This window comes from Carya illinoinensis, chromosome 11 (assembly GCF_018687715.1).
Source record: "Carya illinoinensis cultivar Pawnee chromosome 11, C.illinoinensisPawnee_v1, whole genome shotgun sequence".
In the NCBI taxonomy this organism is placed as follows: Eukaryota; Viridiplantae; Streptophyta; class Magnoliopsida; order Fagales; family Juglandaceae; genus Carya; species Carya illinoinensis.
In genome coordinates, this window is record NC_056762.1 from 44289459 (window position 1) to 44358867 (window position 69409).

The 69409-nt window shown below is 37.8% G+C and overlaps 9 protein-coding genes across 25 annotated transcripts in view; 3 read left to right on the forward strand and 6 right to left on the reverse strand.

The window, feature by feature from the left end:
• Positions 1–3609: 3609 nt before the first annotated feature.
• Positions 3610–6094, reverse strand: LOC122282546 (chloroplastic import inner membrane translocase subunit TIM22-2). Its single transcript, XM_043094480.1, has 6 exons — positions 6001–6094; positions 5608–5856; positions 4600–4664; positions 4373–4445; positions 4244–4297; positions 3610–4020 (listed from the first exon to the last, which is right to left on the reverse strand). Exons 1-6 carry the CDS (start codon positions 6092–6094, stop codon positions 3761–3763), a joined length of 795 nt encoding a protein of 264 aa, XP_042950414.1. The 3' UTR covers positions 3610–3760.
• Positions 6095–6298: 204 nt separating this feature from the next.
• Positions 6299–13023, reverse strand: LOC122281230 (kinesin-like protein KIN-12F). The gene is made up of 17 exons (XM_043092583.1): positions 12592–13023; positions 12409–12471; positions 12184–12309; positions 11839–11922; positions 11553–11678; positions 11403–11462; positions 11255–11308; positions 11076–11168; positions 10821–10916; positions 10428–10576; positions 9713–9862; positions 9376–9505; positions 8326–9288; positions 8144–8239; positions 7925–8062; positions 7040–7831; positions 6299–6871 (listed from the first exon to the last, which is right to left on the reverse strand). Exons 1-17 carry the CDS (start codon positions 12874–12876, stop codon positions 6623–6625), a joined length of 3654 nt encoding a protein of 1217 aa, XP_042948517.1. The 5' UTR covers positions 12877–13023; the 3' UTR covers positions 6299–6622.
• An 8284-nt stretch (positions 13024–21307) lies between these two features.
• On the forward strand, positions 21308–24126 carry LOC122280629. 5 transcript variants are annotated; one of them, XM_043091602.1, is made up of 2 exons: positions 21308–21517; positions 22586–24126. In XM_043091602.1, the coding sequence occupies exon 2, from the start codon at positions 22607–22609 to the stop codon at positions 23897–23899; it is 1293 nt and encodes a 430-aa protein (XP_042947536.1). In that variant the 5' UTR covers positions 21308–21517; positions 22586–22606; the 3' UTR covers positions 23900–24126. The 5 variants fall into 5 exon arrangements, with proteins under 5 accessions (XP_042947536.1, XP_042947538.1, XP_042947537.1 ...); XM_043091604.1 differs by lacking the exon at positions 21308–21517 and adding an exon at positions 21564–21648; XM_043091603.1 differs by lacking the exon at positions 21308–21517 and adding an exon at positions 21655–21880.
• A 365-nt stretch (positions 24127–24491) lies between these two features.
• Positions 24492–29641, reverse strand: LOC122280628 (protein TORNADO 1). Its single transcript, XM_043091601.1, has 3 exons — positions 27868–29641; positions 26495–27735; positions 24492–26027 (listed from the first exon to the last, which is right to left on the reverse strand). Exons 1-3 carry the CDS (start codon positions 29369–29371, stop codon positions 24624–24626), a joined length of 4149 nt encoding a protein of 1382 aa, XP_042947535.1. The 5' UTR covers positions 29372–29641; the 3' UTR covers positions 24492–24623.
• A 2410-nt stretch (positions 29642–32051) lies between these two features.
• On the reverse strand, positions 32052–36399 carry LOC122281754 (heterogeneous nuclear ribonucleoprotein 1-like). Of its 3 annotated transcripts, none has more exons than XM_043093518.1 (5): positions 36117–36399; positions 35858–35977; positions 35348–35574; positions 33824–35012; positions 32052–32696 (listed from the first exon to the last, which is right to left on the reverse strand). In XM_043093518.1, exons 3-5 carry the CDS (start codon positions 35567–35569, stop codon positions 32683–32685), a joined length of 1425 nt encoding a protein of 474 aa, XP_042949452.1. In that variant the 5' UTR covers positions 35570–35574; positions 35858–35977; positions 36117–36399; the 3' UTR covers positions 32052–32682. The 3 variants fall into 3 exon arrangements, with proteins under 3 accessions (XP_042949452.1, XP_042949450.1, XP_042949451.1); XM_043093516.1 differs by having other exon boundaries at positions 35348–35569; positions 36117–36397; XM_043093517.1 differs by having other exon boundaries at positions 35348–35569; positions 35858–35993; positions 36117–36397.
• Positions 36400–45982: 9583 nt separating this feature from the next.
• LOC122282547 (probable LRR receptor-like serine/threonine-protein kinase At4g36180) lies at positions 45983–46954 on the reverse strand. The gene has a single exon (XM_043094481.1). It carries the CDS (start codon positions 46952–46954, stop codon positions 45983–45985), a length of 972 nt encoding a protein of 323 aa, XP_042950415.1.
• A 6887-nt stretch (positions 46955–53841) lies between these two features.
• On the reverse strand, positions 53842–55809 carry LOC122282008 (probable serine/threonine-protein kinase WNK11). The gene is made up of 3 exons (XM_043093916.1): positions 55642–55809; positions 54698–55201; positions 53842–54438 (listed from the first exon to the last, which is right to left on the reverse strand). Exons 1-3 carry the CDS (start codon positions 55642–55644, stop codon positions 54049–54051), a joined length of 897 nt encoding a protein of 298 aa, XP_042949850.1. The 5' UTR covers positions 55645–55809; the 3' UTR covers positions 53842–54048.
• A 2678-nt stretch (positions 55810–58487) lies between these two features.
• On the forward strand, positions 58488–61597 carry LOC122281735 (FRIGIDA-like protein 1). The gene is made up of 3 exons (XM_043093484.1): positions 58488–59490; positions 60458–60633; positions 60728–61597. The coding sequence occupies exons 1-3, from the start codon at positions 58566–58568 to the stop codon at positions 61370–61372; spliced, it is 1746 nt and encodes a 581-aa protein (XP_042949418.1). The 5' UTR covers positions 58488–58565; the 3' UTR covers positions 61373–61597.
• A 2842-nt stretch (positions 61598–64439) lies between these two features.
• LOC122281529 (probable WRKY transcription factor 20) overlaps positions 64440–69409 on the forward strand; it is a 6220-nt gene continuing 1250 nt past the window's right edge. The window contains exons 1-6 of one of the 11 annotated variants that reach the window (XM_043093084.1): positions 64441–64807; positions 66370–66447; positions 67419–67470; positions 67555–67971; positions 68111–68270; positions 68353–68511. In XM_043093084.1, the coding sequence (XP_042949018.1) occupies positions 64571–64807; positions 66370–66447; positions 67419–67470; positions 67555–67971; positions 68111–68270; positions 68353–68511 (1103 nt within the window). In that variant the 5' untranslated portion in view covers positions 64441–64570. Of the gene's footprint in view, positions 64808–64904; positions 65825–65863; positions 66000–66369; positions 66535–67418; positions 67972–68110; positions 68271–68352; positions 68512–69409 lie in introns of those variants that run through there. The other 10 variants (XM_043093082.1, XM_043093092.1, XM_043093083.1 and 7 more) reach the window with 10 other exon arrangements.

Below are 69409 nucleotides of genomic sequence, written 5' to 3' on the forward strand. Positions count from 1 at the left end.
GTTCCAGTTAGTGGTAAACTTGATTCGGTTTTCTTTACTTCAGTGTCATGGGACTTACTTTCTATTATTTTCCTTATATGATATGGAATGCAATAGCACCTTGAACTTGAAGGGGAAACTTTATTTACTTGGCATAAACATGGATTTCCTTTTTAAGCATGCTATGAGAAATCAAATGTATTGTTTGGTGGTAGCATTTTTCTTCCCAAAAGCTTTGGATCTGACATCTTTGGTTTATTATTTGAGTGTCTTCCTTTTGTTACCTAGTGTTTCTAATGAAGTGTTGGGACATATTTTGTTCACTTGTCATTCTTTTTGTTATGAACTGTGAGGAACGTAGCTTGGAATTGAAATTTATCTCAATGTGAGTTTTGTTCTCATCAATAATTTTGGCATTACAATTTTGGTGTGAGATTAAAGACTACATAGCTTTTCTAGGTATTCAAAACTTTTATTTTTTGTAGGATCTCTTTCGGTCTGTCAAATCACTTGAAGTTGCTACTGGATGTGAGATTAAATCATTGATGGAAGACCATGTTAATGATTTTGTATTTTGTAATGTAATATTGTATTTTTTAATGTAATGTATAAATAACAAATAATATAATATGTAGTGAGTTGCATGCATTTTAGATTTTCAATTTTATATATTTTTATTATTCTAGACAATGTTAGTATTATGTTTTTTAACTTGACCTAGAAAATTTTTTCATAAAATATAGACTTTTATAAAAAATTATGATTTTCAACATTTTTTTTTAATAAATATAGACTTTTACATAAAGAAAATTATAATTATGCTCTTCAGCATGGATTTTTCTTAAGAGTTTTGCTACATACAAATAAAGTCGCGCACTAATCTGCGTACCAATATTGATTCATTCATATTTAAAACTTAAATTAACATTGTTTTCAATAAAATCTACTTTTTAACCAATCATATCAAATTGGTACACAGATTAGTACACCATTGTGCTTGTAACTATATTTTTCCTTTTCTTAAAAAGTCTTTTATATAATATAGGCATTTAAAAATAATAATTAGGTTACTAAACTGAAATTATAGGTTTTAAAAAAAAGAACCGGGTATAATCTAAAACCCAGATTTTCGAGTCGTAAAAACCCGGATTAATCCGGGTTCTGACCCGGGTATGTACGGGCCGGAACCCTATCCTGATTTGGAACCCGGGTGCCCGGTCCGATACCCGGTTGAACACCCTTAATCAAAACGCAACCTCTTTTTGGCTCATCCAAGTTGGGATGCAAGTAGACACTGTATATCAGGTTTGCACTAGACTCCCCTATTAATAAATTATGTTTGTGATTACTCTGATCGAGTTTTGCTACTCATAAGCCTTATACACCACACACATCACTTTTTTTTATTTTTTTAAAATTTTTTGAATTTATTATTTTTAAACTAATTCAATTTTTCTATTCATGATTCATATACCAAATATTTGTTAAAAGAGAAAAATTCTAAAAATTAAAAAAATAAGTAGTGTGTAGTGTATGAGCTTATGTTTATAATTTTTCTACTTTGATATTCAACTTTGGACCAATTTGAATACGGCATCATTCATAGTTGGTGTGCCCCATTGTTGGGTCCAACTTTTGCAGATGGGGAGAATAATCCTGGAAAATCAACTAATTAACTGCGATGAAAAGAAGGAAATAATTTTGAAGTTTGCCTTTGAACTTTGAGAGGCCTCGATTGGTTATATAGATGAAATGAGAGTTAAAAGTTAAATAAAATATTGTTTGAATATAATTTTTTAATATAATTTTTATTTTGAGATTTAAAAATATTGAATTACTTACTATATTTTGTGTGAAAGTTTTAAAAAATTGTAATTATTAAATAAGCACCTCTATTACGTACAAGTGACATGCGCAAACGGTGGGTAAACGGCAGTATATAGGAGCTTACGTGGAAAGGAAAAAAGAAACAAAAAGAAAAAAAGTAAAAAGAAAAAAGCAAAGAAAGAAAAATACTGCAAGAAAAGCAAAATGAGAGATTTTTCTTCCTTATTCGAGTGAGTATCAGACTAGAGTACAACCAATGATTCTAATTTCCTGGTTCGTTGAAGCATTTATCTACCAAGAAAAAAAAAACTGGGCATCTGAAAGAAGTCTTGGATTAACTTCCTCAAACTCTAGTTTCTACAAATGTAAGAAACCGAGAAGATATGGCTTGGCTTACTCAGCTAACCACACAAATGAAGTAGAATTTCTATCGCCTATGAATAAATACACAAGATGCCTAAAATATTTTTTCTTCCAATCCACCCGATAGGGGAAACATGGGGTTTAATTTACAAACAGTTAAAACACAATGGCCAGTGAGTAGCATCAAACAAAAACCATTACACCCACGACCCATCTTAAGTCTATCCATATAATATGGTTTTGGGTTGTTAAACTCAAGAGTAGAAAAAGTATTAAGGCCTCATAATGCAATAGCTCAACGACACAAATACCAAATGAGTTTTGCAAAGAATAATATCTTAAAAACATGGAATCTTGGGAGTTGAAGTTATTGAGATGAAGTTCAAATCCATTGGATATTATAATACTAAATTACTAACAAAACATTAAGTGATTAGCTAAAGACTTGTGGATAAACAGAAAATGAGAAATTACTTTCAATCACAAGTCAACCTTAATGCTCCTTTTCAGATTTTGAAGATATCAATTAGAATTAAGGTGAGTTAAGAAGTGGACAGATGGAGATGGAGAGGGATGGATTTATGGTTATGATATGGAGAGGCAGAGAGAGGAGGAAACAGGATGGACAAGGAGGGAAGAGGTCCGACGGAGATAGAGGGAGGGAGGGAGGGAGTGAGGGAGGGGGGAACGAAATTGAGGGAGAGAAACAAATATTGAAGGAAAATGAGAGGGAAAGGTATAAGAAAATGAAACGGTGTGTTTCATTAAAAATAAAAAAGTAAATAGATGAAAAACACACCATTTTATTAAATGATATGAACACGCCAGTTACACCCGGTGCTTGCATCCAACTTTTTTCTTAAATAAGGTGGTTTGTGTAACCAAACGAATTTTGAGTAAATCCTACAAAAGAATCTCGTGGGACACTCTGTTTATGGCCTTTTACGAGTCTTAACTTTTCTCCCTCAATCAAAGGGCACCATTACATCTAGATACTCCTTTTTTCCCCCCCTCTTTAATTGCACTTTTGCATCATATATGGCTTTTCTCCCTCAATCAGAGGAGTACTTTAGCCATTATATTCAAACCCGATCTGTACAAAACTTACCATATAAAGGAAAAAAAATCTGTACAAAATTAATAACAGATTACAGAGCAGTTAAAACTCATTTGACAGGCCAGACACGACCAAGAGTTCCATGTTAATTGCCACACAAGACCTGCTGATAGGTGCATGTTTGCTTCATGGCATATTGTTATTAATTGAGCTACCGTGATACCGTTAATGAACAACAAGTCGACAGTGGCATCTGGCAGACTATAACGGTTTATAAAATATTGACAATCCCTCTCCAGAATTTTTCTTCTTCTTCTTCTTCTTCTTCAGACCTGTGATAGACTAGAACTAGCCATGAACCACCAAATCGAGAACCATGTCTGTTGAGCCAAACAACAGTTTATAATTCAATTTAAGGCAACAACTACCAATCTACAGTGTACATCATTACCATGTCTTTCCAACAAAAGGTAAGAACTGGACGGCTAGTGATCAGCAAAAGATCAAAGGGAAGAAAAACCATTCCAAAATTTCTTAGGGAGCCGTGGGAAAAGCACTCCTATTGCGGTTCTTCAAGGACTTGCAAAATGCGGAGAAGGCCCCTTTCACTTCGTCTGGAAGAGGGAGCTGAAGTTGAAGGGGAAGAACCAAAGGTGGACATGCGCCATAATGCTCACTTTTCTCTTTTAACGAAAATGTATGTGCAAGTGCTGGCTGCTGCTTGTTAAGCCCTTCAAGGATAAATGAGAATGCCCCAAAAGTGACGCAGCTTTGAAGAAGAGCTTGGGGAGCACCTGCAAAATCATATAGGGTGAAAATAAGGCCCAAGGAACATAGAGTTGTACCTGTAGGAATTCTACATTTTCACACGCACTAACAGTGATTATTGAACCTTCAGCTAAGACATTCCAACTTGTATTTCTATACCAGATGATGAAACATGGCCAATTATGCTTAAAAAATGTCCAGTATGATTCACGTCTCATTTTTAACCTAATGTATCAAAATGTAGGATACCTGGAAAACTTAAAGCAAGACCAGTGCAACATCCTGCTACTCCAGCATTAATAACTGCAGAGAAAGAATGCATGATTAAACGGCAAACAAATGTATAAACGTGAAAGTATAAGTTCTATGATACTATACCATCATCCTTTCCACGCAGCCTCTTCAAAATGCAGACAACCAAACTATGTACTCCAGACAAAACAGCAAACGTCTGAAGTGGAAGGACAGAGATAGGAAAAAGAAGAATTAATAGCTCTGAAATAGAGGGGAATATACATTGCAAGCAATAACAAATCATAAGAAAGCCTCCAAACAAAGGTTCTGATTATTTAATCAAATTAGAGGAAAATTCTGGGATTTCATACTTTGGCGGAAGATCCTGCCTCTGCAAAGGATCCTTTAAAGCCTTTCTTCTTGACCAATCCCGCACCTAGAACATAACATATCCTTCATATTAGTTTTAAAAAAAAAAATTCTAATTGACATATTTTGTTATGACCAAGGCTCAGTTGACAATAAGATTTTCAGATACCCTATAGAAAAATCCCTCTAGGTATCCTTCCTCAAGATCCACATCAGGAACTTAAGCTCAACCATATCAACTTATGTTCACAGGATACACAACCTGTACATTTCTCTCCCCCATAGCATCAACAGAGTGGGCTATTAACAAAAAATCAATGTAGCTTTAGTTTGCGAAGAATCACGAGCACCATTGACTCTGCTTATATCAGTCACTCAAGACCTTCTCCACCTAGACTCTAAAAAATGGATGGCTTCTTCTGGTCTCATTGAGAATATTCAAATCTAATTAGAAGTACCATTGCAGTCACTTTGAGAACAATCACATGAAATTACTTCTCCGGCCTGAACCAATGAATCCACTAGATATGATGCAACATGGATATTGTTTAATCTTAGATATGAGATTTCTCTATGAAAGATAGAGACCAGAGTTTGTAGGATGGCAATGATGGTTCAAGGAAGTGGAACCCATGACATAATGCAGTTAATAGCCAAATTACATATCTTCACTCGTCATGTTAACGAAGCTAAAACTAAAACGAATGCCACAGTTTAAAACAACTCGGGCATGTGTGAAAATGCATAATTACTTGTTAAAAGAAATGCATAATAGAGCATAACAGACCTAAGAGAAAGCACAACTAAAAATTTAAAATGAAATAAACACCCCTTCAAACGCGACCAAAGCATATGCAGTTACCTAAATAAATTAATCAACAAATCCAAAATACACACAAACCCTCCCAAATTTATCAATTAAAAATCAACTACAAATAAAGAAAAAAAAAACGCAATTACATACGCATGAACATATATATAGCAGAGAGAGACAGATGGAGAGAGAGAACCGTATCCGAAGATGGAGCCCATGAAGGCTCCGCCGATGGAATCACCGGCAAACCTAAGGAGGCAGACAGCGGGACCATTAGGAGCGGGTACCAACGCGTCTGGTGAATTATTAGAGTTAGGGTTTGGATTGGTCTCGACCTCGGTATCGGACTGATTCTTCGGAGAATCCATCGTCGCCACCCAATCTATCTCTCTGCATCGCTGGCTACCTACCCTTTTTATTAGCAGTGGAATATCGTATGTTACTTCTCAGTCTTTGGAACGACGTCGTCTATATTAGATATCTTCGGGACGACGTCGTGATAGGCACTAGAGTCGCCAAACCTTAACTGTAAAGGCTACTTTATTACACTTGTTAAGGCGAATGATGGTGCGTGCGTGATGAATAATACTTGTAAAGGCTAAAGCTGAAAATTCTGGTGGCGAAACTTCTCGACTTAACATCTTAATAAGGTGGCTTGCCGCTTGGCTCTCTGGAACTCTCATCATCAGTCTCTTCCCATTCCCAGGCGACTTTTGGAGAAAAAATACCAAAAATTTAAAATTTACTCTAACAACAGAAATAGAAAGTAAAAAACAAGTTGATTTGGTTGGAGATTCATTGTTCTTTCAAAGAAGGAGCAATCCAATGCATTTCTTTACTACAACTCACTTGAAAAACATCAAATAAAAAGGCTTGTAAAGACAATCTTCTCTAATGAAGGATCCTGAAAAAGCTCATTTCTTTTAGCTTGCTAAGGTTTACCCACAAAGTGCTGCAGTCCCACACCTATATCTTTAAAGAATAATTCATGATTTTCCAGAAAGAGTCACAAAAAAAATAAATTCCTCTCAACATATAATCACACCAAACATACAAAAAGGTTTTAAAAGTTAAAACAACAAATAAGAGTTGCATGAATTGTACAATGCTTGGACCCGAGTAGGGTCGCCTGATGCATGCAAACCCACCACCCAACAACTGCCAATCACCTCCAACTCTCTTAGTAGCTGATTTTAACTTTGTATGGAGAATTAGTAATGCTCTTGATATATTGCACCAAATTCTGCTCTCCATGCCTGATCATCATCTGGATATGGGAGCGTGTTGCTGTGTGCAACGTCAGAATCCTCTCGATATAGCGGTTGCAATGCAGATTCTGGCAATTTGCTCTCTGCAAGATACTGCTTCATGGTGATCATCTCCATCTTGTGTTTTCTTTTGAGCTTCTCCATTTGCTTCTTTAACTTTTCGTTGTCTTCTTGAAACTTTGTCAAGTTCTCCTGCATTGACGTGAAGATAATAAGATTGAATAACTGATCAGAAAACTTCAAACTCTTAATAACCCCACAGCAACAACCCTACTAAGAGAGTTGACCCCTTATGGAAACTCGGTTATACACAAGTCAATGACTCAATACGACTCAATACACAAGTGATGGATAAGCTACCTCTGCAATTGATGCTGCTTGTTCAGCTTCTCTCAGCCTAACAAGAAGTTCTCCAGCGGCATGAACAGCTTCTGCAGTGTCCCTTAGTTGTATTCTAAGACTCTTGTTCTCCTTTTTCAACATCTCTCTTTCCCTCTCCCTCTCCACCCTCAATGCAGAAAGCTCTGCAGCAAGGGATTTGGAAAAACGAGATCCATGACCATTCTTTCCTGCCTTTGCAGCTGCCCTCTTCACCTCTGCTATCCCTTCCATGATTGCACGATGCTTGGCAGTCAAGTCATTATACTTTTCTTGTAGATCAGCGTAGTGTTCGACCATTCTAGCATGCCCAACGACCGCTCTGTGAAGTGCATCATCCAACTCTTCAGTGCACCTCTTCTCTACGCTCAGCTCCATCTCCACCTTCTCTGCACGTCGCCGGTGTGATTCAAGGTCAATTCTCAGTTCATCAGTTAAAGAAATCCACTCACTCTCCATTTCTGTCCATCTCTGTCTTTCCTTCTCTAGTTCTTCTTCCTCCTTACCACTATCTAGACTATCAACAACACTTTTTCGTAGTTGAATCGATCGGGACAACAAAGAAGATCTCAGTTTTTCTGTAGACCTGTTGAGAGATGCCTCAGAATATGACTGTAGCCTTCCTTTTAACCTCTCAATTTCCTCGAGAAGTGCTTCCTTCTCATTCAGATCAAAACATCTGTTCCCAAACCCAGTTTCAATGACTTCCTTTACTTCACATTTTTCCTTAATAATCTCTGGCTGAATATTCTCGACAGTTTTGCACATCAGAAGCTGCACAAACCACCACACCATAACAATTGGGAACGGATTTTCCAACATTTGAATTTCAAGGTTCAGTAGAAAAGAAAACATAACAAAACTAACCTCGTCCTTCTTCAGTACATGATAATCATTGTTTATGGCATCCTTAAACGGTACCATTTTGCTCTCTGCAGCCTTGAGACAAAATGTATTGCTTTCTTGATCATGCACTTCCTCCTTCTCACGTTTGTATTGCTCTACCTGTAGAAATTTGGACTGTCAATAATAAATTCCACAATATAAAAATTCCAGGATTTATGGAGGCCAGAAAATTCTTAGTACCAGTTCATTCAACTGCTCAATTTTGGCAGCTTGCTCCAAACAAATATTTTCAAGAACTTCTCGCTTGACAAATTTTATCATTACATTACCTGCATCCTGAAACAGTAGAAGCAGAAAACTGATTTTATAAAGAAGAATGATTACATTCAAGCACACTAGGCAGAAATTAAGTTTCGCCATACTTTTGGCACTTCTTCTATCAGTTGGGTAGGACTCTCTGCCTCATCAACTGCTACAATCCATGTCTTCAAGCTATCCTGGACCTCATTGGAACTCTTCTCATATATTTTCTGTCGGCAAGATGCACAAATGACAGAAGAAGATGGTTTCCCATCTGGTAGTGCCTTATCAACTTCTGGACAAGGTTTCAATGCCAAGTGCTCAAATGAGAAGGAAACTGAAGATTTGTTTACTGCTGAGTTCCGCTGGTGATAGTCAATGATCTGTAAGCCTCTTTGTAGGCTTGCAGCCAAGGTGTCGGTGGGGGCTGAAGACTGCAAAGACGATCGGATGTGCTCAACCTGTTTAAGTGACTGTCTTAATACATCCAAGTTTAACTTTGAGCTTTCTGACACACCGTTCTGACTTGCTAGACTTGTCATATTCAAGCTTTTCCTTTGGGCATTTCTAATTCTCGGAGATTCAGACAGCGTTGGGTCTTGGAGGACTGGGGACTGACAACATGAGCTAATTGAAATGCTCCTTATGGATGCAAGATCAACAGCTGTTAAAGTGTTACAAGCACTTACAAAATTATCTTCTAAAGCATCATCAGCCTTTTGAGGAAGCTCACTCCAAGGCTTTTCCATACCGATTTCTTCAATTTTACTTTCTGCACCCAGCATGTCTGTCTCACAAGTTTCATCCATCGAATAAAACTCAATGGAATCCCCATTAACAGATGTGTCTCTAATATTCTCTTCAGAACCATGCAGCTTATCTAGATGCTGACGAATTTCTCTTACATCATCTTCATCAGCTTTTATCTCTTCATCAGAATCATTTTCCATAGGGGCTAGAATCAATGAGCGGTTAAGGCTTACTCTCAATTGATTCAAGCTTTCGCGTACATTTCGTCCTTGAAAATATCCATTTCGAGTCCCTACTGGTACACATGCGTTAGACTTAGCTCTAATAAGTTCTTCCTGAAAACAAAAGGCAGAAAATAAAAAGTAAACTTATCAACTTCAAAATAAGATTTCAATTTTAACTTCTGCAGGAAAATTTAATACCTTCAGTTGACGAATTTTATCACTCAGACCATTAACATCATCCTCTGTTATTTCATTTATTACCGGCTCATTTCTAATGAATTTCACTCTCTGTCCGAACCTGAGCGTTCTCAGTGTATCACTACTATTTCTGCAATGAAAAAGCAGAACAACCTTTATTTCAGAAAGAAAGTCCGAAACCTCAAGCTTTGTTTCAAAATAGTTTTCAAAATTTGTTCTAAAATCCCTCTCTTATGAAAATGACCTGATCTAATGATGATGTGTGTGAAACAGCAAACTGTTCATAATTGTTACTTAGGTTCTTTAAAAGAAATTATTAGTAGTTCAAGTCATCTACTTGTTTTCTGGGTGGATGGCGCAGATAACTGTGAGTTTGGCATTGCCACCGAATGATTCTTGCAGCAAATGTGTTAAACAGGAACCTCTGTATGGCACATCCTCAGATTTTCCGGACTGAGCTCCTTTTGCAAGAATATTCACCAAGTGCCTGCACCAATAAGAGAACAGTGATTATGAAACACTGTTTTTAAATCCAACCATGACAAATATTGGCCTGTAATAAAAAACTAATTGACAAACTCTAGCAACTCGAACTAAGTATCGGCATTGCAAATTTCGTGCCTCAATTTAGCAAACTTTCAGGACAATTGATTTAAAATTATAAGTTCTTCATTGTATTAATTATAAACATAGTATCATGGGTCCTAGCACGCATTAAAAAATATAAAGTTATTTATTTAAAGTTTTATTCAATAAAATAGTTTTTATATTTTTTCTAAATAAAATAAATTAAAGACATTCCACTTCTAATTTTGGGGGCCTTGTATAGGGTGGTGCCTTACCCCGGCCCTGAGTATTGAATTGTTTAATTGTAAGGATATCTTTAGCATGGCTAAGAAGGTAAGGTGTTATCCAGTCACACATCAATTTTGGAAAAATATGAAAAAGACCATAGACCAATTGCAGGGGTAGAATCAAACGCATCATCTAAGCAATAATCTATAAAAAAGATATCTCGAGAAACAAAATTCAACGAGGCTGATGCATCATACCCAAGTTGTGATAAGGACTTCTTTAAATGTTTGCCTTCCCTTGCACCTTGTCTACCCGCATCATCAACTTTATTTCTATCAAGTCCGGCAAGATCAACAAGGCTGATTCTGCTCGTTTTTGAACTATTGAAACACTTGGATGAGGTTCCCTACATCATTAATTGATAAAATAACACATTGAAGTTACTGTAAAAAATGGATCGTAGACTGTAGTACCTAATAAGAGCAACAATGGTCAACAAATGAATCTATGGTTCCATTAAATTCCGAGACTACTATGAAACCTTCTGTCCGAGGGAATTGACATTCCATGAACATGTCTATCACAACCAAACAACCTCTTTCGTAGAATAAAATAACTCACTGATAGTTGAAAGAAATATCCAATGTTACCTTGCACCATGACTCGATGACGAAAGTAAAAACAATATGGGATCTCGAGCTCTTAGAATTTGAGCTAGTTGCTCCAACTTTTCTACTTGAAAGGCCCTACATCATATACGCACAAGTTAACCAAACAATGCACCAAAGGAATCATTGTAAAGTGCAGAAATATGCCAATAAACTCATCGCATGAAAAAAATTTAAAAACCCAAACTTTGGAAATATAGTTGATACAAGAGAACTTAAAAAAGGATGCGTGCATACCTTGATCAGGATTTGTATCACATCCTCATAGCTAGTCACATATTCCTCGGTCAAGGTCTCGAGATGCAATCCATTTTTCGCATCATCCTTTATCTGGAATAGTTTTTTTACCGAACTCATTATTATTAAGTGCATAATGATGATATAACTACAGATATAAAAGGACCACACATCTTCACCTCAAGGTTTCGCTGCATTGGGTCAAGTAGGTCCCCAATTCTTTCATCGTATATCTGTGATAATAAATCAATTAAACAAAAACATCTTAACACAAGTGAATTAAGAAGAAGAGTTATCACTCAAGAGATTTTCAAACAAAGCAAATACCTCAAGAAAAGAGCAACGGCACTGGTAATTTGTCTGCTTCCCTTCAGAGTTATCTTGCTCCTGTAGATACAACAATTAGAGTCAAACAGTCATGAAGCACATCGACATTGCTAATTTCCGCTTGCAATAAGATTTAGGAACAAAACATACCCTGTGAATCTCGGAGAACAACATTTGGAAGATGCGAGGAACAATGCCCCGGTGACTACTTGCAGAAGGATCCTCAACCATGGCGCTTGGCGGACCCCACATTGTGTATGTTTTTCCACTTCCAGTCTGGTGAAAATTCAACAAGGTGACTTTATTGCTAGATACAGTGTCAAATAAACACTTTTTTCTTTCTCTTCTCTTCTTCATGGAATCGAATAAATCCATTAACTATGCAAGTCAGCTTGCTCTAAGGAAATGTTACGAATGAAATACAATCCATAGTTACCTGTCCATATGACAAAATGGAAGTGTTGTAACCAGCTAAAGCATCTCTCACCAAAGGGACTCCAACTAACTGGAATACATCTTCCTGGTAATCAGAAAAGGAATCACGTAAATGAAAGTTTTCTAGCCGTTTCTAATGTCTCACAAGTCAACTCGGTTGAAAATTTCAAATGAACTCTCCTGTTTCTATAATTTTCAATTAGGTGAAGGTTTTATGTTTAACTGTGTATAAAATGACAAATAAACTAGGATTCAGATTAAATTTCTTTAAAGTAACCAAAGCATTGCTCAACTTGAATAAAAATAGAGAAATATAAACTCCCGGATGTTGGATCAAGCTGCATACCTGATTCGCATTCGAATCAATAACCGAATCGAACGTAAATTTCCGATCTCCAACAGATAATGTGTCCGAAGAGACCTTCTTAACCTTCCGATGCCCTTCATTATCGGGTCTAATTCTCACCACAACCTATCAGACAGTTCGAATTAAAATTATCATCCCGAACGCTAACATGAAGTTATAAAAAAGAAAACAAAAACGAAATTTCAGGACTATCAGATGAGATACCTTTACCGGTGGATCCGGAGGTGCCAATACTTCACACTGACCGTCCAATCCTCCAATTTCATCCTAAAAGTTCAACAATCTCAGGAGTAAATCTACAGGGTTTACTTTACTTAACTGGCTTCAACAACTACAGGATTTTTTATAGCGAACACAAGAATATGATTTAAAAAACACTATCTTTACCTGTGGATCCAGTGGTACCAATGCTGCGCTAGTGATCGGGTGCCGGGAATTCAATATTTTGGACGGTGAAGATTCGGTCGCCGAATGCAATGATCGGGAATCACCGGTATGGATATTTAGATCGTTCGGTGGAGTATTCTCGGCGTTGGATTTGGAGAGTCTAGAGTTTGACGAGTAGGACTTGTGCTTGGAGATGGATCTGGGAAGGAGGTTTCGGATCGACGAGGCCGATATGGTCCCTAAGAACCGAGTCTCCGAGGTCTCTGAGCTTTGATTGGGCTTCATGCTTCTTGGAGCGAGCGAGCGTGAGAGAGAGGGAGAGAGTAGAAGATTTGATTCGGGCGTTAGTTGCTTGGTTGAAAGGGAAGGAGAAGAACGATTGTTTGTGGTAAAGGAGCAGAAGATGGCGATTTGACCGTTGTGATGTTCGAATTTTTCTTTTTTCTAATACAGATTTGAAATCTACACTTGTTTTGAATTGATGCAATTACTGAGATACCCCTACTCGTCCTCTCGAGTCTCCATATGATGCCATGGACCCACCTCTATGCTATTTTAATAAGAAGCAATAATAAAAACCATTTTCCATTTCAAATAAAAAAAAAAAAGTAACAGATCACAGCAGGCGCTCCCAATCAACGTCAACATCAAAAATTAAATTAAAAGTAGGCGTTACAGAGGGCAGGGACAAATTCGTCAATCCAAAAGATTCAAACAACCTAGCCGTTGGCCATGCTGGGAGAGGGTGGGGGGAGGGGGGGTGAGGTTGAGATGACGTAAGCTCTATTTTATAAATGTTTCTTTGCGTTTAATTCTTTCATTTGAGCAATGATATCTACTTCACTTCCATTTCATTATATAAAATATTATATTTTTATCATCTTTAAATAATTCTTTATATCTTTAATGAATAAATATAAAACTTGATGGGCAATAACTATGGATGAGTACTATGTCCTAAACTCGACTCCGACTTTATGATTTGAATTTTGATTTTGACTTAGATTTGTATAGGTTTTAACTTGACTACAACTCTAACTTGTCGAATAAGAGTCAAATTTGGATTTTTTGAGTTTTTTTTTTTTTTTTAGTTTCATATTTAGCCCATTTTTAAAAAAGATTTTTATGAATTTTTTTAAAAATTAAAAACTAAAACTAAATCATTTACTGCTAATTTGCTTATATACTAATTATCTAACTTATTTTTATACTAAATTTATACTATAATGTCTAATTACATTTTATCATACTATAGTATAACATATTATTTCTAGTGTCTAATCATGTTATTATGCTATAGTATTAAGTGTTATTAACTTATTATATTAGACTTATTTCTATATTAGTGTTCAACTTATTTCTATACTAGACATATATTATAGTATTTAATTATATGTTATTATACTATAGTATTACATGTTACTATATTATACTAGTGTCTAACATATTTAGAACTTATTTCTACAGTAGACTTATTTTTAAAATCTAATTGCATGTTATTATATTTTAGTAAATCAGTATTATGTGTTATTAACTTATTATACTAGACCATTAGTTATTTCCATACTAATGTCTAATTTATTTATATACAAGACTTATACTATAGTGTCTAATTACATGTTATTATACTAATGTCCAACTTAATCATATACTAGACTTTCTAGTGTCTAATTATATGTTATTATACTTTAGTAAATTAGTATTTTGAGTTATTAAGTTAATATATTAGGTTTATTTCAATGTTAGTGTCTAACTTATTTCTATACTTAATTATGTATGATAGTAATACTATGATGTTTACATATAGTAAACTATTATTAGTTTATTATTGGGGTGTGGATAATGGGAAGCCAAAAAAATAAAGGGTAGCTTGGGATAAAATTTGCAAACCAATTAAGGAGGGAGGAGTCAGTTTGAGGAATTTACATGAGGTCCAAAAAGCGTTACATATGAAATTTGCTTGGAAAATACTAGCCAAAAAATCTTTGTGGGCTTCTTTTTTTTTTTAGCCAAATACGCCAAAGGGAATCACATATCCTTGGTGAATCCTATGAGAGGCACTGGATTTTGACGAATGGTGATGCGTTGTATTCCTAAGGTGTTATAGCATACAAGATGGCAGATTAAGGATGGGGATTTTTCCTTGTGGTGGGATAAATGGTCCCCTTTGGATCCTTTGAGTCACTCTACTGAAGATATTGTTCAGCCTCTATTGTCTTTAAAAGAATGCAAGTTGGAGCATGATTGGAATGAGGAATTGTTTGTAAGTTTATTGGGACGTGAAAAGGCTCTTGAAGTGTTGATGCATCTCGAAAACTGTCGACAAGGTCCTGATAAATTGATTTGGATAGGAAATACAGATGGTTGTTTTTTGGTGAAAAGTGCTTGGGAGAATTTGCGAATGAAGGGGCCAAAATCATCTTGGCTCCATTGGATTTGGACTCTGGGACTTCCTAAAAATATCTCTATGACTATGTGGCAGGCCATTCATAGAGGCCTTTCCGTTGATGACAATCTGCGTAGAGTGGGTATTCCAATTAGCTCAAAATGTGTTTGGTATGAGTTAGGTGCCTATGAAGATCTAGATCATGTTCTGGCAGGAGGGGATATGGCTTAGTTTGTTTGGAGGAAAATGTCTACTAGACTGGGCATTTGGTTTGTTCCTTCATCCACATGGAGACAAAGAATAGCCATGTGGTTTAGTAGGGCGCACAATTCAAGCACTCGTGGTATGTTGTTTGGTCTGCTTCCTTCAATCATCACTCGGAAATTTTGGCTTTGAAGATGCAAAAAACGAATTGAGGGCATTGTAGATTCTCTAGAGGCTTGTTGGAGGAAAGTCCATTTTTGGATTTCTTGGGTTGGCTTAAAACTTAAGGCTACTGTAACTTGGAATAAATATGATGATGCAGTTTTGTTTGACTTAGGTGTGCCTATTATTCATAAAGAAAGTAAGAAAGTTCGTTTGATTGCTTGGCAAAAACCGAAACGTGGATGGTGTAAGCTCAACACAGATGGTTGCAGTTTGGGAAATCTAGGAAGATCGGGTGTTGGAGGCATTATAAGAAACGAGCAAGGTATTCTTATTCTTGTTTATGTGGCTAAGATAGAAGTTGGTACCAATAATACTACTGAGTTGTTGGCTTTAGTCCATGGACTTCGAAAGTGCATTATGTTGGGAATACAGTATGTGGAACTCAAAATGGATTCTAGGATTTTAGTGAACTGGTTGAGTGAGGGAAGGTGTGGAAATTGGTACCTTGAAGATTTATGGGAGGATATTCTTACGATATTAAATTTTATGAATTACACAGTCAAACATGTTTTTCGAGAAGGAAATGCGATGGCTGATGGATTGGCTACAATGGGTGCTGAGGGTTCTTCTTGTGTTTGTATGGACACTATTGGGTTGCCAGCTCCTTTAAAAGGTATATATTGTGTTGATAAAGCGGGTTTACCTTCTTTAATAAAATTGGGAGGGAGTCACTCTTGGACCTGTGACCTTCGTCTCTTCACAAAAAAAATATATTATAATAATTATCTCATATTAGTATAATATTGAGTTTAACTATATAAATTCTAGTTATATAACTATATAAATATATTAGTATATATGATAAATATATAAATAAATACATAGTTTTATAACGTATGTACAATATCATAGTAAAGTCGGATTCGGAGGGTAAAGTTGAAGTCGGAGTTAGAGAATAGAGTCCAAGTTGGATCAGATTGGATTGAAGTTGAAATCGGTCCAATGACACCTCTAACTCCGATTGAATAATTAAAAAAAAAAAAAGATCCGATTCCAACTCCATTTTGACGGAGTCGAATTTGAAGTCAGATTTTTAAATTTTTACTCAACACTAGCAATGACGTCTCATCATAGTGAGATGAAAGTGGAGGATATAAATGTGATGTATAAAATTTTCTTTCTTCATTTTATTTTCATGGTGATTTGACGAAGTAACACTTTATTAACAAGTTGGTGTGAATAACACATCTAGCAAAACACTTATATAGCATAATTTAATTCGAAAGAGAAATTTTAAAATTTGAATCTTACAACTCAAATCTTGTCATGTAAGTGATGATATAGATGATGTGTTCTACATACCGATTTGCAAATAGGAGAGCTCTTAAATATATAGGTACATCAAACTTAAGTATTATACTATTGAGTAATACTAAATACAATTATAGATTATGTAAATTTCATGCACTCCTTTTCATGAAAGTGCAAAGGACTTACATATTCTAAATTATAAATATCATTTCTCTTTCTACTATTAGAAAAAAGCTAAAGAATGAGAGATCTAACTAACTTGAAAAAATTCACCCAAGAGATTAACTATAGTTTTTTTTTTTTTTACATCAATTTATAGTGGCATTTCCTAATCAAATTGAAACGAATGACTCTTTTGTTGATCAAGTTTGACAATAGTTAAGACAATCAACTAGTGAAATGTTGGGCAAGCGACGTTGCTAAGGTAGTAGGGTGACCGAAAACTATATCTCCAAGTGTGCTAATCAATGTGTTTGTGTGTATTTTTTAAAGCATTTGTGTGTATTTTAAAAAAACAAACACGCACAAATGCTAAAAAAAACATAAATACAATGATCGGTATACTTGGGGGCACAAGATTCAGGCAACTAAGCATTATCCTCTTTTTTATCATAATAGATCCACTTTTTTTAATATGTGTATACGAAATTTATATAATTTAAAACTATATTTAATATTACTCTATACCAAAATAGATTAGGAGATATTCCAATGATGAAGTTAATAAAACATTTATAAAGACGAGTAAGAAATTGAGAGTTCATGATAGAGAAGCTTTAATTTTTTTTGTATCGTGTGCCCTGGTTTCTTGTCTTTTATTGAGATTCTCATGAGTTCTTGGCATTGGATGCTTGTCAAGTGGTGAAGTTGCAATTATTCGTAATAAAAAGGCGGTGAAGTTGCTACCACCTAATTAATGGTGAGTTCATTTTCAGCATGAGTGTTTGGATATTTGTCCTTTATGTGGTGAGCTTTATCAACATGGTTCATCGTTGACTTGTTTAGATTATAAAATGAGATAAGAAAATTGTAAATAAAAATTAAAAGTTATTAAAATTTTATTTTTTAATATTATTATTATTTTAAAATTTTAAAAAATTGAATTGAAATTTGAAAATATTGAATTTTTATATTATATTTTATGTAAAAATTTAAAAAAATTATAATAATGAGATGAGATGAGATAGATTATGAGTGTTTCTAATCCTAACATCCTCTTATTTTGTCTCTATTGTCCACATTTTTTTAGATTGAAGAGATTTTTATTTGCTAATATAAATATTACACATAAATAAACTATTTATATATGCCATATAAAAAATGTTTTTAAATCAATACAAAATAAATCAAAGACAATATATAAGTTTTTTCTTTTATTATTTAGAAAATATATTATTATTCTTCCCTTAATGTAACATAAATTGACTTCTGACATGTATGAACAATGAAAAGTTCACTATTAGAAAATAACTCTTTTCTTCTTCTATTTTCTAATTCTCTCTTTTTAACTCATAAACACATGCATGGACCACAACCACCAATGGTGTTTTCATTATTTTTTTGTAGTGGTTAAGGGTCTATAATTTTAATTAGTGACATTTGAACCACTTGTAGTGTGGAGAATAATGGGTTTTTTTAAATCAAAATGAACAAAATGGGTAGCTTAGCATTGTGAAAGAGGTAATGGAGGAATGCTGTATTAGGATTTTTACGGCTACAAAGAAATACACAAAATAAATCTTATAAATTGATATGAATTTATATGATTTGTTAGATATATTGTAAAAAAGCACAACGAAAATACTTCAAGTACAGCTTATTGAGTTACTCCACAAGTTTATCCAATTTAACAAACCTCAAGCATCTTCTCTTAGTGGTGAAGTGTACTACGTAGTATAGATTAGAGTAATAGTCAATATATTCACCACCTAAATACTAATTCAAGAGAAAAGAAAAGAGATAGAGATTTTACTATCTGCCATCAAGAATCAATTAAGGGGGACTATATCCACCCTGCACACTGGCCTTAATGGCGAACCTTTACTCTCGAGTATAAATACAGGCAAGGCATGGCTTTACATGCTTGTAACACATAGGAAGGGAAAGGGTCTGTCCACATGGGCGCCCATTCTTCCAACATATACTTTATAATAAAAAAAAATAACGTTACAATTTAATAAATTATATCAAATTATTTTTATGTAATCATTTTATAATTAAAATATTTCTCCAATGTATATAGGCAAGACTTGGATAATCATGGAGAAGCAAGCTTCTCGTGGGAATGTTGGATTAGGTGATCAGCATTTAACAAGACATTGGCTTTAAAACCTAAAAAGTCAAAGGCACCCTATAAACAACACCCAATAATGACTCAAAAAGGCTCGGCCATTGCCGCAATTTCAAAGCACGTTGATGTCTGGTAGCCTTCAGGAAGACGATTTCAAGAAGAGTCAATATTGATGACATTTCTGTTCTCAACTTGAATGCATTCCCTTCAACAGAGGTCTCCTTTAACCATTAAACTACGAGTAATGTTAAATGATGCCATGATATGGTTTGTAAGTTCGTATATATATATTTTTTTAAAATAGATAAGTTAGAGATTCACATAAAAATAATTACATTTTTAATAATAAATTCTATTTTTTTTAAAAAGAGTGTACAAAATTTGTACATCTTATAACTGTATCTAGCATTACTCCTAAACTATTATTATATCTCTATAAAACTAAGTCATTTTTGATACCATATGAACGGAAAAATAAATAAATTGAATACCTCTTTTTAAATTTCCACAACCCCATCTACCAAAAATTAAATTCAAAGGACCACATCATAGTTTTGTAGACTCAAAGGTACATGAGTGGAGAGATTGGTAGTGTGTACATATCTTTTTCTTTCACATTCTTCATTCTTTTATATTATTTCATGCTGGATTGTTGATACAATACAGAACAGAAGTCTTTAAAAGTGTACGCTAATTACGGCTCCGGATACTCTGAATGTGCGTAATATGCCATAGAGGTGAAGGTATAAAGGCAGTATAAAGGTGTCATCTATCTCTATCTCAATCATGTTGGGGCCAAGCCATGAGCCTCCCTCCATCACCTTGAGAAAAGGGAAAGTGATCCCCTTTTGAGTTTTGGGTAAGAGGATTGTATGATTTCAAACATATGAAAAGATGATTGAAATGGTGTGTGAGTGACCCTCCCTAGTCATTTAAAGTTTTACCTTTTAAAAGCAAAGGGACCCCACCATAATTAGTCTTCATTTCTATTTTGGTTTTGGAACAGTGACATGGATTTGAATAATACAGTACAAGACAATGTGAGGAGCAAATGGGCCCCATTTTTAATTAAAATAATGGAATATTATTAAAAAAACAGAAAGAAGAAAAAGCTGGTGTCTCAAGTTCTAACCCCATGCTCTTTAGAACGTTGGTGAAGGAGGGGGAAGTCTCCATGTTCACACTTAGGAGTGTGTTCTTCTAAATCTAGCATCTACATTTTCTACTCAAATTTTAACACAAAAACACAGCTTTAAAAAAAAAAAAAAATTGCCCAAAAATCTCAAATATTTTGAACCTAGTTTGCAGCAAACCTAGGGTTTTCTGTTCCGTACTGTGAAGTCATTGTCAAAATAAAGACCTGGGCTGCAACATTGTCTCAGATCCTAATGTTCTGTTTAGTCCTTTTTATTTTTTAAATGAGAATTTTAAATTTTAAAATTAAATATTAAAATATTATATTTTTATATTATTATTATATTAAAATTTAAAAAAATTAAAAAAAAATTAAATTATTTATTATATTTTATATAAAGATTTAAAAAAATTATAATGATGAGATGAAAATTTTATATTTAAGATAAAAATTTTTTATGACTAAATACAATCTAAGATATCTTCAAATACCAGTACAATACTGCCATATCACAGTAACAGTACCACTGAATGAGCCCCTTTTGAGGACTTTGTTGGCTGGATATCCGCCTTGGATAAGATGTCCTTGCTTCATTTCCCTGTCCCCCTGTTTTCACGAGGAGAGTTGAAGAATAGTCTTCACTACCCATCTAAAAATTGACTCCTCCAAGCCACTACACATGCATGATCTTTACCGCTGCCCTAAAATTGTAATCTTAACCAAAGTTTACTCCTAATAATACTTAAGTAACGCGTATGATATATCTCACGTATATGTTTAAGAATAGAATAATTCAAAAATTATATATAAATATTTTTTAAAATAGAGTATTAGCCGGAATATACGAGTGGTGAAAGATAGGTGATGAGAATATGACAAACCGCATCAAGTGTTTCGAGTCCCACCTACAAAGCGCACTAACATTATTTCTGATTGGTCTGGCCGAAGCCGACGCGTGGGGCGGCATTTCTGCAACCCCAAATCCAAAAAATGTAATTAATAAATATTTTCGCACAAATTATCTACATATTTATTTTTTGAACATTACTAAATTGGATTAAAAAAATAATGAAATGTTGACATCAAAATGAAGTGAGAGGGAAAAAAAACGTTGATTTTAACTAAAAAGAAAAGAAAAAACCGAGGGAATTATTCCATAATTATTCGTATACAGAAAAAACAGGCACAAAAAATATATGTTACATAAATACTGGTATACAATAATTCAATAGGCATATTAAAACCCTGCCTTCCGACAAAGCTTTGGGCAGTGTGATGGGTAGTTTTTATTCCGTTTCTTGATATTCCTCCGTCTACAAGCAGTTCGCGGATTTTTAGTTCTTCAAAGCCACCTCGATTGACGAACTGATTCGCTAACGGATCTTGGATTAGAGCATCGGATTCTAGACAAATCGGTTTGACTTTGGAGGCAAAGGTATGAAAAGACGTACACAGTCCTCAGATTTTTTTCTTTTTTTGTTATCGTGCCTTTTTTATTTTATTGTTTCATGTTGTTTCTCTCTTGTACTTCTTGCGCTGTTGAGAGGTCTGAAGGAGGGATTTCAAGTGGGTTTGTTTTTAGAATTCTGTGACACGATCTGGGTTACCCGTGCTTTTCTTTTTGCTTTCCTTGTTTCACTCCCTTGGATTCCGGCCGTAGTGTTTCTGTGAAGGAAAAGTTGGCCGCTTTATTGGAATCTGTTCATATCTGGGTATCGCTGTTTGGGTCTGACCTGTTCTTAAGTTTGGGAGTCTGGGTTTTAGAGCAACTCACTAGAAAGTCTTTTGAGGGGTTTTGGTAAGTTGGCTCGTCTCAGTTTAAGCTTAGGTTTTGCCTTGTAGGTTTAGTTTTCGAGTTGTTGATGTAAATGTTCGCTTCTGGGGGTTCTTTGTTTTGTGGACTTTGAGATTACAGTGTTAAATTCCGGCTCAGCCAAGGTTTTGGTTTGGGTTTGTCTCTCAGAACTGGCTTTTTTCTAATTCAAGAGTTGAGTGTGGACTCTGAAGCTGTTCGTCTCGAACGTCCCATTTTGTGGGGCTTTGGCTTCTGGCTTTTGAGAATTTTGTGTTCCTTCCAGTTCTGGCTAGGTTTACCGGTTCAGGTGAAAGATCTTGTTTTAGGAATTTGACTTCTGGGTTTGCGAATTTTGCTCTTGTTTCAGCTTAGACGGGGGCTTCAATTTGTTTAGTTCTACGTTTGCTTTCGGGTTTTTAAGCATCTGGGATGTTAACAAATTGGCTTATGTCTTGGATCTGAGGTCTAGGTTCCTGACGGGTCAAGAGTTCCAGATTTGGTTTTTATTTTTTTTTTTGCGGATTGTTTCTTAATTGTTTTTTTTTTTTTTTTTTTTTTTTTTTTTTTTTTGAGTTCATATCAAAGTTGTCCTCTATTTCGTTTGCTTTGTGGCTTTGGGTCTGATTGGGTGAGCAGAAAATTTTCTACTTTGAGGCTCTAATTTTAAATCATATGGTTTCTAAAAATAGATCCTTCGTGCTTTGTCAGGTTGCTCTTCTCGGTGGTATCATGGACTCCCCACAATCTGTTGTGTCACCATTCAAGAACTCCCATTTAGCCGAGCCAGAGAAGCAGAAATCCGACTTCTTCCAACGGAACTCTAGTTCCTTGTCAAAGGGATATGAGGTCAACAGCAAGGATGCTTCGGTGTGTAACATAGAGGACTTCATGGGCGTACTTGAGGTTTATGTACACCAGGCTAGGGACATACATAACATCTGCATATACCACAAGCAAGATGTTTATGCCAAGCTTTGCCTGACTAGCGATCCTGAAAACACAGTCTCCACCAAAATCATTAATGGTGGTGGAAGGAATCCGGTTTTCAACGATAATGTCCGTCTCAATGTTCGAACGATTGTTTCCTCACTCAAATGTGAGATATGGATGTTGAGCAGGGTGAGGAATTATCTCGAGGATCAGTTGCTGGGATTTGCTTTGGTGCCATTATCTGAAGTCCTCATCAAGAATGGGAAGTTGGAGAAAGAGTTCTCTCTATCTTCAACTGATCTGTTCCATTCCCCAGCAGGGTTTGTTCAATTGTCTCTCTCCTATAATGGGGCTTCGCCAGAAGTGATGGCTATTCCAGCAATGCCAACTGCTTTGGCCACAAATGGAACTGTTCAGGACACAGAAATAACTGAGTCGCTACCAAATGATTTAGATAAGATCGAGTTCCCTGATCCTAAGATTGTGAATGAAGACCAGTTGATGGTATCCGAGTATATTGGTTTACCATGTCCCAGTTTGGACTCTCAGAGCTCCGAGAGCTTGGCTGCTTCTGATGCTGAAAATCCTAGTTCGGAAGGGGGTGCTCATGTCGTGGAAAGCTTCTCAACTGGTACAAGTGAATCCATCCAACATTCCAAGGTCGATTCTCCTCTTAGCAGTGTGTCAACTAATGGAGTTTCTTCTCCTTCAAACCTTGCAAGCTTCGAGTCTTCTGATGCTCCAGAAGCATTAAAATCTCCAAATCTGGAACGTGTTTCAGCCCCAAAAGAGAACATTGTGGACGCTAAAGATGGTGAGAGCGATTCCTCAGGTGGGGGGCCAAGCGATTCACCGACCAAGCCTGCTGTTACAGTCAACGTTGAGCCGGAACAGAATGTGGTGCAACAGGATATAGTAGACATGTACATGAAAAGCATGCAGCAGTTTACTGAGTCGTTGGCAAAGATGAAGCTGCCTCTGGACATTGACAGTGGAACAACCAGTTCAGGAAATTCAAGCTCTGAGCAGAAATCACAGGCATCAAAGAATTCCGGTTCCCGTGTGTTTTATGGGAGTAGGGCTTTCTTCTGAGCTTTTGGTTCACTGGTTTGGAGGAAGACAGACAAGTGACTTTAGATTTAGAATGAGGACTAATACTAGTTGTGAAGTATAATAATGTGATTTAGTGTGATGTTCTCCTTTGTATGTTGAGATGTTTGTAGATGACAGGAAATCGTGACACTTTTGTACCTGCTACAAGCTTTGTTCTATCGCAACTGCTATTATATATAATATGAACTACTCTATTTTGTTTCTCATCTTTCCAGCTATTCGTTTCGTCAATCACTAATTATTATGGAATCAAATTCCATCTAACTATAGGCAATGCTTGGTCCCACGTTCACACGGTGATTCAAAGCTAAAAGTCTATTAGGCCAAGGCATCCAAGATTTCGCTTTCGACCATATAGCATGAATTAGATTCCTGATCCTGGGACTTTACATATCTTTATCCGTAATACCATCTTTGAGACTTTGACCCACAACTTGTATCGGGAGTTCCATTTCGATCATCTCTGTTAATTTTTGTAAAAAATGTAAATCGTTTCATCTAGCTACAGAAAATCACGTAATCTTTTTAGTGCTGCCTGAGAAACTTGTGAAGGTGAAAATCCACAGGAACAAGCAAAGAACCATGAGCGTTAAAATTCATTGAAACACTTCTACTGTCTGGAATACTTCATAGAAATAATTGGATGGATAATAAAGAAGAAACCAAGCCATTTCATTTGCCATTCCTAAGATTCTGCGAAATTTCAGATGGGAACTTCCATTATTTCATTTGCTCTGATGCTCATATGTCTCCTACAGACCCAAGCAATCTGGCCATCGTCCCTGTATCTCACTCTGTATAATCCAAACTTCTCTGCAATGTCCTTTCCAGTTGAGCATCTCCTCTCCCTTAAAAAATCCACGACCCATTGCTGCGCTGTTCTTTGATCTTGCTGAATATCCCTAGAGCCTTCTATGGCCCTGCCTCTGTTCCTAATCCCCTGCACCCGTCCCATAGCTGCAGTCCCAGCCGCCCCAGCTGCAACTGCTCCTGCTGCCCCATAAATAAGGGAAGAGTCAGCCAGGTGGGCAACTTCCCTGCTCAAATCCGGTATCATCTCTCCCATCCCAGCTGCTAGATGGGCTCCTATCTTTAGAGCAAACGTTAACAGTTTCATGAACTTCTTCATGTATGGAGCCAAAGATTTTACAGCCCTGTTATCGACTTGCATCAGTTCACAGCCCATCTGATCTTCAACGACATGCATTTCTCGTCGGAACTCGCATAGCATGTGAAGCCGGAGTGCAGTCATCCCAGAAATCATGTTTGTGACCAATCTCCTTGAGTAGTTTTCTGTTCTGACAAAATAGAACATGTTGGGTACTTTCCTCTCTTCCAGTTGGACATTGTAGTTCACCAGGTAGTTCATTTTATGATGAAGCTGAATGAGGAGTCTGTGTTCATAATATCTCAATCCTTGGATCTCCTGCTTCAAATCTCTTATTTCTTGTTCAATAATCTTCAGTCTCTGCAAAACGGCTTCTACTCCCTTGGCAATACCGCCAAACGTTGCTTCAACTTTGTCTGTTTCATCACTTGTAGATAATGGGTGATCTGGTCCATCTTGGTTGTTCTCTGGTGGGACTTGCAATTCCACGGCAAGGTCATATAGGTCATGATATCTTCGATGCAGTACTTCCCGAAAGTCATCATCTGATAGTAGCTCTCTAGCCAAATCAAAACCGGCTCCGAGGATAGGCCTGCCAGAGTCTGACACTGAACTCCAGGTATGTTGATAATCATACATGCTGTCCGCAGGAACGGAAAGCAGTGCTTGTTTCAATTGTTGCAAAGACACAAATTGAGTTTTCCTGTATCTGGGGGGTGTCAGATTTCGCACACATTCTGGCCGCATGACATTCTCAGTCAAAATTATCCCATGGCAGAGGCTTTGGATTGCCGGAATTATGAGCTGCTGGATGAGTCGAAGGGTCTCTGTCAGGTTGTTGGTTGAGCATGCGAGGACATCAATGTAGTGACCCAACTGTCCTCCAAGCTCTATTCTGATGTAGATTCCGTTGATACTTATTGAGATGAGGTACTTCTCAAGACTGTAAGTTGCTCCATGTTGGTTCCTCAGACCCCGGATTCTGTTATGGAGATGCACCTGGGTTTCCAAATAATCTAAGTTAGATTATAAAATAGAGCCGACAGATATGGGGGATTTTATCTCATTGTAGGTAAAGGATTAGAGTTGGATACTCTCATGGAACATAACTGACAATGCTCATTCAAGATAGTCTCAAGCGGTAAGCAAAACAACTGATACAACTGCTTGATATGATTTGAAAGTTATCCTTCTTTAACCTACCGTCTTATATTCTACAGATACACATACCCTGAAGAGACATGGAAGTGGACTCCAAGAAGTCATTTCCCATTAAAAAAAAAAGAGGTTCTGGATTTCTGTCTATTGCTTTGTATGCTTTACTCTAAAGCTCATAATCAATTTTGTCAAGTATAATCAGTAACTGTAAGAAGTTAAACAGACTGTTTAAGGAAAAACTTTAAAACGTAAAGGAAAAAAAAAGAAGAGAGAGGGTGGAGGTGAGGACTGAGCAGAGGAATTGTTGCCTGTAAACGAGGGAAGAATCCTGGTGTGAGAAACATGTGGCTTGAATCGTCACACTCAAGATGCCGTCCTGCATAAAGGCAGTCAGGTGTGCTTAACTGCCATCTCTGTGGCCTTCCTCTGCCTTCTTCAAGAATCGAGGGGATCAATAGGAGAGAATTTGGATCTGATGGATCTTGTTCATAACAGAGTTCCAGTTTCAGCATCATCCTCACAAGGTCACTGGTATCCAAGTTCTCAAACACCTTTGAACCCATTCCCGGAATCTGACTCTGCAAATTTCCTTTCAGAATCTTCTCCAATTCTTTCCTACTGATGAATCCATTATTCTCCACGGAGCTTTGCCTTCTATCATCTAATCTTATCAGCTGGCCAAGCACTTCACCACAGAACCACTCACAATCTAAGACTAAAAACCCGGGATCATCAAAATAAATGACCTCTCCCATATGATGAAGACAAGTAGCAATAGTCCTCCTCCTCATTTCAACCCTCGTTTTGTTATCATGTCTTGAGATTCTTAATGGTGGAACCTTAATTTGGCAAAGTTCATCGAACTCTTTCCACTTCATTGCTGGCTTATTGTAGTTCTCTGATCTCCAGTCTGATAAGATCTGAATCAGATCATTGCAGAGTTGATAAACTTGAGGAACTCTCTGGAGAACTGTTTTGCTGGTCTTCCGAAGGTGATGAGCGAGTTTACTGACCGATGCAGATGACCTTGCATCAACTGTGAATACAGTTGGATAGAAGTCCACAAACCCCTGGAACTTGTCTCGCAGACCCTGAATAGAATTTACAGTTGCCTGCAAGTTTTGTGACGCTTGATTGATTTTATCATAGTGTGTCAGGACTATAGTTACATTTGGTAGCATGCATTGTTGGACTGCTCTTCTCGAGTTCGAAACTATGAACCTGAGCCAATACTGGAGGTCCTCTTCTATTTCAGCTGCAGTCTTTGGTTCTCTGTTGTTGGGCTTCCTATATAAACTGGATATGACCAAGAAGAACGATGCACTCCCGTGCCCTGGAAACATGAGATCATGGAGAGAATAGAATTCATGCTGACCTGCAAGGTTCCATACTGAAATCTTTGTGTCTTCATCTTTGAGAGTTTTTATCTTCATTCCGTTTGTTCTAATAGCTTGTTCAACTGGGTTGACTAGAGTTCTAACTTGGTCCATGTAGGGCACTTTTGAAGAAGGGAAATTCTGTGATATGGAATTGCATAGTGTGGTCTTACCTGAAATACAAAAAAAATCCAGAAGATTGATTATTTCATTTTTGTGTCTTGAGTTCTAGAAGAACATACGGGGGTTAAATTCAGCTCATTAACCAACTCAGACCAGTCCCCCTAAATAGTTCACAACCTTACCCGCATATTCTTGCCCACAGAAGAAAACTCTACAGCTCTTGGGCACCGTAAATGGCATGTCCTTTAGCAAATCCATTTCTGGTTCAGTCTTCCCATTCTGACCCAGTCTTTGATAAATTCCATCAGTCTTCCCTGAATTCTGTAACGGTGTTCTTGAGAGATCAATGACTTCAATCCAAGGATTTATGTGTAATGTCTCCACAATTGTCTGAAGCACCAACTCTCCTCGAACCCCTTTGCAGCCTTGCAAAGACAAGTGTCTCAAAGTGGCATTCCTCTCCAAGCTTTTGAAGATTTTGACAATATCATCCGGTCTCAAACTCTCATCATCGTATATTCCAAGCCGGGTCACACTTTCATTGGTTGTTAGCATCTGCAAAATGGCTGCAAGCCCATCCCTTCCCATTGTCGTTCTCCGTCCTCCGAAAGTTACAGACTTCAGAGTAATGTTGGCTTGGAATTGGAGTGCGGAAAACCTGCTCAAAGGGCAGAGTAGATGTTCCACACCAATTCCGCTGAACCAGTTTCCATCTAGATATAAGCTTTCCAAACTCCGGTTCTTGAATAGTCCAGCCGCAACATATACGACTCCCTTGTCTTTGAGGCAAGTCTTTGACAAGCTTACCTCTTTAAGACTATTATTCTGTTCCAAAACCCATCGAAACTCCTTAGCCCACCGTGATTTTAGCCGGACTCCAGTCATGTCAAGTGACTTGACCGTTGAGTTCCACCCAAGTGCACAAGCAACCCTGCAAGCACCTGAAACGTCGAGACGGTATATACGAAGTGTGCTGTTTTCAGGTGAAAACTCGACGACCTTTGAACTTTTTTCTCCATTTTGTCCACTCCAAACATGAACTTCCATGGCCCTGTTCCTCGCTAAAACTGCTGAAATAAGTGGGGTTGCTGTAAGGGATTTTGAGTCGAATATTGTTAAAAGCTTCAGTGTTGAGTTTGCTTCGATCATCTTTGAGAGCTCCTCTGCTCCTTTCGAACCAATTGAGTCTTCCCATATCTGTAATTCTTCCAAACTGTCATTAACCTTGAGTGCCGAAGCAAGAATCCCAGCTCCAGCATAGCCGATACCTGATTCAGAAAACATGATCTCCTTGATCACTTTATTTCTCTGAAGGATCTCAGAGAACTGCGATAAACATTCTGTTCGGAATCTGTTTCTTCGAAAAGCAACTTGCTTAATGCTCGAGCTATTGTCAAGCAACACGCCAACATTTAGTACTTGCTGTAACTCCCATTCAACTCGGTGGAACTCCAAGTTTATCAGAGTTGATTGGATGTTTTGGGCTGTTCCTAATACTGTGAGGAGGTTGGAGAAGTGTGGAAGGCTGTCCTTGGAGATGTTTATATTCATAGAGTTTTCTGTTTCTTGGTAACAGCCTGAAGTTGGTTGAGAAAGGTAGAAGGAGATGTTGTGTAGGTTGAGGCTTTCGGATTTGATTGCATGCAGAACCCACTGGAGATCTCTGAGGTTCTGATTTGATGCCATGATTATGGTGAGAACTCTGTTCAAGGTAAGAGAAATCGGTTTCCTTTGGTAGCGCTCTAGAAATCCATGATCTCTAAGAGCCTTTCATCATCAATATATTCAAGGGCTTTGAATGTTGGGTATTAACAATGTTGCCTTTTGTGTCTCGAATTGACAATGTTGTCCGCGAGAGAAGGAATTGATTGAGCCACTCACGCACTGATGCTGTTTTATGTCATATTCTCAGCTTTTTTCTGAAGTATTCCTTTCCACACTCTCCCACAAAGAGGAAAAAGGGTATTCCTTGGAGCAACCTTCTACCAAAGTCACCAAAAAGCCGATAAACTTATTCCAAAGGTATGATTTTTTCAAACAAATATTTCCCATCAATGTTTTGCAGTTTTTTTATTTTTTTTCTAATCAAGCTTGATCATATTAAGAGAACTGAATAAGAGTTTTACTCATACTACAGACTTAAAACAGGAAAGCATAAGTACAGATTAAATACGGAACATCACAAAACAGGTGGGTCTTTTCCACTGTAGAAATCTAAAAGACATTGGGGGTAGTTTCAATGTTTTGCAGTTATTATGTGTGCATGATAATGCATTAGTATTGATGATCAGCTGTATCTGAACCACGTGATTACTCGCTGATTGCTCATCTGAGAATTGATCACCACTGAATGTGTCGCTCGTGTCGGCACTTGGAGTTTAGATGGAACTCGGCACTTTGGATGGTTAGTTGAGATAAGATGAAAATTAAATAAAATATTATTAAAATATTATTTTTTAATATTATTATTATTTTAAAATTTTAAATAGTTAAATTATTTATTATATATTTTATGTAAAAATTTAAAAAATTATAATAATTAAATAATATAAGATAATTGAGACGGACTGTAGATCAAAACGCCATTTATCATTAGATGAATCTGGAGCCTCGGGGCTAGAAACACGGATGTCTACTTTATTGACCTTTTGTAATGTTAGGGGATCCTACGCTTTCTTTTATCTTGCTTTCCCATCGGGACCATTGCAAAGAACAGAATATCAGATAAAAGCCTTACGGAAACTGAGCTGGACAAATTAACCTCTCTTCAAGGGATCTCAATCATGGAAAAATATAGTTATCAATATAATTATATATTAATCTATATATTAATATAATGTAATTAATCAAAAAGTAAATTTTATTAAAAATAATGTTGATTTAAATTTTAAATATGAATAAATCAGTATTGATATACAGATTAGTGCATGACTGTGTTTATATATAACAAAACTCCTCAAACATACTGTTAAGGACATGTTTGGAGCAACGATCCTCCTGATATTGTTTTACACCCATTATGAACCAAACTTCGAAACAATTTTGCATACTATGAAATGCTCACATATGCCCAGAAGACGAAATTATAGAATTACATTAAACATAAATCATAGGTGGAAAAAAAATCAGACTTTTATTCAAACATAAATCAGAACGAACTTATTCTTGCGAAACTGCCAAACGAGTCCTAGAATATCAGCTAAATTAATCATGGTTCTTTCCTGGCAGCAACTAGAAAATAGCATCCAAGATTCAAGGCACCTGGCTCTGTTTGGCGTGCAAAGGGTCCCCATGATCAAAACCCTCAATAATAAATCCATACATGTAGACAAGAATATAACACTTCCAGAGATTATGTTTCACAGGTTGGCAAATATTTGGGAGTGCGAATAATCATGTTGCGGAAGATAATTAAAGTTTTCGAACATTAGGGTCGGTAAGAGGGGTTGATACTTTAAGGCATGATGATTTCCAAAATTAACAAACTTGTTAAGAAGTAAATAAGACCTTATTTGGGTTATTAATGGTGACAATTCAAAATAGATAGATAATTGTATAAGCCATCTAGAATCCATCAAAGACAATGAAGTTCAAGCATGCTTTTCAACATTGTCAAAAGTAGGGCCCTGGATTTCAGAAGCCTCTTTGACGTTTGCGTGTGAGAGACGCAGGACCTCCCAATACTATAAATAAAATATAACTTGCACACTTCTGGTGTCTCACCAGATTGCTACCATCTCAGGATCCAATATGTAATTTTATTCAATCATCAAAAAGTGCCAAGATCCTTAAATAAACGTCAAAACTGCAACTAAGATACTAACATACTAGAACTAGGAAACGATAACCTCTGCATGGGCATTCAACCCTTATTGATAATTACTACTAAGTTGTTTAGATAAGACTGACTATATTGACAACTACTAACTCCAAGAGTCCTCCTTGCACTCGGACTACGTCAGTTGAGAGAGAGAGAGAGAGAGAGATGCATCTTTTTTGAAGCATTTAAGAAAGAAAATCCAGATGAAATTGATGTGAGAGCCCAAGCAAAGCCAAGCCTATCCCAAATCCTAATCTTTGAAAGTAAGGATAATAGTCAGTAAGACCACACAAAGTCGCCTCAGAAGATCACAAACAGAAAAGGCACAGCTACAAAAGCTATAAAACGAATCATAATCCAGGGTTCCAAGTGTTCAAACCAGGTCAGGTTATCGAACACATGGAATTAAATTGACTATTCCAGGATGTAGTAGCGTGCCTAAATACTAAATAGTTGGGATTTTTATGAAGAAAAAAACAAGTAAAAGAGTTTTAGCATTTCATTGTCAGTTAGGGTGATCAGGATTATCACCATAAGAAACAGGAGTGAAATCAAGCATTCATTTCATTGGCATTTCAGGTATAAACTTTTGTGTAAATGTCCAATTAAAAAATGAATCGAAATGTTCAGTAACTTATTTGATGGGATCCTAGAAGGGCATCCCTCTAATGTTTCACACTAGTAAATCAAACTGAACCTTACGTACAAACTGAGAGAAACAAATCCCAACAAAGGAAGACATGACAAAAGCCAGCAACTTTGCCAGGCATTACACCGGTTAAAAAGGAAAAATAAAATAAAAATCAATACTCTATTTTTTCTTAACACAATACCGCTGGCGTGCCTCATCAGAGATGCACGATACATTAATTGGAACCAATTTTCCAGAGTATATATCCCGCAATCTGATTTTACACCTCAACCAAATTCCATGAAAGGAACCTAAGTTCTGAAGAAAGAAGAAAGAAATCCCAAACCTTACACAAAATACCTTGCAACTGCTTTCTCTCTGAATAAGTATACTCAAATCAAGGATCCTCGTTAGCTTTATACGATCAACTTCCTTGTAAGCTAAATTATCTTAAAAAGGGGGATGTATGAAATTCACAATCCTTCACCTGTTTGATCATATTCTCTTCACCTACCATTACAATGCACTGTCCAAATAACAAATCTCCTATGTGGCAATTCCTGAAGCAAGGGATAAAATATCATTAGCTGTGAATATAACTACATTTGTACTGAAGAAACAATAGAGATCAAAATGTAAGTGCCAACTGTCAAACCATCAGATAGTCGGAAGCTAAACTTTGAGTTTTGGATAAATCAGAGTATTCAGTTCCATTATTTATTAACAAAAAAAGAATTGGGCATTAAATGGCCCTAGATCAGCAAATGTGTGCAGCATGCGGGAATATACCATGCACAACTGTAGCATGAGCATAATGTTAAAGGGAGAGAAACAAAAGGAGTCCACTTTCTAGACAAAGGGCTTTCAATGCTAAGTCATGCAAAGCATTAGCTTTTAAGTTCCTATATAACAGTAGAGAGAGAGAGAGAGAGAGAGAGAGAGAGAGAGAGAGGTGACTGTGTACATAATAAGTGTAAGAGAAAATCTCAACTACAATAGTAGATTGCTTCTAATATTTGCATCAGAGTCAAGTTTTGGTTTTATGGAATTGGATTTTCAGCAGTAAAATGGGCATATGGGGAATTAAGGTTAGATATCTATTTGGATTCTAGACAAAGGGCTCTCAATGCTAAGTCATGCAAAGCATTAGCTTCAAAGTTTCTATATAACAGTAGAGAGAGAGAGAGAGAGAGAGGTGACTGTGTACGCAATAAGTATAAGAGAAAATCTCAACTAAAATAGTGGATTGCTTCTAATATTTGCATCAGAGTCAAGTTTTAGTTTTATGGATTTTCAGCAGTAAAATGGGCATATGGGGAATTAAGGTCAGATATCTATCTGGATTCTAGCAAAAGCTTGCAGAAACTATTAAGAGCTACTTTATATGCCAAGATATGAGCACAGCATGCACAATGAGTCAAAGTATGCTGTCAGAGTCCTTTCCCTAATTATTATTGCGAGTTGGATAGGTCTGATTTGAGGAAAATACACATGAGCATAAGGAAAGTTAGCCCAGCAGGCATTGTGAAACTTACAGCAATAGAAAGTTTTTCTTCTGAAGTCATAAAGTTTAACTAGAAAGTTAATTTCTAGGTTATCTACTTCTCTTTCAATGTGCTTTTGATTATAAACCAAACTAAGATCAGAGAACTTGACCATAGGTCATTTAATCAAGCAAAAGTGTTACCTCTATTTGGTTGTCTACTTGTAACATTGTAACTTCCAATATAACCCTCAGAACTTTGGGTGGGGACATCTGAAGATATATTGCCAAGCCCATAACCAAATGAGGCAGACCCATCTAGCTCAGGAGTGGCAGACCGCCAAGTTGAATCACCATAAACTGAACCACTACCATACAAATCACCATATGACCCCTCATAGACTCCAGTTGGTGCAGCGAATGTTGATGATTGTGCTACACCAGAGCCACTGTTTCTTCCATACGTTCCCCCTCCCAACCCAAAGCTGTTGTCTCCACTGCCATAACCAATACTCCCACTAGTATAACTAGGAGGACTCCCTCCACCATGGGTGGAAACGAGGGAAGGGCCCCAGTTTGCACTGCCATTCCCAAAAACTCCAAAAGCCCCACTTCCAGAGCCCAAGTAAGTACCAGGGCTGGAAGGGTTTGCAGCATTGCTAAGACCCCCATTTCCCCAGACATTCCGAGTGGTTGAGTTTAAAAGAGAATTGTTTCTTCCATTACCCCCACTATACCCAATAGGAGTACTATACCTGTTTGAATTGCCACTATAATAAGGACTCAACATCCGTGCATATCCAAGACCATTACCAAAGTTGGAATTGCCACCATAGCTTGAGCTCAGCCCTGGCTCCAAATTCAAACCCATTCCATAACCAGTTGTACCAAATGGGGAAAACCCACTTCGACTACTAGCAACTTGATTAAGCCTACCATCCATCCTGACTCCGTAACCTCCAACTGGGCTCACATTATAATAACTGTTAAGGAAACTATTGGCCCTATTCAAACCATAGTTATATCCCATAAGAGGGCTTCGGCTGGACCCTGGGGATAGCTCTTTGGGGACCGCCCTCTTGACCTCAACCATCTTACCATTCAGTTCATGAAATTGCTTATGCAGCACTCTATCCACTGCATCCTCAGAATCATAGGTGATGAAGCCAAAGCCTCTTGGCCTTTGGGTGTTGTGATCATACATAACTACAACATCAGTAATTGTACCAAACTGATCAAAGTATCTCTTAAAGTCGCTCTCTGTGACAGTAGATGCTAAACCTCCAACAAAAACCTTTTTTGTACGTCCAGGACCTGGAGAACCATGAAAACTACCAGTGTTTCTATTTAAAATGTGCTGATCATCCTTAGGAACAGCCTTCTTTGCTTCAACCTGAGATTTGAGAGAACCAGTAACTAAATTAATAATTGCATTCATTTTCATTTTCACAGAAGAGAGAGGGAGGGGGGGAGAACTGTATTCAATTTAGATCATAATAACTCAAAGCTACAGAAAATCTCAAACTCTCACACAGAGAGAGAGAGAGAGAGAGAGAGAGAGATGACTCCAACCTGTAACTCAGTATGAAAAATGGGGATTCACAACCTAATTGGGATTGGTCCTAGAAATACAGGAGTGAACATTCTCTAGTATCAAAAAAGAAATTTAACAGAATGCCAATTAAACCCATGATGCAAAACGTATGCATTTGCAAATAAACCACTCACTGTGCGACCATCAATCACGTGCTTATCCATGATGACTCTTTCTGCAACAACAGGATCCGCAAAGACTACGAAACCAAAGCCACGAGCACGACCGGTGGCACGATCTCTCATGATCACGGCCTCAACCACCTCCCCGTATATCCTAAAATAGTCTTTAAGACGTTCTTCATCTGTGTCCCAAGAAATACCACCAATGAAGAGCTTTCCAAGATCTGATTCCATCTGTTCTACAAACAACCATCACCAATTGCCTCGTTTATCGCTACTTAAATAATTAAACAACTAAAAAAATCACCTAAATGAATTCTATTTAGACAATCCACCAAAAAGACTCATAATTCACAAAGAAGCAATAACGTTCGGCATCCAAACGAGTCTCAAATCATAAAATTACGTAAATGGGTAAAAATCTTACAATTTGACGCAACTAAGAAGATTGAGTCTTTGTCAACAAGATCGAAAAAACATGACCAAAATGCGGATAGAACAATCAATCAACAAAATCCATACCTTCAATGGAAATTCAGATATCCGGGTTGGTGCTCCGATCAAAACACGAAGTGGGTATTATCACAATCGATTTGGTAGCATCGGATCCTTGTGCAGCAATCAGACCACAACCAAGAATTCCTAATGACCCAACAAACTAAAATTAAGCACAGAATGACAAAAATTAGGTGGATCAAGGAGCCAGATTAAAACAACGATTCAATTTTCCACAAGAGATCAAGGAGAAGGTGGAAAGATAGAACCAAAAAGAGAATTTTACCATCGGATGAGGAAATGAGAGAATACTAAGATCTAAGAAGAGGAATAATGGAAATGGAAACAGAGGATGAGCTCATCCTCTATATTTCTCTCTCTGTGTCTTTTTTATCTTTTTGTTGGTTATTCCACTTCCCTTAATTAAATCAAAAGTAATAGAATTTGTAGCTGAAGATGGGCTTCACAATTTATAAATAGAGAGAGACAGACAGAGAGAGAAAGAGAGGCAAAATCCTCTGGTGTAAGAATATTTGGAGGAGGCAAGCTGGATGACAAGAGTTGACGATTTTTTTATTTTTTCACAAGAAAAAAGAATAAAAAACTATTTATATTATTCGGGTTTTTGAATGAGGCCTTGTGAGATGTAACAATAATTAAACACAGGCAGTTGCAGATGACATTGTTCGCATGGATTGCAAAGAAACATTTTTTTGTCTTTGAACATTCTCTTGGACTATTGTAAAGTCTGTATATGAAAGGGAATTAATTCTTTATTCCTTCACTAACACAAAGCATTAATTCAAAAAACACATCAAACTATGTTTTTCAGTAAAAAAAAAAATCTCATTTTCTTATTTACAAACATGTTATAACAATAAAATACATTTTCATCTAATCATCAATGGACCCAGCATTCAAAAGAAAAATCCTCACATAAGTTTTATACCAATTGGACCTTACTACTTTTACAAATACAAAAAATACAAATTTTAATAATGTTGCTTTCCAAAAATGCTTTTAGTGGATTGTAGCAATGACAAATCATATTTGAAATGGTGAGTGCGTAAGCGCCACATAATTAATTTGAAAAAAATAAATAAACATAATACTTATGTGAAAAGAAAATTAATTTTTTAATAGTAAATTTTATTCTTTTTTAAAGCGACTGTACGATACTTGCACACTTCACAACTGTACGTAACATTACTTTTAAGAAGAAAAATTAATTACCTTTAATTTAATCGTTTCTTAAATGTTCTAAAGTTGATATTTTGTTTGTTTGTTTACTTTTTATGGCTGACTAGGGAGAGCATTTTAGGTGTGATTGTGATTTAATTTTCTGATTTATTTACTTATTTTGTTTTTTTTTTTTGGTTGGGGGAGTCTTTTCACTCTGTTTCTCATTTTGACTATTTTTCTCTTTAGGTTTGAGCTGCAACTTAAGTTACAGGTTACTTTTTGATAGTTACTATTACCTTTTGGTTGAAAAAAAGACTACTTAAATTTTAAGTGCCACTTAACACAGAAATGACATTTGGTGAAAGTTTCATACGTAAAAGGTTGAATCCAAACTCATTGACCACTTGAGATTTAAGTCCTAAACATGTGGTGGAGGTTGATACCAAAACCAAGAAACGTGAGGAGTTGGATTGGTAACTACAACTACCTTGCACGATTTCCCAAACCCTCCAAGGCAATAAGCCAACCATATCAATAACTGGACTATTCTTGACGAGATTTCTTATATTCGTTATTGATGTAATTTTTTCATGATTGTTCTTCCATCTCAATGAATGTATTTATAATAAGAGGCTTTGACCTAGTTCTTTTAGGAAAATAAAATAAAATAAAATAAAATTGGACTGTTATCTAGAATAGGCACCTTCTTAAAATATGGGCCAACTTGTGATTGCAATTTTTTTCTTTGAGTTTCTCAATCTTTGTATTGCTGTAACTCCTTATTACAGTTGTTTTGATAATTCCCATATGTATGCCTATAAACGAAAATATTCCTACTATGATATTTCTGAACAGATATTTTGGCCTAAACTGATAAGAACTCCTTTTTGGTGAATTTTGTAAGCATAATAGCATTATTGGTACATTTATTTTACCTAAAGAAGAAATAATTTTGTGGCAAATCTGAATTAGGTAAGCATTACCTGGAAAGCAGAGCCATAAACATATGAATTTACTGGAAAGTAACAAGTATAATAGGATAAGTGCTCTAATTTTGTCAACCTTTTTATTTGAGTTTTACTCTAAACCAGTTTAAGATTGTACTAATTTGAAATGTGGATACGAACTAAGAGGTTGCCTTGAGTTAGTTACCTAAAAAGCCAAAATAGAAGGGCTGTCTTCAGTCATGGAAAGGGTACAACTTGTATATAGCAAAAGAAAAGTTCAGATAATATATGATCACACAAAAACATACAAAAGCACTGAAGTGGGAGGCAAGATTCTCCAAAGGACGCCAAAAGTAGGTATAATCTGTTTGCATCCTCTCCACCATTAAACAAAAGCAATTAAAGCAAATTAGTTTTTGCATGCACATTAGCTTTTGTCATTCTCAGCCCCCAAGCTTGAGACCAAATAAATTTTGGGGTACAATCTAGCATTGGACTCCTTTATGAGCTAATAGTCTTTCCTCTTGAAGAAGCTTGCGGTGTCTCTTAATTGCTTTTAGCATTCACTCAGGATAAAAAGATAACACAAGGTAAGAGATAATTGAGGTCAAACCAGAAAAATTAATGGAGTTCAGAAAATCAATAGAACTGAGAATTGAGGATTGAGTTGCAGTACTGTATTTCCAGGTAAAATTCTTAAAAAGGTAATCTGATAATACTGTTTTTGTAGGGTGTGACCCAACGGTGAGATGGCACAGGGAGCCCCCCACCTTATATTAATTTAGTGTGCTTAAGAAGTAAAAGATGCATTAAATATGACCATTCAATATGATTGTTAGGATGTGACTCACCTAAATTGGCAAAAGGGTCTGGAGCACAGCTAAGAGAGCCAATAAACAGAGGCCCCAGTCCCAACCATTAATGCTCATTAGTCAGGATCCTGTGGACGAGGATACCTCACCCTCTAATTAGTGTCGGCTTCTGAGAATAGCATGTGACACTTGCACACATGACTATTACTCATTAAACATATATTATAAAAGTACTTACCTACCAAAAAATACACTTCAATAAACAAAGCCTTTTGGAGAGGGTTGGAAGACGAACGCATTCAGGCCTAATGCGGTCTAGTATGGAACGAGTTGATCATTATAATCTCTCTTCGGCCCATAAAGATAAATTCATGGATCCAAGGCTAATCCCGTTTATATTCTGCAGGCTGTTGAGAAAGCTCATCTTTGTTCTTTTTTAAAGAAAAGAAAAGAAAAATGCTTATTTTAGTTGTGTGGTGCGGACCTGCGGTACTGTTTCCATATATAACTCATATTTTATGCAGCCTTTTCTCCTCCTCTTTTTCTTTTTATTTTATTTTTTATTTTTTAAATATTATTATTATTATTTATTTATTTATTATTTTATTTATTTATCCCTCCTGTTTGCTGCACAAAAGTGCAGCAATATTCTCTGTTTTTTAGAACTGATCCGCCATAGTTATCTTTGTTGTTCATGTGTTACACACTAGAATATCCAGCAAAAAGGAATAAATGTATACATGTAAATGCCTGCACTCAAGCATTTGGACTACAGCTTGAACCAAAATAAACAAACAATCAAAACAAAAAGAAGAAGAAAGCATTACTCTTGCTTCAGGTAAGCATTGGCAGATTGGGCAACTCTCCTCGCCCTTAATGGTGGAGGACTTAAGACTAATGGGTTGATATTTCACGTTCAACGTATTTGTGCTCGACTGAGAGAGAGTTTCTGTTCTTCCAAATGAGAAGCATAAAATACATGGGATATATCCAGACCACAACCTTTAATAATTTGATGAAGGACTCTCCCAGGTATCAGATATGAGTGTGAAGAATACAACAATCATTTCGGTTAGATTCACAGCAACAATCTTCTGTAATGGAATGGTCCCTTTGTGCATTCATGACCTCCTCTATCTTCTCCAAAACTTCTGCCATGGTTGGCCGATTGTCAGGAGAATATGATACACACTTGAGGGCTATATTCAGCAAAGGAAATGCCCACTGTGATGCAGCTCTACTGATCTCTTTGTCAAATACCTCTCCGGTCCATTCCTCCCTTACCATGGCCTTTACCCATTTAGGAAGGTCTATCCCACCATTCTCTACAGATTTTCCTGTCAGTAACTCCAAAAGTATCACACCAAAGCTAAAAGCATCGGCTTTTTCTGTTAAGCTTTTCTCAGGAGCTGTATGACCATTGGAGGTGAAAACGCTTGTTTGATTGGGCTCCAGAAATTTCGAGAACCCATATTCACTTATTAGCGGTTCATTATTTCGTCCAAAAGTACATTTGAAAGCTTAGGATTCCCACGAGAGATTATCTCCGGAGTCGGGATAGCAAAGGGTTTGGACTTCATATATCAAAGTTCTGATGATCGATTCCCACTTGCTATGGACAGCCGAAGTCCACAAGGAAAAGCCCTCTTACCTTCAATATAGTCTGCAGAAAACCAAAAGTACTGTTAGCTGAAATATAGGAACCAAACATTTATCTGACTGTTGAACTTCGAAAATTTGTCGAAGTTAGCTTATTTTGTTGCGGCGGGTAGGGAGTTTGAAGCCGGTGTGGCTGTTTGGTGGGTGTGTACGTGCTTAAACAAGTTTCTCTGTTGTGTTTCTGTGATGGACAGTCTGGCTGGGGATGTCTTAAAAGTATTTGAACTCGATTATCAACTTACCTTCCAGCACGTTTAGCAGACTCCCATTGCTTTGATACTTATAGATGAAAAGTTTTTCTTCATTCGTTGAATGGTAACCAATAAGGGGCAGAATGTTTGGATGCTTTAAGCTTCCTATCTGCCTCATAGTTCGGCCAAATTCCTCGAATGATACCTGCAATTTCTTCAATCTTTTAATTGCATAAAGGGCAATGCTTTTAAGAACTACCCTGTAAAGGCTGCTCCGAAGGGTCTCCTTGTTGTGAAAACGATGACAATGAATTGAAAAATAACACCGAATGAGAAAACGATCACACACGCAATCACACATGACACAAGATGTACGTGGTTCGGCAAATTGCCTACGTCCACGGGAGCTGCAGAGGATTTTTATTATTGAGGAATCACACTACAAGATGGGTCACAACACTGTTCATCCACAGTGTTTTCGTAGCTGCTCTGTTACAGACTTAAGAGGCAAAAATCAGATTTATAGTTCAAACGGCGGAATCCCTAAATCGTATGTTCGCTCGAGCGGCGTGTCGAGCGCGCGTCGAGCGAACTTCCCTTCCGCATCCCGCTCGAGCCCACTGTCGAGCTGACGTCGAGCGTTCGACTCTGCCTGATTTCGCTCGAGCGGCCAATGCCTCCGCTCGAGCGAACTCCTCCTGCTCGAGCTCACTGTCGAGCCAACATCGAGCGTTCGACTCTGCCTGACTTCGCTCGAGCGGCCAATGACTCCGCTCGAGCGGTGTGAACCAGACTCCACATTACTCAACAATTCTCCCACTTGGAGACTGGTACACTCGCTGTATCACCGTCTTCCTCAAACATGATATCCTCCACCTCTGCAACTCACTGCTCCTGTCTTCATTCTAGAAGACCAACTGAAGTTGCGCACAACTTCAGTTTCTCAAGCGTAACACCCTTTGTCAACATATCAGCAGGGTTCTTGCTTCCACATATCTTTTCAAGTAACAACTGTCCGTCATCTAACAATGACCGTATGAAGTGATACCTGATCTGAATGTGCTTGGTCCTGGAATGGAATGCTGGATTCTTGGCAAGGAATATGGCACTCTGACTGTCACTGTAGAGAGTGCCTTTCTGATTCTTCTTACCCAATTCTTCCAAGAAGCCTTGTAGCCATACCATCTCCTTTGCAGCCTCTGACACTGCAATATACTCAGCTTCTGTTGTAGACAAAGAAACTGTTTTCTGTAAATTAGAACCCCATGACACTGCAGTACCACCAAGTGTATAAACAAAGCCCGTGGTACTCTTTCTGCTGTCAATATCTCCAGCTAAATCAGCATCAACATAGCCCTGCACCTCCAAGCTCTCTCCAGAGAAACATAAACAGGTTTCTGAGGAACCCTTTAGGTACCTCAAAATCCACTTCACTGCTTCCCAATGTTGCTTTCCTGGGTTACTCATGTATCTACTCACAACTCCCACTGCATGGGCAATATCCGGTCTTGTACAAACCATAGCATACATAAGTGAACCAATGGCTGAGGCATAAGGAACCTTACTCATGTAATCTCGTTCCTCCTCTGACTCTGGTGACTGATTCTTGCTGAGTCTGAAGTGACTTCCCAAGGGTGTGCCAACTGGTTTGGCCTTGTCCATATTGAACCTGCTGAGTACCTTTTTCACATACTCAGCCTGTGAGAGTCTCAACGTACCTCTGACTCTGTCTCTGACAATTCTCATGCCAAGGATTTGCTTTGCAGCTCCCAAATCCTTCATTGCAAAGTGCTCTGACATCTGCTTCTTCAGATTATTGATCTCATCAATACTAGCCCCTGCAATAAGCATGTCATCCACATACAACAGCAAAATAATATAAGAATTGTCAAAATGCCTGACATAGCAACAGTGATCTGCCTGACATCTAATATACCCTGCACTGTGCATAAAGTTGTCAAATTTCTTGTACCACTGTCTAGGAGCTTGCTTCAGGCCATACAAGCTCTTCTTCAGCCTGCAAACTGAACCTTCCTTTCCCTGTACCACAAACCCCTCAGGCTGGTGCATGTAGATGTCTTCTTCAAGGTCTCCATGAAGAAAAGCTGTTTTCATATCTAACTGCTCAAGAAATAGATCTTCAGTGGCAACCATAGCCAGTACCATCCTGATAGTTGTGATCTTTACCACAGGAGAAAAGATCTCAGAGTAGTCAATACCCTGCTTCTGCTGAAAGCCTTTTACAACAAGTCTAGCCTTGTACCTCTTACTGCCATCATGCTTAGTTTTCACCCGGTACACCCACTTGTTGTGTAATGCCTTCTTCCCTGATGGAAGTTCTGTCAACTCCCATGTCTGATTCCCTAGCAAGGAATCCATCTCGTCTTTCATGGCCAGCTCCCACTTGCTAGAATTCTCATCTTGCAAGGTTTCTTCATAACTCTGCGGTTCTCCACCATCTGTCAACAGAATGTAATTCAAAGTAGGTGAGAAGCGCTGTGGGGGATGTATAGTCCTAACTGACCTGCGAACTGCAACTGTAGGAGTAGACGGTTCTGAAACTGCCTGCGGAATAATAGGAATGGGTGTACTGGACCCACTCTCCCCGTCACTCTCATCTCTACACTGCACTGTGACCTCTGGCAGGTCATCCAATCCTACAAACTCGGACTCCTGAGGAGCTACTGCAGGAACTGTACTCGACTTATCCTTGTACATCATTTTCTCATTGAAAATCACATTCCTGCTTCTTATGATTTTCCGACCCTGATCGTCCCAGAAACGATAGCCAAATGCCTCGTCTCCATAGCCAATGAAATAGCATTTCTTTGACTTAGCCTCAAGCTTACTGCGAGCATCAGAATCAACAAGCACATAAGAAAGACAACCAAAGGTTTTAAGGTGAGAAAACTTAACCTCTTTCCCGCTCCAAACCTCCTCAGGCAATCCACAATCCAGTGGAACTGATGGCCCTCTGTTTATCAAATAAACGGCAGTGCTGGCTGCATCTGCCCAGAAAGTGGGTGGTAGTCCAGCGTGCAACCTCATGCTTCTAGCACGCTCATTAATGGTCCTGTTCATACGCTCAGCAACTCCATTTTGCTGTTGTGTCCCAGGAATGGTCTTCTCCATTCTGATACCCTGAGCTGCACAGTACTCCTTGAACCCGCCATCAACATACTCACCACCATTGTCAGACCTCAAACACTTCAGTTTCAAGCCTGTCTCTGTCTCAACCATGGCTTTCCAAATTTTGAAAACATTAAATACTTCAGATTTATGTTTCAAAAAATAAATCCATACCTTTCTACTATGGTCATCAATGAACGTAACATAGTAGCGAGAACCTCCAAGAGATGCAACTGGAGAAGGACCCCACACATCTGTGTGCACAAGATCAAGTCTTCCTGTCTTTGGCGCCCTGCCACTTTTCAAGAAGCTGACCTTCTTTTGCTTCCCCATAACACAACTCTCACACATACCGAGATCAACTGTCTTCAGTTCTGGTAGCTTGCCTCTAGACAGAAGTTCCGTCATGCCCTTCTGACTCATATGGCCAAGCCTACAATGCCACAAATCTGCTGTGCTCTCTGCAACGGTAGTAGCAATAGTGTCAATTAAACCAGTAGTCATATAAAATGTACCAGTTTTCTTACCCCGAGCTAGTACCAATGCCCCTTTTGTGACCTTCCAGGTTCTATCTGAGAACACCACTGAATGACCACACTCATCAAGCTGCCCAACAGAAATGAGGTTCTTCTTCAACTCAGGAATGTGCCTAACCTTTTGCAAGGTCCATTTGTTCTTGCCAGGGAGTGCAATGTCAATGTCTCCCATCCCCACTACGTTCAAAGCCTCACCATCAGCCAAATATACCTTCCCAAAATCACCTGCAACATAATTCCTCATTAGTTCCCGGTGGGAAGATGTATGGAAGGAAGCCCCTGAATCCAGTATCCAGTCATCAACTGGACTATGAACTGCAAGCAATAGTGCATCCTGTACTTCTTCAGTTACCACATTAGCACTATCATTCTCCGTCTTCTTGGGGTTTTTGCAGTTTTTCTTTAGGTGGCCAGCTTTGCCACAATTCCAGCAAGTTGCCTGCTGACCAGGCCTCGACTTGCTCTTGCCCCTATACTTTGATTTTGATCTTCCTCTGTTTGAATTCCTGTCATGTGATCTCCCTCGAGATTCAACATTCAGGGCTGAACTCAAACCCGAGGTCTCGCCTGAATCTTTCCTGCGCACCTCCTCAGCCAAAATCAAATCACGAATATCATCATACTTCAGTTTATTTTTACCAGCAGAATTACTAACAGTCATTCTCATGGCTTCCCAACTATTTGGCAATGAAGCCAATAGTATCAGTGCACGTATCTCATCATCAAATTCAATTTCAACAGACGACAATTGATTTGTGATAGTATTAAAATCATTCAGATGTTGTGCAACAGACGTACTATCTGCCATTTTCAAATTGAATAACTTTTTCATCAGATGTACCTTGTTATTCGCTGACGGCTTTTCATACATACCTGACAAAGCCGCCATGAGATTCGCCGTCGTCTTCTCCTTGATGACGTTGTGTGCAACGGATCTCGATAGGGTTAATCGAATAACCCCTAGAACCTGTCGATCCAACAGATTCCAACTAGCATCATCCATCTTTTCCGGTTGCTGCCCCAATAGTGGAAGATGGAGTTTCTTCCCATAGAGGTAGTCCTCTATCTGCATCCTCCAGTATCCAAAATCCGTGCCATCAAACTTCTCGATCCCCGATACCTTCAATTCATCTCCAGCCATCGTTTCTCCTCAGACCCGAACCTTGGCTCTTGATACTAATTGTTGTGAAAACGATGACAATGAATTGAAAAATAACACCGAATGAGAAAACGATCACACACGCAATCACACACGACACAAGATGTACGTGGTTCGGCAAATTGCCTACGTCCACGGGAGTTGCAGAGGATTTTTATTATGAGGAATCACACTACAAGATGAGTCACAACACTGTTCATCCACAGTGTTTTCGTAGCTGCTCTGTTACAGACTTAAGAGGCAAAAATCAGATTTATAGTTCAAACGGCGGAATCCCTAAATCGTATGTTCGCTCGAGCGGCGTGTCGAGCGCGCGTCGAGCGAACTTCCCTTCCGCATCCCGCTCGAGCCCACTGTCGAGCTGACGTCGAGCGTTCGACTCTGCCTGATTTCGCTCGAGCGGCCAATGCCTCCGCTCGAGCGAACTCCTCCTGCTCGAGCTCACTGTCGAGCCAACATCGAGCGTTCGACTCTGCCTGACTTCGCTCGAGCGGCCAATGACTCCGCTCGAGCGGTGTGAACCAGACTCCACATTACTCAACACTCCTTTCGCAAGTCAGCTGTGGCTTCAAGGAGGTCCTCCAATTGGAACCTTTCCTGCTCTTCAATAAAGAACACAAGCTCTGAGCGTCTTTCGATTGGCTTAACTTCCTCTCTGGCCATGGCTGGAGGTGTTTTATGAGAAGGATCCTTAAGTACCTTCAGAATCTCCATCTTTCCGGTTAAGTCTGCGTCCTTCTTTCTCAGTATCCATGCGATCACCGAAACAAAGATTCCAATGCCCAGAACTAGAGCTATCCAGACTTTCCAGTTCCCATACCACTGGCCATTAGAGCTCTCCGTAGGTGGGTACGTTGGTTCCAATGCCTCTACCCTGGCTTCCTTCTGTGATGTACTTGATAATAAGGAATATGTATGGAGGTTCTTGAGTTCCTGCTTGGTAAGATGATTGTTAGAGATGCTCGAGCTCTGAAGGTATTTCAGTTTAGTTAGATCCATAGGCAACCTTCCAGTCAGAAGATTGTTGGAGATGTCCAGGCTCCTGAGATATTTTAATCTATTTAGAGCCAGAGGTATCGTTCCACTTAGAAGATTGTTGCTTAGATTTAAATAAGTCAGCCTTGAGCAATACGATACTGAGTCAGGAATAGTTCCTCTGATGTGATTCTTTGCTAAGCTAAGAACTCGCAGATTTCGGAGCTTGCAAAGGGGATCTGCATCAATGATGCCACTAAGGTTATGATTCTCAAGCCTGATTTCTTCAATGGTGGTAGCCCTTGAGTTGCACTTTACACCCTTCAACTTATGCAAGCAGGGATGATGCTCCAACCCAATATTCCAGTCAATTCCGAGCACATTTTGTGGATCAATGGATTTAATGAAATTGAACAAATATTGGGATTCCGATAACTGATCTCCCAAACAGGCTGTGATTGAGAGCGGAAGGAAAATGATGCATCCCAGCCTCTCAAAATCCCTCCTGCTCTGCATATTTGTAGTTTGTAACATTTTCGTGGATCATCAGAACTGATTGAACTATGGCATTGAGAACTTTGTCGAGGCATCTACCTTTTTCACTCTTTGGTATATCAGAAGAAGACATATCCTCCTTCATATTTTCCAAAGTTTTGATGTATATTTTTCAGAGCGACACAACCAATGTTTTAGACAATACATGAGTAGTTTGTTATCTTCCGCGTGATATATCATATACTTAAGTATGTAGTCATGAACTAGGCTACAATATGTCGGAACTGAAATTTGTTTCAGTAACGCATTAACATCACTGGCGACAAACGACAGCATCACGACATTGAGCAGACCACCATTGAATTAAAGACACTACACATCCATCAATAAGGAATATTGACAAGTTATTTGGAGAAATCAACGCCATTTTTGGATACACTGAAGAGTGGAGTTTCAAAGTCGCCAGGTGTTACTTTGTATTTTATCTTTGTTGTTTGCTATGCTCTTAGAGACTGGGAACATTGAGAAAACACAAAGTGATAAACTGCATTTAATTAGTACTCAGACATGGTCACCAAATCACTCAAAAATACACATGATGCTCGATTTGTTTTGTCCTCATCTTTTTGAGGTTTTCATGCGGTGACTCATCTTGATGAGTGCTTTGGAAGAAATGAAGAACAAGTAAGTTTTTAGGTCTCTCTGTTGAGGATTATAGTGTTGGCCTATATTTAACATCCTTAGTTAGATTAGCATATTCTATATGTTGCGGATGGAGACAAAAAGAAAATAAAAAGAGAAAACGGTGAGTCATGCATCGTTTGTCCCTTTGTCATATTAGGCACCGATTGCACCGAAAAAAAATATTGTAGGCTGCTCTCTCCTATAAATAGGAGAGAGCTCAATTGTGGGTGTGTGCAGCAGAGAAGTGTAGAGAGAAAACAGAGAGTGTGTACTGCGTGTGTGCAGACAGAGTGTGGGAGAGAAAGAAGAGAGAAAGAGAGTGGGTGAGCAGAGAGAGTTTTTCTGTAAAAATTATTTTCATAGTGAAATTACAGCATCTGTGGACGTAGGCAATTGCCGAACCACGATAAATTTCGTCCCTCCTTTATTTAGAATCATTTGTGTCAAAACAGCTCCCAACAACTGGTACCAGAGCACTGGTTCGAGCTGTGCAAAAATTCAAGTTGTTCAAAATTAATTTTTGACAACTCCACGGTGTTCCTCGCGTCGAGACGAATCCGTTGCAGCAAACGGAATCGAAAACGGAGGTCGGACGAGCCTACACGCGCCCTATAAGATCGGCGCGTGCATCTGCTGCAATCCACGCTCCCCCACGCGCTCCGGAGGTTGAAGATGCGTGCACCACACGTGCCCACGTGCCTACACGCGCTCCAGAGGTTGAAGACGCGTGAAGGACATGCACCCACGCGCCCCCACATGCCCTAAAGAGGCTCAGCGCGTGTGTCACACGCGCCTCACTCTCCCCCACGCGCGCACAGTACTGTAGTGCGTGTATTACAAGTGCCCATGCGTTTGCCCACGCGCACTGTGCAGCGCGTGTATCCCACGCGCCAGACAGATCAGAACCGTCCGTTTTTTAGATCTGTTTTCGGCTAGATCTAAGCCATTCGGAATCCAATTTCGACGATCAAATAGTGCTTTCCAACTATTTGGATCATTCCGGACTTATCCGTACGGTCGAAATTTTGAGATTCAACATCAGTACATTGGATCTGAACCATCCACATGTTGCAGATCATTTTGGGCTAGATCACGCCAGTTGGAGTTCCATCGCGACGATCAAATAGTGCTGACAAACTATTTGGATCATTCCAGACTCGTTTCCAGCTAATTCGAGTGTTTCGGACGCAACGGTGATCTTTGTTTGTTTAAATTTGAACTCATTTGTAAAGTTATGGCTGGAGAAAAAGCTAAAGGTGTTGGTATCGAGAAATTTGATGGTACAGACTTTGCCTACTAGAGAATGCAGATAGAGGATTATCTCTATGGGAAGAAACTACATCTTCCACTCCTAGAAAGAAAGCCAGATGACATGAGCAATGAAGATTGGAGTTTCCTTGATAGACAAGTGTTGGGAGTCATTCGACTAACACTGTCAAGATCAGTTGCACACAATGTGGGAAAGGAAAAGACCACGGCGGATTTGATGAAAGCTCTATCAGACATGTACGAGCAGCCATCAGCCAATAACAAAGTGCATTTGATGTACAAGCTATTCTACTTGAGAATGGCAGAAGGAACTCTAGTTATTCAGCATTTAAATGAGTTCAACACCATCATTAATCAATTAGCTTCAGTGGGGATTGAATTTGATGATGAAGTACGTGCACTGATTGCTCTAGCTCAATTGCCAAAATGCTGGGAGGCCATGAGAACAGCTGTTAGCAATTCTTATGGCAAAACAAAGATGAAGTATCAAGATATCCGGGACCATATTTTTAGCGAGGAAGTTCGCAGAAGAGATACAGGAGAAGCATCAACTTCCAGTTCTGCCTTAAACCTCGAGACGAGAGGTAGAGGAGCTAGTAGAAGTTCAAGTCGGGGCAGGTCAAAGTCCCGAAGAGGCAGAAGTAAATCTAGGTCCGGAAAATAAGTACAGTGCTGGAATTGTGGCAAGATTGGCCATTTCAAAAATAATTGCAAGGAAGCAAAGAAGAAGAATGAGCATGACTCTGCTAATGCCACAACAGAAGATCTCCGAGATGCCTTATTCCTTTCAGTTGACAACCAAATTGAATCTTCGGTGTTAGATTCAGGAGCCTCGTTCCACACTACAGCACACCGAGAAATCATGCAGAATTATGTCACTGGTGATTTCGGGAAGGTGTACTTAGCAGATGGTGAAGCGTTGGAAATCGAAGGCATGGGAGATGTACCAATCAATCTGCCCAATGGAAGTGCATGGTTGCTACAGAAGGTGCGACATGTTCCTAAACTCATGAGGAACCTGATTTCTATAGGACAACTTGATGCTGATGGACATTCGAGTACTATTTATCGGTGGCACGTGGAAGATAACAAAAGGAGCTATGGTAGTAGCTCGAGGCACAAAAACAGGTACTCTATATATGACTTCAAGCATTAGAGATACTATTGCAATTGCTGATGCAAATGCCAACCTATGGCATCAAAGGCTTGGTCACATGAGTGAGAAAGGAATGAAAGTACTATTATCCAATGGGAAGTTACCAAAGTTGGAATCAACTGATTTCGACATGTGTGAAGGTTGCATTTTTGGGAAACAGAAAAAAGTTAGTTTCCTGAAAAATGGTAGAACTCCAAAATCTATAAAGTTGGAGTTGGTGCACACAGATTTGTGGGGGCCATCCCCAGTCGCTTCTCTTGGAGGATCGCGGTACTATGTTTCCTTTATTGATGACTCAAGCAGGAAAGTATGGGTTTATTTTTTGAAAAATAAATCTGACACATTTGATACTTTCAATAAGTGGAGAGCCATGGTTGAAAATGAAACAGGCTTGAAGTTAAAATGTCTGAGGTCAGACAATGAAGGAGAGTACATCGACGGAGGGTTCAAAGAATTCTGTGCTGCAAATGGGATTAGATTTCAGAAGTCTATTCTCGGGACACCGCAGCAGAATGACGTAGCTGAACGCATGAACAGAACTCTCAATGAACGTGCCAAAAGCATGAGGCTGAATTCAGGATTGCCTGAATGTTTTTGGGTTGATGCAGTTAACACTGCAGCCTATTTGATTAATCGGGGACCTTCAATTCCCTTAAAATTCGATCTACTAGAGGAAATCTGGAGCGGAAAGAAGGTAAATCTTTCCCATTTGAAAGTTTTTGGCTGTTTATCATATGTTCACATAGATTCTACTGATCATAACAAGTTAGAAGCCAAATCTAGAAAATGATTTTTTATCGGTTATGGTGATGAAGAATTTGGTTATCGATTTTGAGATGATAAAAATTGCAAAATCATCAGAAGTAGAAATGTGATATTTAATGAGCAAATTCTATACAAAGCTAAGTCACAAGCTAAATCTGAGGAACAGCCAAAGAAACCTGAGGTTGTTGACTTTGATGTTACTCGAGTCAACACTGATCAGAACGAGGATCAAGAAAATAATGATACACAGATCGAACAATGTACACCACTCACTGTTATTCGAAGATCTTCAAGAACAATTAGGCCACCACAACGGTTCTCACCATCTCTATACTACATCTTGCTAATAGATAGTGGTAAACCGGAAAGTTATGATGAAGCTCTACGAATTGAAGATTCGATCAAGTGGGAGAAAGCCATGCAAGATGAGATGGAGTCACTGATGTCAAATCAGACATGGGAGCTAACTAAGCTTCCAAAAGGCAAGAAGGCTTTACACAATAAATGGGTGTACAGAAATAAGGAAGAGCACAATGGTAGCAAGCGCTACAAAGCTAGAATGGTCGTGAAGGGGTTTCAACAAAAGGAAGGTGTCGACTACACATACATTTTCTCTCCAGTTGTAAAATTGACAACGATCAGGCTAGTGTTGGCAATTGTGGCTGCAGAGAATCTACATCTTGAGTAGTTAGATGTGAAAACTGCATTCCTTCATGGTGATTTGGAGGAAGACATCTATATGCACCATCCACAAGGATTCTCAATGAAGGAAAAAGAGAATCTAGTTTGCAAACTGAAGAAGAGCTTGTATGGCCTAAAACAAGCTCCACGATAATGGTACCGGAAGTTTGACAACTTCATGTGCAGTAATAGATTTACAAGACTGCAGGCTGACCATTGTTGCTATATGAAAAAATTTGACAAGTCTTATATTATCCTACTGTTGTATGTGGATGATATGCTCGTTGCAGGGTCAAGCATCGAGGAAATCAATGAACTGAAGAAGCAGTTGTCAAAGCAGTTTGAGATGAAGGATTTGGGTGTTGCAAAACAAATCCTTGGAATGAGAATTATTAGAGACAAGTCTAATGATACTCTCAAGCTCTTGCAATATGAGTATGTGAAGAAGGTGCTCAGAAGGTTTAACATGGATAAGGCGAAACCAGTGAGCACACCCTTAGCTAGTTACTTTCGACTAACTAAGGATCAGTCACCAAAGATGGAGGAAGAGCAAGAATGCATGAACAGAATACCCTATGCATCTGCTATTGGTAGTCTTATGTACGCCATGGTCTGTACAAGGCCAAATATTGCACAAGCAGTGAGAGCTGTGAGCAGGTACATGAGTAATCCAAGAAAGCAGCATTGGGAAGCAGTCAAGTGGATTTTAAAATATCTACAAGGCTCGTCAGATACGTCACTATGCTTTGCAAAAGCAGGTTTAAAACTACAGGGATATGTAGATGCTGATTTAGCAGGTGACGTTGACAGCAAAAAAAGTACTACTGGATTTGTGTATACGCTGGGTGGTACAGCTGTATCGTGGGCTTCTAAGTTACAGAAGATTATTGCTCTCTCAACTACAGAAGCGGAATACGTTGCTATAACTGAAGCAGGGAAGGAAATGGTTTGGTTGCAGTCATTCTTGGAAGAATTGGGAAAGAAGAATGAAAAATGTATTTTGCACAGTGATAGTTAGAGTGCTATTTTTCTTGTAAAGAATCCAGCCTTTCATTCCAGAACAAAACACATATAGTTGCGATACCATTTTATCCGATCTCTTCTCGATAGTGGACCGCTGATACTTGAGAAGATTCGACGAACAGAGAACCTAGCAGACATGTTCACAAAAGTAGTTACTGTTGACAAACTGAAGCTGTGTGTAGCTTCAGTTGGCCTCCGTACTTAAAGGCATGACTTGAAGATGCTGTGATAGTTGTTATGAAGATATGTAGACTCATTTGTCTTCAAGTGGGAGATTGTTGCGGATGGAGATAAAAAGAAAATAAAAAGAGAAAACGGTGAGTCATACACCGTTTGTCCCTTTGTCATATTAGGCATATTGTAGGCTGCTCTCTCCTATAAATAGGAGAGAGCTCAATTGTGGGTGTGTGCAGCAGAGAAGTGTAGAGAGAAAACAGAGAGTGTGTGCTGCGTGTGTGCAGACAGAGTGTGGGAGAGAAAGAGAGTGGGTGAGCAGAGAGAGTTTTTTTGTAAAAATTATTTTCATAGTGAAATTATAGCATCTGTGGACGTAGGCAATTGGCGAACCACGTTAAATTTTGTCTCTCCTTTATTTAGAATCATCTCTGTGTCAAAACAGCTTCCAACACTATATATATATATATATATATATGGAAGTCAGAATATTATGATGCGTTCTATAAATATTCTAGACCAGAATATTTTTTTAATTATTTATTGATTGTATTTCCTTGATTTCTTGGTCGTGGACTCGTGGCCTATTCTGCATTGGATTCTGGAAATATTGCAATTTTGAAGTCAAATTTTGTTTGAATAGTCACTTCACCTCATCATACTTAAAGCACATTACTTGCGCACTAATCACATTCGATTATTGTATATGGAATCGAGACTTTTTATATCATATTCTCTCTTTCTGGTAATCTATACATACATATTAAAAACCTATCAGCATTGGCAAAGCTTGATGCTGAATTCTGAAACCCTTTTTCTATACAAAAATTCTATGAAATTATTTTTACTTATTTTTTTTTACACTTTATCAATATAATTCACTGCATATTAAAAAAAATTAATGCAACTGATTATACTAGTGAAGTGTGTAAAAAACATATAAAAATGATTGTTCTTAACATTTGTGAGAGTTGAGGACTCTGCCTTTGCCAGCGAGGCAATTGGCAATTCTCTTCCCAACAGATTCGAGTGTGACAGCACAACCACAAGCCCTTTGGGCTCTCTTGGTTCCCTCTTCCTTTGACTTTACATAAAAATTAAAATAATACAATTTAAATCTTTTTTTCTTTTCTTTTTTTCAAAATAAGCCTACACTAGAAGCAAACTCATCGCTTTACATCAACCTTTTTCATGTAAATCTTCAAACTTCAATTTACAAAACAACACCATCCCTACTCAAACACTTAAATCTTTATCCAATTCCTCTATTTTAGAGAGAGAGAGAGAGAGAGAGAGAGAGAGAGAGAACGAAGATGTTGTCAAAGCCACAAGCCACCCTCCCATTTTCCTCCAAAATAATCATAAATAAACAAATATCATGTTAACAACTAATTTCATCATTTTCATCATCATCAAGTTCATCAAAGAATGGATCCTTGAGGAGCTCAGCTGCAGAGGGTCTTACCCTCGGTCGTGCAAGGCACTTCTCAATGAATGCCCTCACCTCAGGATCCTTAACTTTGCTCAAGGCCCGAGGTCTCACCCCAGACGACACTTTCTTGTATATTTTTGCAACATTGTCACATTCACTATATGGAATTTCCAAAGTCACCATCTCTAGAAAGCACATTCCAAACGAGTATATGTCCACCATTTCTGTATAATCCTCCTCGTAAAGCTCCGGGGCCATGAATTCCGGCGTCCCTAGTATTGAATGTGCCAAATGGCTCTTCCCCACGATTGCTGCCAAACCCAAATCACCAATCTTTACCTGAAAAAATAAGAAACACAAAATTAAACTTCACTATATAATTAGAACTAGGGAACTTATCAAAACCAACTAAATTCTTAGATTATAATCTTTTCTGATAAAATCTTAGATTATAAGTGACCCTAAATTTGATTGCTTGGTTAGAAATCAAACATGGCTTTATCATGTTATACAGTTACAAGACCTTAATATGTATAAGAATTAATAGTTTTTCTTTGGAAGATCTAAACATGTTAAAGCGGAATTAGCAAGTAATGACCTGTCCAACGTTCCCATTGACAAAAACATTGCTGCAATTGAGATCTCTATGAATAACACAAGGCTCGTGGGTATGTAAGTAGTCCAACCCCTTCAAAATCTGCTTGGACCACTTCTTCAACGCCTTCATAGAAACGTGCCTATGTTTCTTCCTATACTCCCTCAGATTCCCACTCGTACACACCTCGGTGATAAAGTTCAACGTGTTTTTCTCCTCGTCCCTCCACACATTGTACAAGGCAATGATGTTCTTGTTCGTTAAGGTTCTTAGCAACTGGACCTCGGAGAAAAGTCTGCCGATCATGGCGGGATCGTTGATGAAGTTTCGTAGTTTGACTTGGTTCCATGCTACTTCTATTGCTTCTTCTTGATCAAACGCGCGGTAGACTTTTTTCACTGCCCCAGACCCAAGCAGCTCGTTGTAGCGGCCGTACCGGCCCGTTGGATCAATCTCGACGAAAGGCTCGGAATCTTTATCAGATGGATCGGGGTTCATACCAGGCATCTTCAGATTAAACGTGCAGAACGCATTAAATCAGTCGTAAAACAACGAAAACAAAACGAATTACATGAACAAGTTTTCAGACACAAGTTTTGAACCAATCAAATCAATTAGAATATGGAGTTCAAATGAAAAGCCTCCCTGAGGAATCAAGCTCCAAATCAAAAGGACCTGAGTAAACTCGATTCTCAAACGGTTAAACCAGCTATAATCAAAACAATAGAAAGGAGAAAAATATTGGAGCTTCGATTATGAATGAGAATCTGACAGAACCAACGCCAGGGGAGACCCAGATCAGTAGCTTGTCTTACAAGCCAAAAAAAAAAAAAAGTTTCAGTCTTTTTGGGTAAGGAAAGTTTGAATCTTTGATGAAGAGAAAAACAGGGGTTTGAAGCTCTTGATTTACGTATGCAAGGAAACATAAAAGAGCCCAGAAGTCTTACCATAGAACACAAGTTGCTAACGTTGAACTTCAAAAGACTTGCTTCAATTTCTTTCTAACAAACTAGTTGCTAAATCAAGCAGAGACTCGTCTGAAGAACACGAGAAAAATTGCTAAATCAATTTCGTTCTGTCGCAAATAGGAGTGCGGCAGAACGAAATAAGGTAAAACAAAGTTCTCAGAGAATAATATTTATAGGAGTCAGCCAGGGTGGACACACGGTTCATAAATAACGTTGGGTGAGGTTAACGGTTAATTTCGGGGTTGATGGGTATTTTGACTTTTGAACGATGTTCTTTCTGATTAGCCTTTTGTTTCACGATTGACCCAGTTTCAGGAATTTTCTTGTCATTTTGGACTTTGCTTCCTTGTATGTTGGATACGTGGGCCATCGTGGTGTGGGTCCATAACCTAAAGAATGGGGAGGAAAAGGTCTGTTTAGTAGCACAAGGCGGCGGGCACGTTTGGTTCCTTTAATTTGATATTCCAGTCAAAATAGTACATTATTTGACCTGGTTGGTTTTGGCAACACGATTGGAAGGTGTTTGGCTTCTAAGAAATTGTTTTTCCAATCAAAGCATCATCCTCTTATTAACATCTTTATTTATTTTCTTTTCTTTATGGAGACAAAAAATTGCAATTTCAGAGAATGACAGTAAAAGGACTGAAAGCATCCAACAATAAACAAAAAAACTCATGACAACTCATTAAGGAAAAAAAAAAAAAAAAAACAGTTTCAGATCTTATTACAACACAAACAAGACCATTGACATTATTCCTGCTTTACTAATATTGGAAGAAAATGATTGGGAGTCAAAACAAATATGCAAACATCTTTAAGAAATTACCATATGAAGCTATTGATTATATTCAGGTAAATAATATTTATAGTATTGGAGTATGTGCAAAATTTATACATTTTAAGACTATCTCGTATTACTCTTAAATTAGTAGAAATCAAACACACAATGCAAAGAGTTACAAAGCTGACTTCAACTCCATCGCAGGATTCAAACCTAAACTAATGAGTTTAATAACATTTTAGACATATTTATTTCATGTTAATATTCAGTTTTTTTCCCCTTCCTGGTGTTGGGTGGGTGACTTTAAACACAAATACTCCACCTTGTTCATTGATTATAATTAGAGCTGTAAATGAACCAGTCTGTTTAATAGCTCGCTCGATACTCGCTCGGTTAAACTCGAATCGAACTCGACTCATGAAAAAAAAAGATCGTTCATTAAAACAGATGCTCGTTCAATTTGTAAATGACACATACTCGACAAAACTTGACTCGACTCGACTAAGACTCGTTTAGACTCGCTCGTTTATGCTCAAGTCGACTTGTTAGCTCAACTCGATTAAAACTCATTCATATATTAATAAATATATACATACACCTATGCATGTATATATGTATTAGCTAATAATATAAGCATACCACTTTTATAATTAAATATATAATATGTATTCTAATTACTTATGTCTATATAGTAAATATACTTCATAAGTATATTTTATAATTTGTATAATAATTAGTTGATAAAATTTAATAATTTCATATACTAGTATGTGGAAATCATATATGAAATAGATATATTCTATCATATTAAGTATATGTATTAATAATATATGTAGACATATAATATATTGTTAATTTGGATAAATATCAACTAGTTAGATATTAATTATTTATAAATTTTTTAAAATTTTATAATTTAATAGAGGTTCTGCTTGTTAATTGTATAAATTCAATATTAATTCTTTTTTATTTATTTATTTAATTTATTAATTATTAAATCTTATTAAAAAAAATAATTCAAGTTCGAGCTCGAGCTCGAACTCATTTGTGGGACGAACTCGAGCTCGAGCTCGAGTTGAGATTTCAACTTATCGAATCGAGTTCGAACAAAGAATTAAAAAAAATCTCGAGTTCGGGATCGAGCTGGAGCTCGAGTATTTTGAGTCGAGCTCGAGTTCGGCAAGCCAAAGCTCGGCTCGACTCGGCTCGATTACAACCCTAATTATAATCAACTGTCACGCGATCAATCATTAGATATTTTATACAAAATCAAAAGCAAGCAATAACAAATTTTGAGAGAATAATTGAGGAATTAAAAATGTATTAGCTTGCTTCTATGAAAATTCAAAGACAACTTACAAGCGTCCATTGAGGACCAGTTTGGATACAATAAATGTTTTATTTCATCTCATCTAATTATTATAATTTTTTTAAATTTTTTCACATGATATAATAAATAATTTAACTTTTTTAAATTTTTAAATAATAATATTATTAAAAAAATATTCTAACAATATTTTATTTAACTTTTAACTTACTATTCAAACGGCACTTAAGGCAGAAAAACGAATGTCTTATATCCTTTTAAGGTGGTGTAAACTATTTTTTCAAACCCGATGTGGAAATAATAATATCATACATAGAAAGACGATCTACATGGATGCATAGTAAATCAAATGTATATGGATTAATAAATCATAGAAACAAATTGAATTTGAGATCCTGACACAAAGATGTAGGTGTGTCTGTCACTAACCCAAATGATTTTCAGGTCGTCTAAACATCTAGAAATATTTTTTAATAATTGTTTTTGGATCTCCATCAAAAAACATAAAATTAAGTAGTTTTCATCAAAAGAAAATTTGATCAAAAATATTTTTATCGTTTTACGCATAAACAAAAGTAGAAATTGGAATGGGTGTTTCCGCCGAACGGTCCTCGACAGGTCTGTCTTAATTGGGCTGCGCATAGAATTTGGTCTAATTGGATTGGGCTGGGCATGGAATTTGGTTTCAATCCGTTCTCTCTCACATAAAAGGGTCCGACTTTTCTTCTTCCGTCGGAGATGGAGTAAAATAGCAAATCCTATCCTCTCTTCCACAAAACCCCCGATTTCTTATTCATGGCAACGCTTAATGCTATATCAGCGGCTCTGAAGCTCATAGACGTTAAGAAAGATGATCTGAAGAAGGCCTTCGATGAGCTCCAATCCCATTCCTCCCTCCTCTCCTCCTTCTCTCTCTCATGGTCCGACCTTCACGCCCACTTCACCTCCCGCCAGAACTCCCTCGTTCACCGATTTCACCTCCTCGAGTCGCTGGAGTCTCGCGAACAGAATCAGCCACATGCCACTAAGTCAACCCAGCCGAACCCCACAACAGAACCATCTTCCTCGCAGGCTCAATGCGCCCGAAACACCTCGGAAGAACCTTCTTCTTCATCACCCCCGCAGACCCAGATGACCCAAATCAGGGTCGATGTAGACCCTGATATGGGTTCCCATTCGTTGACTCCGCCGAGGCCCGAGTTGAAGGCTTTGTGTGAGAGAATGGACGGGAAGGAGTTGAGGAAGTTCATAACCAAGTGCCCAAAGGAGCGGGGTGCAATCCGAGCCGAGCTCCCCGGCGCAATGCGGTATGCGGCAGACCCGGCAGCGATGGTCTTGGACGCCATGTATGGGTTTTATAGCGGGAATAGCGTGAAATTGAGGTTCAAAGAAGATGTGGAATTGGGTCGTTTGAGGTGGTCTTGTGTGCTACTGTTGGAAACACTAACTGGGATTAAGGCCAGTGTTGGGGTGGAAGTGAGGGAGAGAGCGAAGAAATTGTCTTTGGAGTGGAAAGCGAAGGAGGTGGAGTGGAAAGGGAAGGCGAGCCCCAATGAAGTGCAGATGTTTGAGGTGTTAGCCCTGGTGCATTTGGTGGCAGCGTACGGGTTGCGGTCTGAGTTCAATGTGGATGAGCTTGTGGATTACTTCGTTATCATTGCGCGATTTCGGCAGGCTGTGGAGCTGTGCCAGATTATTGGTTTGGGGGATAAAGTTGCTGGTAAGGCAGTCGGTAATTTGCTTTGGATGAAATTGTTTGCCTGCTAATCGGAATGTGGTTTACTTTATGATGTTTTTTAATAAGGCTCATGCATTCAGATACTCTACATGTATTTAACGACTAGTTTTATTACTCATAAAAAAAAAAAAAATGATGTTTTACCTTTCATGGAGCTTCCTTACGACGTTTAGCATCATATCTGAAGGGATTCTGTTTTTTATTTATTTATTTTTTTATTTTTTTATTTTAAGTTGATGATCCTTTTAAGAAATTTAGCCGAAGAGGAAGTTGAAACTCGCACTGGGTGCTAAAATTATGAGTTGTTTACTTGAGAGTTGGTGGACTGAGTTATTAATAGTGAAAAATCTCGCATGCTGGGAATCTAAGAAAAAGTGAAATAGAGATCTCAGAGATATGATGCGCAGGATGTATTTGTTTGGCTTGAAAATCGATGGGATTCTTTAAGGTATTTGTAGGATAAAAGAAAATTTCATAAGCATGCAAGTTGTGGCGGCCACTAATTGAAGGCTGGTAGAGTTTTACCTCAGGAAATTCTTTGGTGGAAAGAAAAGGATAAAAAAGAGGTTTACATTACTTATCCAAAAAAAAAAAAGGAGGTTTGCATCAGGAATTGGAAAAAGTCTCAAACTAATTGGAAATCATGGACATGGTAGCTTCTAGGCCTCTACAGAGAACCTGTAGACGTCATGGGAACTAAAACAAGTCAGAAGATAATTGGGATAGCCCACTCTGTCCTCTTACTCACACAGCACCTGAAGAAATCATAATGAAAATGTTTTTTTATCGGTAAATATTCTTCCAGAAAATATAACTGAGAAGTTTGGGGAGGGATAATAGTGAGGCAAGTTTGCAATTAACTTGGATGTAAGCAGTCATATGGAGATGTTTGGCCCCTCCCTTTGGGTAATCTGACTTAAGAATCAAATGCTTCTTTTGTTCTTTGCAGATATCATTCAAAAACTTATAAGTAGGGAGAAGCAGAATCTGGCTGTCAAATTTATTTTTGAATTTGAGCTATCCGAGAAGTTTCCACCAGTCCCCCTCTTGAAAGCCTATCTGAAGGATGCCAAGCAGCTTGCTAATAAAGTTTCAAAGGAAGGAAATAAATCGCGCATGGCACTGGTAATTCTCCACTTCCCTATCTGTTGTCCATGCTACCATTGGTAATTCAATACCAAACAGTTGCCTGTTTATTATACTTAAGTTTATCACGCAGAATGAGGCCGCAGCCAGAGAAGTCGGTGCAATTAAATCAGTTATTAAAGTTATTGAAAGCCACAATCTTGACTCTGAGTATCCACGGGCAAACCTTGAAAAGCGCATTGAGATGCTGGAGAAGCTGATTGCAAACAGAAAACGACCTGCGCAAGCTCATCCCATGAAGCCTCAGCAGCCGCAACAGCAGGAGCCAAAGAAGCAGAAGAAGCATCTGCAGCCAAAAAAGGAGCAGCAACAGCAGCAGCAGAGTCAAAGCAAGCGTCCTCGAACGGCTGCTCTAGTTGATAATGTGGCTGTCCCATTAGTTGTCGGTGGTGTGAGTTCAACCATTCATGAGTATCAACAACCTCATACACGGGTGACAGGTTCGTTGCCAGATTGTTCTGCTCCATATGTGAGCTCATCAGCTGCGCCCTATGGCATGGTGGGCCAGACTCCTACCATTGCCACTTACACGGGCTCATCAGGCAGGCGGTATGGTTTTCCAGGAAACCCTGTGGGTTTTACTGGGAACCCAAGCCCTGTTGGTTCCCATCTATACTCATCAGAACCATATTTGACATCTGATTATTATGATAGGCCAACTGCCTATAGTGGATATGATGTGCCACCCGAATACCATCCATCCTACTATCCCCGGTAGACCTATGTGCTCTGTCTCTGTGATAGTATACTTTTGGATGCATCACGGCAGCCTCTGCAGCGCTGGTTCTCAGAAGGCATAGCTTGCCCTTTTTATTACCATGGTTATGGTGTAAGGAACTAGATACTGTGATTAAGAATTGTGAAATTATGTGTAGTGTCACATTCTTAATTACTTGAATAATTTTTATATTGCCTAAAGGTTTTTAGGTTGATTGTTTATTTATTTCTTTTTCTTCCTGGACTATTTTTAATGGGAAATTAACATTTTCCGTTTTTTTTTTTTTTTTTTTTTTTTTTTTTTTTTTTTTATAACTGTTCTTGGTTAAGGCCGGTGTTCCTTCAGATTAAGCCCATTTTGTTCTCTTACGGACATTTGAACCAAGGCCATTTTTTGCGTTGTTCAAAAGAGAACTTGTGTCTTATGTCATAGCTGTTTATTGGGATTCTCCTGCTTAGCCTATCTGTAGCGGACAGAACTTCTCATCTGCTCCACAAAAGGGTGTGCTGTGCGTTGAAGCCCTGAATCCCCTTTTCTGTGCCAAAAAAAGTTGTCTTTTAGTCTCCTGTACTAGAATTAGAACGAGTACTTGACTTCTAAGGTTTGTTTTTAGCTTTGCACCATAACCAATTTGGAAGATGGATTTGCTCCTTGAAATTGCTGTGCAAATCAGATTAGAACTTTTATGTTCTCTGTCCTCACTTCCCGCTGAGCCTTCTCTACAATTAAAAAATGGAGGATGGTTTTTGGTTGAGTTTTTCATCTTTGTGCATCTTCCAGATATTTTTGATCTAGAAAAGATGGTTTATGCCTTAGATGTGTTGTGAGACAATGGATGGAAGTATTACACCAACAATGAAATGATTTTTTCTTTCTCCTTTCTTCCATTTCTTTTTCTACACTCCTCGGTTATAAGATTTTTGAACTCTTTCAAGAATCTCTCAATTTCTAGAACATTTTTTTGAAAAACAAAAAAATCTAATTCTCATTCTTTTTCCATTTCATTTTCCTCTTCCCCTTCCACTAGTTGTTTTGGCGCAGTGGTGCCTTTATTGCATCTAATGCAAGCCAAGCTTTATGAGTTGCGGACTTGCTTACTATATCATCTGTTACTCATATGTCTTTCATAGTTGGGAGGGTCTTCTTGGTTCAATAATGTTGAGGCTTTCTCGACTTAGACTCTTGTTATCTGGGATATCCTTCTCGGCAATTTGTAGAAGAATATGTGCTCAAAATTGTATTGGAATGCTATAATCTGACAGAGTACTCTTTATGCGCCATTGGCTATCGGCATATTTTTTGTTCACTGGCATTGTCAAAGTGTACGTGTGGCAACATGAATCTCAAATGTAAATGTGCACTTGAATGGTCTGGTCCTTCAGTTCTGTATGAGATGTGGATGACTTTTTACCAAAGAATATATATGGAGAATGTTCGTGTGTTTATTTCTTGTCCTTTTGCTTTCTTTTTTTAACTATTGAGTGGCACTACCCAAGTTTCTTCTTCCTCTTTTTTATTTTCGGAGTTTTCTGGCCAAATAGTTAGAGCTCACAAATTAATATAGGCAAGCCGGTTAGTTGGGGAATTATTTGGTCCAAAAGCCGCATTAATAATTCTCTCCATTATCCATATCATATGGCTGCATGGCATTAACAGCAGCAAAGAAGCATGGCTCGCAGGAGACAGCTTCTGGATTGCCTGCCTTTTGAGTTTTATCCATAGAAATAAAGGAGTCCTATAGACAGTACAGGTAGTTTTGGGTAATCAAGAAGAAGTGTATGAGAATGTTTGAAATTAGAATCTTATGCCTGCTGATTTACTGAACCATAACAGAAGAAGTAAAAATAAAGAGATCCATAATAGCTGGATTTGGTGGGGGTGTTGGATCCTGATGATGTTCCAGCAGGTACATGGTTCCAAAGTTACATTCTACAGCTGGAAAACTCAACCTCATACATGTCACAATTTCCCTTCAATCAAATAGCATGGATTGTCGAGGATAACGATGTATTACTCTACAAACACTCTTTTTTCTTTTTAAAGGGTATCTAAAAAGAGTAAGAAAAATATGTGCATACAGTAAATACTATTCATGTTCTTTAAGTACATTGGACATATGATGTTTTCAGCTTAGGAACCATAACTCACAACCAAACTAACTGCACTTCTTCTTCTTCTTCGTCTACTCATTTTGATTCACACAATCTCTCTGGACTTGTAAAATGATTTCTATTTCCTATTTTACCAAATCATGGTAAAAATAACATGATATGATTGCTATATTTGGCCTCTGGCCCCCCTTGAGAAAGAGTTGTTGTGTTTGAGATTGAGGTGATTGGATTTACTGCCACCAACAAGTAAAACTATTCAGAGTTGGGGAATGAAAATAGTATAATTAAATTCTCCTCTACATTGATATAACATAAACTACTTATTTTAAATTATTATATATCACAAAATTTTGAATAGACAACGATATTGCATCTATTGGGCACTTCAATTTTTTTTTTACATATTTTAAATTAAAAATATACTCAAAATATTCCTGATTAAAAATATAAAAAATACTTCAATTATAAAGGAATTATACAAAAGCAATATTATAAACTGACATAGTTTGTTAGATTTTAAAGTTATTTTTTTGTAAAATAAATTTAATAGATCAAATGAAACTCGTCAATTTGTAAAATTATTTTGTGTAATTCTCTATATAGCAATAATCTATAAAGAGAACTGTTATAAATACAAAGTATATATAAAGTAAACACATAAAATGATGTGGATTTCATGAAATTAGTTATATACAATTTATAAGAAAAGTAATTTTATAATTTTATATATCACTTTAAATTATTTCAATTTATAAATTTATTTTTATATAATTATTTTATAATTAAAATAATTTTCATCTAAAAATAATAAAATAGATAAGAAAAACAATGTCTCCCTTTATTTATTTATTTTTATAATATGTTTTTTTAACCACCGTACACGTTAAAAATGACAGACAGACACAAACCCCGCAGATCCAATTTAATAAGTCAACTAATCCCTCTCTCTTTCTTGTCTGACAACCTTCATATACACACACACAAGAAACAATTCCCAGATATTACCATTCTACCCCTCCCTTTTGCCCTCCCCTCCAATACTCCATTAAACTCACTCTTCCACTCCCTCCCCAAATCGCATCCACAAATGGCACAGACTCAGGCCTCCTCTCTCTCCGAGCTCCGTCTCTGTAGCTCCACTGACGTTTCACCCGGTAACACCGATGATCCGGGTCTCCCCGTCTCCACCTCTGCTGCCTCCGCCAAGTACAAGCTGATGTCGCCGGCCAAGCTCCCGATCTCGAGGTCTGCCTGCATCACCATACCACCCGGGCTCAGCCCGACGTCGTTTCTCGAGTCCCCCGTGCTCCTCTCCTACATGAAGGTCAGGTTCGGTTCGGAGTTTTTTTTTTTTTTGGGGGGGTGGGGGGGGGGGGGGGGGGTGTTCCTACCTCGAAATGTAGTGTTGCTTTGGATCAGGTTTGTACTTGTTGTTTGGCTTCCGAGAAAATGTAAAAGGGCAAGGAAGCGGTGGAAGATGAAAAGGAAAACAAGCTTTCTGAATGGGAGACTGTTCTCCATCTTAAGTTTTCGAACTAAAAACCTACTTTTTATTAGCGCTTCTTTTCCTGCAATATCTCAACAACCAAACGGAGCGCATCTCTCAGAACTACGTGTCGCTACGGCACCCTAATTTTGTAGCATTTTGCCGCGTGGTCTTAAAAGTATAGTGGAGAATTTCCTGGGACTTGAATGATGTGATCTAGATACTTCCAATTGAGCCAGAAAAAGATGCTTTCTTTGTTTTCAGTTAAAATTCGAACATACAATTGCTATTTTTGTCTCTTTCAATCTTATAGCAACAGTTTCGTCTTATTTATATGGTTAAGTAGGTTTTATAATTTGGGTGCTCGAGCTGGGACCGTTTGATTCCGATGCTTACTCATATGCTATTGTGTTGTTAGTATTGGCTCCTTTATGATATGCTATATAGCATTTGCTTTCATGGAATAGATTGTTCTAATGGAATTTGCTTTGTGGGAATATTAAATATGGGCTTTCGCTTCCAAAGTCTGAATGGTCTTTTTAAAAAAAAAAAAAAAGATATTATTTTCTTTAATGCCTGTGTTGTTTTTTCACATAATAAATCTTCTCTTCTTGCTGCGTGCTTTGCCCTATTTTCCTCTTTGTTTTAACGGTGTTTTCTTCAGTGTTAGATACGAAGCTTTTACATTTGTGTATTGTAGAATATGGAATAAATGCGTCAGCATAGACTAGTGAGGGTTACTGTTTGATAAATGTGCCGCAATGGCGGACAATAGCAGCAGGAAGGGTTGAGAGAATGTGGGCCAAGGTGATGAGAAAAGACTTGATTGCACTGGGACTAATGGAGTCTATTTGGGTATATGTATTTGCTCAATTAATGATTCGTTTAGCCATGGCTTTGTTGAGTTGAGCATATAGATGTATATTATATTTTCCATCATCAAACGAGTATTGTATTGACAATAAATATATCATTTTTTAACTCATTAGTGGAAAGAGAAGTGTATGGACTTTGCTTTTGCTTACCCAAGGTGTGTTTATATGAATTCTTCTTTATCATTTTTTAATGCAGTTCTTATGGTATAAAATTTCTAGAAGTTGTTTGCTTATCTCATTAAGTCGATGAGCTTGAACTTCTCATATTCATTTCAGTACAAATGATATCTGAAAAATCTTCAGATATTCCCTTTTAGGATATGGCTAATGAATAGTTTGTTGAAAGTGTTGTTGATTTAATGGTAATTGATTGCTTGAGTTTGCGCCTTTATTTCCCTTTTCCTATTTTAGGTTTTTTATTTCTTCTACTTCTTGATAAGATTTCCCCAATATTTGTTACCAGAGTCTGATAGAAAGGGCATATGAAGCAGTAGTTTTCATTTTTTTTTCCCTCTTATTTTGCAGGCAGAGCCCTCTCCAACCACCGGTTCCTTTGTCAAGACTAAAGTGGTGCATGGCGCTGTTGGTTCTGCTACACATCTGGTAACGACAGTTTGCTCCAACACTGATACCTTCAATGAAAGAAATTCCAGCTGCTTCAAATTTGAACCTCATGCTACATCAAATATGGTATTATTCAGCTATTTTTGTAAATGAGACATGATCTGTGTAGATATGTGATCAGATGGGCAGACAGTTCCAGATATGATACTTACAAAAAATATTATACTTTGCTGAAGTTCATAATCTACTCAAAATTGCATAACATGCTCCTCAGATCAAACAATTCAATAGATATCCTTCTAATAAATCTTATAGATATTAGTATTTAACAGCCAAATTAGTTTCTTTTTTCTCCTGGAATAATCTGTTCTATTCCCTAAGCCTTGTCCAAGTGTTAGATAATAAGTAATGCAATTAATTGTTTTGTATTAACTTCTAGTTTCATTGCTGGTGCTTCTATCATTTTCATGAATATTATTTCTTAAATTATCGGCCAAAAGATGCAAAAAATCTTGTAGCTGAGCCTCCTTTGTAACTGGACCCCTCTCTCTCTCTCTCTCTCATACCTATTGAATGGTATAATTTTTTATAGGGTTCATTGTATAGCTGCCAGTATGTCTTACTAATGTCATGTTCATAAGAATGTTCTACTAGTTTTGGGGTAACACCCATAAAGCTGCTGTGTGGAAAATGATTCCTCTTTGTATTATGTGGTGTCTTTGGATGGAGAGAAATGATCGGTGTTTTGAAGATGGGGAGCGTTCCTTGGATGAGCTTAAGAGATTCTTTTATGGCACGCTATTGTCTTGGGCCTCTGTTATTGATTGTAATGGGACTAGTTTTCATGATTTACTTGTATCAGTGTCTATTTCCTAGTTGCTGTTAGGTGTTTTCACTGTATACTCTTTGTGTACATGGGCTACGCCTACTTTTCTTTCAATAAATTTTTATTTACCTATAAAAAAAAACATTGGGGTGGTGGTTTCCTAATATTATTTATTTATTTCAAGGTTCCTGCAGATCTGAACCACCAGAGAAGTGAACAATCTATGCAAGTCCAAGGTCAGTGCCAACCTCATGCGTTTGCATCATCAGCATCAGTGAAAAATGAGATGACCAATTCCTCTAACAATTTGAGTCTTTCAGCACCAATTCACATGGTAACTTCAGTGGCCAGTGCACCTGCTGAAGTTGATTCAGATGATCCAAGCCATGGAGCTACCCCAAATACCAGGTTTCAAGCTTCACAACTTGATCCTAAAGGAAATGGAGTTTCTGCTGTCACTGAGAGGTCATCAGAGGACGGATATAACTGGCGAAAATATGGACAGAAACTTGTTAAGGGAAGTGAATTTCCACGTAGCTACTACAAGTGTACACATCCTAACTGTGAAGTGAAAAAGTTGTTTGAGCGCTCTCATGATGGACAGATAACTGAGATAATCTACAAGGGGACACATGATCATCCTAAACCTCAACCTAGCCGTCGATATACTGCTGGCACCATTATGACCATCCAAGAAGAAAGATCTGATAAAGCTCAAGCTTTAACTGGCCAAGATGGTAAGGAAGAAACTTCAAAGTGATTTCTGTTGAGGGCACTTTTATGGACAAGCTAATGTGCCTTTTCTTTCTGGTCTAATTTTTGCATTGTAATCATCAAAAAAATAATTTGCTTATCAAAAAAGTTTTTGCATTTCAGAGAAGTCGGCTATCTATGGACAAATGTCCCATACAGATCCAAATGGCACTCCTGACCTATCTCCTGTGACGGCAAATGATGATAGTCTAGATGGCGTGGGTTCAATACCAAATAGGATCAACGATGATGTTGATGATGATGATCTGTTCTCAAAACGGAGGTATAGTTCACAATTGAGGCCTTAGGTTTTTTTGAAGTTGTGTTTATGTGATGACCAAGGAATTGTTGAATTGTTTAAGCAGGAAAATGGATATTGGAGGGCTTGATGTCACTCCGGTGGTTAAGCCCATCCGAGAACCACGTGTAGTTGTCCAAACTCTTAGTGAGGTAGACATACTGGATGATGGGTATCGCTGGCGTAAATACGGGCAGAAAGTGGTCAGAGGGAATCCTAATCCAAGGTATGGTTTACAAGTTGATGATCAGGCATATACCTAAAGATAATTTCGTGTACTTATCTGATCTGCTTCTACATGTATTTTCAATGGCTTGTCAAAACAGTTTTCTGTTTTTTTTTTTTTAAAAAAGTCCTTTGCACTTTCTTCTCCTGAGTGGATGAAGTGTGATTGTTATCAAAGGTACAAACTGATGGCACTGTTTATGTGTGTAATTAATGCTCATTGTTTCTGCTGTGTTATCTGTTGCCAAATAATCACCACTAGTCCATACCCCTGCAAGGTCTATGACTCTATAGTAGATGGATTATTCTGTTAATTTTGTTATATTTCAAAAGAAAATGTTGTCCTTGGTACGGCATCACATTTTAAGTGATGAACATATGTCCATGACAAATCAGTGGGTCTTGAACTCATGATCTTTATTTCTTATTAATCTTATATTCTTTTTTATGAACTTATTCATTTTAGCATTTCCTTGGAAGAATGGATATAAGGGAAGACTGGATTGGTTTTGTTTTACTGGTAAGTTATACACACCCCAGTGCGTCTTAAACCCAGCGGGAAGGACATGTGCCATAACCCAAAAGGTTTAGTCAATTTTAAGCATCTCAAACATTATATTGCTGAGTTCAATGTCTCTTCTCAAGCATAGTTGATTACAATTCTTTACATGCAGTTCAAAAACTGCTTATTGAATTTTGTGCATTACATCTGACGATCATCTCAACTAATCACGAACTCAAATTTTGGTATTGAGGCTACTACCTCAGCTGTTCTCCTGGTGAGAATTGACAAAGCCAAATGTCTAACTATGTCTTCTGAGTGTGTGGTGAATGTGGCGATAGGAAAAAGAGAATATTTCGATATAGTTGTTGGGCATGTAGATGGGAATTACAATGAT

Coding starts and splice junctions, on each gene's coding strand:
- LOC122282546 (XM_043094480.1), bottom strand. CDS start 6,094: ATGAGAGTTCCAGAGAGCCAAGCGGCAAGCCACCTTATTAAGATGTTA. Junction 4,446..4,599: donor AGGCAGGATCTTCCGCCAAA/GTATGAAATCCC, acceptor CTTCCACTTCAG/ACGTTTGCTGTTTTGTCTGG. Junction 4,021..4,243: donor TCTTGCTTTAAGTTTTCCAG/GTATCCTACATT, acceptor ATGATTTTGCAG/GTGCTCCCCAAGCTCTTCTT.
- LOC122281230 (XM_043092583.1), bottom strand. CDS start 12,876: ATGAAGCCCAATCAAAGCTCAGAGACCTCGGAGACTCGGTTCTTAGGG. Junction 12,472..12,591: donor TGGTACCACTGGATCCACAG/GTAAAGATAGTG, acceptor TTGAACTTTTAG/GATGAAATTGGAGGATTGGA. Junction 7,832..7,924: donor ATGTACTGAAGAAGGACGAG/GTTAGTTTTGTT, acceptor TGGTTTGTGCAG/CTTCTGATGTGCAAAACTGT.
- LOC122280629 (XM_043091602.1), top strand. CDS start 22,607: ATGGACTCCCCACAATCTGTTGTGTCACCATTCAAGAACTCCCATTTA.
- LOC122280628 (XM_043091601.1), bottom strand. CDS start 29,371: ATGGCATCAAATCAGAACCTCAGAGATCTCCAGTGGGTTCTGCATGCA. Junction 27,736..27,867: donor CTGTGGGCAAGAATATGCGG/GTAAGGTTGTGA, acceptor TTTGTATTTCAG/GTAAGACCACACTATGCAAT. Junction 26,028..26,494: donor GATTCTTCCCTCGTTTACAG/GCAACAATTCCT, acceptor TTGGAAACCCAG/GTGCATCTCCATAACAGAAT.
- LOC122281754 (XM_043093518.1), bottom strand. CDS start 35,569: ATGGAATCAGATCTTGGAAAGCTCTTCATTGGTGGTATTTCTTGGGAC. Junction 35,013..35,347: donor ACGTGATTGATGGTCGCACA/GTGAGTGGTTTA, acceptor CTCAAATCTCAG/GTTGAAGCAAAGAAGGCTGT.
- LOC122282547 (XM_043094481.1), bottom strand. CDS start 46,954: ATGTTACAAACTACAAATATGCAGAGCAGGAGGGATTTTGAGAGGCTG.
- LOC122282008 (XM_043093916.1), bottom strand. Junction 54,439..54,697: donor TCAATGGGAACGTTGGACAG/GTCATTACTTGC, acceptor TTATTTTTTCAG/GTAAAGATTGGTGATTTGGG.
- LOC122281735 (XM_043093484.1), top strand. CDS start 58,566: ATGGCAACGCTTAATGCTATATCAGCGGCTCTGAAGCTCATAGACGTT. Junction 59,491..60,457: donor TTTGGGGGATAAAGTTGCTG/GTAAGGCAGTCG, acceptor TGTTCTTTGCAG/ATATCATTCAAAAACTTATA. Junction 60,634..60,727: donor ATAAATCGCGCATGGCACTG/GTAATTCTCCAC, acceptor TTTATCACGCAG/AATGAGGCCGCAGCCAGAGA.